Source organism: Trematomus bernacchii, unplaced genomic scaffold (genome assembly GCF_902827165.1).
Source record: "Trematomus bernacchii unplaced genomic scaffold, fTreBer1.1, whole genome shotgun sequence".
NCBI classification, from domain to species: domain Eukaryota; kingdom Metazoa; phylum Chordata; class Actinopteri; order Perciformes; family Nototheniidae; genus Trematomus; species Trematomus bernacchii.
This window is the reverse complement of record NW_022987727.1, coordinates 8192996-8254316: the sequence shown is the minus strand read 5'-3', so window position 1 is coordinate 8254316 and position 61321 is coordinate 8192996. Positions and strand designations below refer to the sequence as shown.

The 61321-nt window shown below is 40.5% G+C and overlaps 3 protein-coding genes across 3 annotated transcripts; 1 reads left to right on the top strand and 2 right to left on the bottom strand.

The window, feature by feature from the left end:
• The first annotated feature begins 5053 nt into the window (after nt 1–5053).
• borcs6 (BLOC-1 related complex subunit 6) lies at nt 5054–14034 on the top strand. Its single transcript, XM_034145232.1, has 7 exons — nt 5054–5105; nt 6331–6887; nt 7201–7387; nt 7531–7713; nt 10705–10868; nt 10969–11052; nt 11895–14034. Exons 2-7 carry the CDS (start codon nt 6339–6341, stop codon nt 12018–12020), a joined length of 1293 nt encoding a protein of 430 aa, XP_034001123.1. The 5' UTR covers nt 5054–5105; nt 6331–6338; the 3' UTR covers nt 12021–14034.
• A 2092-nt stretch (nt 14035–16126) lies between these two features.
• si:dkey-72l14.3 (Glyco_hydro_56 domain-containing protein) lies at nt 16127–22777 on the bottom strand. Its single transcript, XM_034145453.1, has 6 exons — nt 22181–22777; nt 20224–20472; nt 19424–19570; nt 19062–19148; nt 18617–18841; nt 16127–16756 (listed from the first exon to the last, which is right to left on the bottom strand). Exons 1-6 carry the CDS (start codon nt 22775–22777, stop codon nt 16340–16342), a joined length of 1722 nt encoding a protein of 573 aa, XP_034001344.1. The 3' UTR covers nt 16127–16339.
• A 21644-nt stretch (nt 22778–44421) lies between these two features.
• Nucleotides 44422–47418, bottom strand: LOC117494302 (general transcription factor II-I repeat domain-containing protein 2B-like; the record flags this gene model as incomplete). The annotated part of the gene is made up of 2 exons (XM_034145146.1): nt 44422–44525; nt 46488–47418. Coding segments are annotated over 2 exons (1035 nt in total), but the record flags the coding sequence as incomplete, so codon positions are not given.
• Nucleotides 47419–61321: the final 13903 nt, after the last annotated feature.

Sequence of the window (61321 nt, the reverse complement as noted above, 5' to 3'; positions counted from 1 at the left end):
TAACGTAATGATCCACTGTCTTCACTATAGGAAATATAATGAGTGAATTGAATCACATGCTTTACTTAAATATGTGGTGTAATGTTTTTGGGGGCCATAAAATAAAATAACAACAGGATTGTACGGTTACGAATGCATAATAAGTTAGTTATGATGTAGTTAAAACAATATTGGATGATAGTCATTATTTTGTAGTGTTTTGGACTGATATAAATCATGGGTCAAAATTGACCCGCGAACACCATGAACGGTAACAGCTTTCGAACACAACACAAGGGTTAAGTTCTTCCTAAAAATACCAACAATATTCCTTTTTAATTAGTCATTAGTTTTATGATTTTTCAGTTTTTCTTGTTTTTTACAAACTTAACATCTGTTGTTGCAGTTATGTTGTGGCCTTACAGGCAACGCTTTTTTCTCTTAATTGATGCCAAAGTTCAGTGAAGATTAAACCATTTATCCCAGATAATGTAAACCTTCTCCCAGCCTGCACAAAGGGGGGCCTCAGAGTAAATTCCAGTTTTTTCAAAAATGTTATTTTTATTTTACCTTTATTTAACCAGGATAGGTCTCATTGAGATTAAAAATCAAATTTTCAAGAGAGTCCTGGCCCAAGAATGGTTACAGCACAGTTACAGACCATGTTAAAACACAATCACAACACAGTCATACACCAAGTTTAGCCAAAGCATTTACAGACACAGCGGCCTGCACAATCTTTTTTTTACATTTTTACATTTCTTTCAGCATCGTAGACCAGCTCATATAACGTTAAGATGCACAAACGGGTTTTGACATAAATCAGTGTACAGTTATTTGCGGGAATATATTTAATTCCAGCTATGTTATTTCTAAGGCATGCTGACCTTCACTCCAACACAGTAACATACCATACACCAAACCACCGTCCAACCCTGCCAAAGTGACCACATACAATATTTAATGCTCATGTTGAGTAATCTTCTGCGTAAAAGATGCGTTCCAATCAAGCAAACCTTCACTTTAGTTGGTCTGCTGTTTCCTAACCCTTGTGGGTCAGCCGCAGTATACTCCATTGTTTGCTGCTGGTTGTTTATAATCTCATCAATTATACTTTCTTACTTGACAGGCTCAACTATGTGTGACTGTGGCTTTACATTTATTTTACTGTTGAGCTTCACTTTCTGAGTAAAACCTTGCGAGGAAGGAAACTATTGGTATGATAGTGTTTAAGTCTGAGAAACAGGATATCACAGCAACACAGAAAACCTTTTATTAAAATAAATGAGTGCATTGCACTGTGGTATTTTGTTTGGAATGAGACATTTGTTCTACTGCATCCTACAAGTATGACAAAGAGGAAGGATACCTTAATAACTGTGCTGTAGCAAAAGAATACCCTTAGCCTTGCAAACTAGACACCATTTCAATAAATACATTGACTTTTTAACTTATTTTTGTTTTGGCATGTGAGCAGTGGAAACTTGTTCTAATCACTGCCCAATCACAGTTAATCTTTTCACATGTTTACATTCGGACGGAAACAATGAAGCTATTACAGTATGTGTACTGAGAGGTCATTTTGGCTTCTCTTTACCAACCTGACCACAGTATCAGCACTGTAATGGTTGCCTTAAGAGCCTCTACATGTTTCTTGACTCGAGGAATGGCGGTGATGGTCGGTCGGTCGACCACTTTGGTTTAGATCAAAATATTTTAACACATACTGGATGGAATTTCCATAACATTTGGTACAGATATTTAAGGTCACCAGAGGATAAATCCTGATGACATTGGTGATCATCTGACTTTTTATTCAGGCCTCTGACCTATCATTATCATCTGTACTTTGTCTCTACTTTGTTTGTGTTAAGCGCTAGTTAACACATGTTAGCATGCCAACACACTAAACTGAGATGGCAAACGTCACTTCTCAACAGAATTTTTGCATTGTCAGTGTTAGCATTAGCATTTAGATGAAAGCACTTCTTTGCATAGCGCAGTCTCACAAAGTTGCTAGCATGGCTGTAACACCTGACACAAGCTCAGTTATCATGGAGAACCAGCAGTGGTGTAAAGCAGGTAAGACAGGTCCCAGTGCACTCAATGAGTTGACCTAAAGACAGCTTGTTACTGGTTTTGAGGCACTCTTTGGACTCTTTTTGCCAGACCCAACCGGCAGCTGAAAGGAAATGGCAGTAATCAAAATACCCTGATGACCTTCTCACCTATTGATCTGTTTTCTGCTCTTTCTCTTCTTGCAGCTTAAAGCACTTTCTTTCAATCTGAAAATTCAATATTCATTCTCCAACCTCCAAAACCTTATCTCTATCTTCTCCACACATTATTACCAAAAAGGTTCAGCTCATTTAAAGTAATGCACCAGCACTTACTGTACAATTATTTGGCTTATTTGAAGTAAATGAGCGTTCAGGTTACTAGCTGTTTCTTGCTGAGTTTGTATTATTAAAGTTGATTGCACTTATTGCAAGTCACTTTGTATAAAATCTGTTAAATGAAGTGTGATGTAATGTACTGAAGTGGTGACTCAGAATGGATTCATATGTTTTGGAATGTTCTGTTCTCTCCAAAGGATTCAATAAAAAACATACAGCATGGTTGGAATGTGCATCAAATAAAATCGGCGTAGGAAACAATCAGTCAGGAAGAGCTGCTTTTGGAGTTTGCCACAAAGTGACTCATTTGATGGGGTTCGTGCACTTCACCACCGTATCCCTTTCAGTGATGCTCTCATGCTGGATAAAAACTGTCTGCTCAAGCTTGAGATTGAATTTTACAGCCAAATGCCTCAACGTTTTTTAAGGACTTCACGGTTTCTGAGTATGCACACACTTCCACAGACTTCTGTATTTGATGATGTCCTTCCCCCTGACTTGAAACCACTGGATCTTCCGGTTGAGCATTCTAGATGATTGCATTTTCTTATACAATAGCAAAAACAACCTTTCTAAATGTCCTTGAAGCTCCAATTCAAAGCTAAACCTTTTTTTCCTACCACAAGCCTTACTGGACATCAATACCCCAAAAAAAAAATACTGAAGATGGTCTTGAATTTGGAAATACCTGTGGTAACCTTCTGTTGCTTACACAAAGAACATTTTCATGCCTTTGTTCCATTAAAAGTTATATGTGTTTACCACGGATACACGGCACTTTAGGTCAAACTGATCTATGGTATTTAAACAAAAATAATGATGTTTAAAGTGTGGGGCCTTTTATTAATAATATATACCTAAATGGCTGATATAACATGAATACTTCCTGGTTTTATGAGCTGGTGAGTAGCACAAGAAAGCCATTTTTGTGGATGGAAGGATAAACTGTCTCCAAACTGCTCCTGAACGGGTATGCAATTCATATTTGTGATTAATAGGAATATGATTTATGGACCCTCACTGTTATTTCGGTTAATAAAGTGCAGCATGCAGTCTGCAGCTTTTATTATGGAAACCCCACATCTGTTTGAAGGCACATGCTTTCACTTTGCTTTGCATGCCTCATTTTCCTAAATGGTGCCTTTCTGGTGGCGGTTACTTTATTGTTAAAAACGCTTCCCTCTGCCAGTATTCTCATCACAATGGAAACTAAAATGTGGTGAAGGTCGTAGTGATTTTTAAATGTGCTATTCTCTGGAAATCATTGGCTTATTTCAAAGGTCTAATTGCCTTTAGGTAAATATCTCTCACTTTGATGTCTGGCACAAAAGCAGAAGGAACAAATGAGATAAAAAAGCCAAATCACCACAGAGAGAGGGAGCAGCTGGCCTGCATGGATGGGCTAGATTAGAAATGTTACGAGATCCTTAGATGTGGTAACAGTGTGGTTTTTGAATCCTCTCTCCTCTGCAGCAGCAGTGTTTGTCATTTCTGTCCAATTTAAAGGTTTCAAAACCACAGAGGCTGCCCAGCTTCCAGTTTGGAGGAAAAGCCAAGCAGAGCCAGGACCTTCTCATTATTTAAACCCCTTATCCAGTCTGTTAACCATCAATTCAAATCATTTCAAGCACGTTTCTTTAATTCATCAATGGTTTATGAGACATAGGAAGAACAGCAGTTTTTCCTCTAATTCAATCACGCACATTTATCCTGATTGTCTTTTGTAGACAGGAAACAGACTTTAATAAGGACTGGTATTGATAGGAAGACTATTTGTAAGACCATACTTTGAGCATAATGTCGCAAAAAGTGATTTTATGTTTAAATACATAACAATCATATTCCAAAATGAAAAATTCTGGGAAAATCTTCAAAGAAGTATCATGTTGTTAACTCTATTAATTTATATTTATACATTTATAATTTGTATTTATATATTTAAGTCTATTCGGGATTCTATTAATTCCCAGCTTTTCTTTACATTTAAATGTTGTCATTGTAGAATGTAAGTCTTGAATGGTCATCATACCTTCTTAGAGCTTACAAATTGAGCAGACTTTGTCTGAAAGACGGTTACTATAAACAGCATGCAATTAACACTTTGCCCTCCAGCTTTTTTTGAAGAGAGGATCACATATTTAATTGCAAAGTGGCTGTTGGAGCAACTTAAAATTACATTAAGACACAATCAAAACAGGATCTGTAAAAGGTATAACAAGAGATACAGCTTTCACTCAAAGTTTGATATATCCTATAAGTATCTTCAAAAAAACAATGGTTTTCCTTCTTACTGCCCTCACCAAGTGGTCAGAGTCAGACCATTAGCAGGAACTGCTTCTTTACATTTATTATATGAAATAACCAAAATTCAACTTGTATCCTTTGGAAGGATGTTTTCTGAGGTACAGTGGTGTTTGTCTCCATCTGTGGGAGAACAGAGTTACATGCAGGATGAACCTTCATGGTGTGGATAGAGATAAGCTCACATAGCCAAAGCAAGAGAGAGTTAGTGTTGCTTAGCACAAACCAGACCTGCGCTGGAAAAATGTAGTTCTGATTTACATACTGCTATGTCAATAGAAATGTACATGCAAACAAGAAGATTGCTATTATTTTGCATCAAACGCTTTTATTTTTGCAAGGCGGAACTGTTCCCTTCAGATTCGTGGGGAGGGATTTGCTGGTCGGACTCGGTTGTTGCTTACATTTTTCGGAACAGGAACTACACTGGTGAGTGTTTTCTTTATTAAATGATGTTCTCTGCAACTACTGTATAACCTTATTAATAGATACGTAGCGTTGTTTACAAAAAGGTTCGTGTTGTCGTGTAAGAGTGTGCGAAAATAGAAGACGTGCTGTCAAAGCATTGTGGTTTAAAGGCCTGGACAGCTAACATTAGCCGTGCTGCGCTAACATCATCCAACAACATTAACGTTAACAGGGAGCTAGCTAGGCGGCTAATGACAGCAGCACATCAACTTCCTCAACGCTGGCAGGCAGCTCTTTATGTCTTCTTCTCTTCTTTGTTCCTGTTTGTTTGTTTCGCACTGTAGTCTTGGCCCACTTGCTTTTGCTCAACCTCCAGGGGCGTTGTTTACTAAAGGCTTGAAAATGCAATGCAAGCTACTGTAAACACCAAGTAAGTTTGAGTCCAAGCTAATGCTAAGCTAAGCAACCTTATTACGTCATTTCAGACCTAACCGAAAGTAACTGTAATCCATAAACCTCTCCATACAACAGCTACTGTTGTGGTTCAATAGTGTATACCACAATGACATTAATAGGATACAATGGAACACAATGATAAGGTTTATGCAGATATATCCTTTACTTTAGCTAAATAAAAGTAGAATCTCTTTTTCAAATGTAATCTAGCCAACAGGGCATCATAAACACTGATGGAACAATAAACATAAACAATACAAACAACTGCCACACCCCAGCAATGAGTACCACAATGTCCAGTAGATATTCAACACCAACCCTTAAACGGGTTCAGCTTTCTAAAACGGTGTCAGGGGGAAATTCAGGAGCAATTACATTGTGCAAGGGTCACGTTTTTTCTCTGCTCTAAAATGGAGTATAGTCGACTTAAAACCAATTTGATTTCATGTATTTTCTTAATGATAAACCAGAGGCATGCCAATTCATAAACCGCAGCAGTGTTTCCCAACACTTCCTTTTTAAGAATATAAAAGTTGTGTTAATAAACTTCTCTTGCAGCAGACTATAATGTTTCCTTTATTCTATCCCTGATCCAGTAACAGAGAACGGGTTAAAATGAGTATGAGTAGTAAATCTCAGATACCACATTAGCAGTGGTCCTTTATAACTATAATACCCAGCGGCCCTATTAAGCAGTGGTTCATAGAAGTATGGTAACTCCACCCTAATTGGATAATGGATTCAATATCGATTTAATAATGTCTAACGGTCTCTATCCCTCCTCCACCAGGCGGAGGGATGAGTCTCTCCCCTTTGATTGGCACAGACGTGCCAGAAACAGCTAATGGGGATGTGGCCCCCATCTCTTCAGAAAACGGCCCTCACGATCCGACCTCGGTGAAATGCGGGGGCAGCAGAGTGCCCTGTCCTGGAGAGGGATCAGAGGACACTGACAACCACGTAGAAGTGGAGAACAAAGTTTACGATGGCAAAGGCTGCTTGGACACAGAGACATTGAATAATGGTAGAACATCTAGTTTATCGCTACGCTCTTCTGACGAGCCGGACGCCTCCCTCCCTGCTGCCACGTGCACAGGAGACTCAGAATCTGGCTCCAAAGACACAGATATTCATGAGGCCTCTAACACTGTAGGGCCTCCTGGTGCAGCTCTGCTGTGGGAACCTGCACAGCGAGCACACTTCAAAGAGTTACCTCCCCGAGAAGGCCCCTGCCACGTCAGAGACGAGGAGGAAGATGGAGAGAAGGAGAAACAGGATGAAGAGGAAGATGAGAAGAATGAAAAAAAGTGGATTCATCAGCGTGCAGGAGGGAGAACAAGGGTAGAGGTGATTATATTGTCCTTTAGCAGATTATATGTACCAGCAGGAGCAGATGGATTTAAGAGATAATACCGGTCATGAGATGTAATGAACTCATCCTGAACAAAGGTCAATGTAAGTAAATGCTTTTGAGCCTTTAGGAATTAACTGTTGGCTTTAAAGAAGAGTGGATCATAACTCTAACGCTTGAGGATGAGACAATAAACTGATCATAGAGAAGAGATGTGAAGCTTTAAAGCTGGTTTCATAATGATCTGTCAGCATCATTGAATAAGCAGAAATGTAACCGTTCCTCTTTACTTCCTCTCCTGCTTTTCAGCCTTCCCGACACTACTCCTCCTCCGCCCCTGGTCCCAGCACCTCGTCCTCTTCCTCCACCCCGCCTCCTCTTCTTCCCTCAGACGACCTCCCCTGCCCCCCCCACGTCATGGCCCAGGTCTGGGTACGCAACGTCCGGGGGATGCAGGACAGCAAGAGCCTGGATGAAATCAGCCAATCGTGTGGAGGTAGATTTGATGTTGTGTGTATTGCAGTGTGGCTCATTCCTCATCCCTTTAGTGTATGTAAATAAACATAAACATTTGGAAATCAGTCATTTCTGGAACATTTTTACAATTGTATCCATCCGTTGTTTGCGTTTTCTCCTCAGGTGGTTTGGGGGCCCGGGGAGGGGGCAGAGGGGGCCAGTCAGAGGGCAGACGGGCCACCATCTCCTCGGCTCTGGAGCTAGAGGGGACGGTCCACCAGGAGGGGGATCTGACTCACTACATCTGCAAGAACCTGGAGCAGAAAATCAAGATGAGCTCCAAGCCCAGTCTGGACTGCAGCGACTGTGAGTATGAAGCTGAGGCAGAACCTTAAACGGTTTTATTTCAACAAATAAAGTGAATTTTCTTCTTTTAATTATTGTAATTCATAACCAATTTAAAATACATCTCACTCAATAATCTATACATTTTATTTAAATGAATAATCCTTATATGGAAAGGATTTAGAACTCCTGTAAGTGTGTGAAGAGAAGTAGGTATGCATACAAGTGTAATAATGTGAGTGTATTTCATGTACTGTTACAGTTTGTGCTTGTTTTGCATTTGTGCTAAGAACGCGTGTTCGTGCAGTGTGTATATATATATATATAGTGATTTACATAGATGATATGCGTGTTGCCTCTATGTACGTTGATTCATTACTGTGTTTTTCAGGAGGGTCTAACAGATGAACAAATTGAGGTTTCAGAAATGTTTTTCAGCAGGTTAATAGCATTTGGAGAGGCAGTGGGGCTGAAACAGCAGTCAGATACACAGACAGTTTTTCCCTGCAGAGGATTACACAGCCACTCTTCATCATTTATTTATAACTTTGGTCATGTCTTACCCAAAAACAGTAACAGAGAATCGATGCGCTATCTTACCGAATGAATTGCTGTGTCTGTCAAAGTGATGCTGACATTCATCATCTGAATGACTTTAAGGAGGCAAGTGAGATACTGATGTATGACTGAGATATATGGAGTCCATGAAGAAGTCCACTGTGAACTCACCATAGCTTTGTTTGAAGATCAGTGCAGCAACTAGCATCTTTATAACGGTCAAAAGCTTGTTGGTTGGACCGTAAACTTGAATGATTACATGAAATGTGGTTTTGTGGTAACAGTGCAAACACAATTGAATGGAAGTTGCAAAAAAAGCATCAAAATGTTTGCGACTTGTTTAATATCAATCGGATAGATTATCTGGTGCCATATTTATACTGAAAAAGTCTGGCGCATTTCCACTACAGGGCCTCGCTCGGTATGGCTAGGCCTCGTTAGGCCTTGTTAGGACTGACTCACTTTATGCTGCGTTTCCATTACAGTTTAGGAACTGGGGCAGTAACTATAGTAACGCAGTGTAGGCGGAGCCGTGACGTCATCTTCAATGAGAACCCCAGAAAAACAACACAGCCGTTAGCTGTTAGCACTCAGAGCTCACAGCTCCTCATATCTGTTCAGAAACTAGACAAAAGTTAAACAAGTACAAACCACAGACTGCCTGTGTCATGGTGAATACAGTCGCTGCTTTATTTATGTCTGTATAGGCCGTTGTTGTGAGTGTGGACGGTCGGAGCATATACTGCGTTAGCTTAGCCAATCTCCATTTAGAAAACACGCATTTTAGAAGGTTTTTCTCCTGCAGACTTGACAAAGCATTAATTCATGGTTTTTACTAACCGGTATCAGTATGTTGTTACTTCGGCATCATTTTGAAACGTGTATTACAATTAAATCACGGTCAAATATGTTCATCTTGTTGTAGTTGTAGCCCCCTTGCCAGCGATTCTCTCTCTCTAGTTTAGCATACTCAGCCCGACTCAGCCTGGTTGTTGGCCCAGAAAGAACCTCGATTTTATGGGGCCAGAAAAACTGTGAAATAGTACCCGCTAGCCGGAACTACACCAAGTGGAAACGCAACCAAAAACGGGCCGGGCCGGGCACGGCACGGCACGCTTAAAGCGAGCTCCGCGCTGTAGTGGAAATGCGCCATTAGTGTCTCTCTTTTGTTCTACAGGTTTTAGTTTTGCGACCCATTCAGCAAAGGCTGGGTTGAGAGACACTGTTTAAGTAGACTACATCATTATATTATTTTAAAGTGGCTCTTTGACCTCTAGTGTTATACAATTTGAAGGACATAAAAAGGGATTTCTTTGAAGGAGAAACCTTTGCTTGAACAAGGAAATCTCAGGTTATTGAATGAAATCCCAATAAGTGTTATCATTCCTCTCTCTGTGACATTTTTAGATGAATAATTAAATTGTGATGAACTCTCTTTGCCCTTGCTCTCTCCTTCTTCCTACTTGTTCCTGGTGGATTAAATTAGCCTCAGTCTGTTTTTTAACGAGCAGCAGAGGCCCAGAGGAACTTAAACAGAGATGGTTTTCGAAAAGGTCACACATTCACAGCAACGTCAGAGATTAAATCACGTCTATAAAATCAGCAGGTTGTCTGTGAGTCCAGCAGGTCTATTGGCAGCCATCTGTCCCGTCACATTTTCCTGGAGAAAGACACTGAACCGCTGCCCTTCACTCAGAGGAAAAATTGGAGGGTCAGATTAACTGGCCACTCAATTTAAACAGAGCGACACAGTCAATACGCCCTCTGTGGCAGCTCATTCCCTCTACCTGCTGATTCAATTAGGAGGCATGACTCAGACTGTGTTTGGACTGGAGACATTTATAATGGAGGTGCTGCTGCAGCCTGACAGGGATCGCTTTCAGAGACTGAAACCTGCTTCTTCCTCCTTTGGTACACTTCTATCTGTTCTTTTAATTCAGTGCCATGATTTGTTTTATTCTGTTTTGGCAGTTTTGTTTGTAAGAGCAGCTGTTTCAGTAAATAGGAATAATTAATCGGCTTCTTTTGACTTTATGTGTGTGTGTTTTTATTTGATCTATTTTCCTAGTTTTCTTGTCATTTTTATCATGCTCTTTTGGGTTTTTCTTTCCTGTAGTGTGTTATAAAGGTTTTTGTGCATGTGAATGGTCTGCAAAGACCCACAATTCCCTCCACTCCTGAAACGCTTCCATTGTAGTTCTTTGTTAACTTCCGTGACATAGTGACATCACAATGTAACCCTCGCATTTCTATTGGCTAGTTCTCCAATACATTGTATGTGATAGGCTAAGGGACGGGACATCTATTAGTGGTTGACCAATCACAACAGAGCCAGCCAGCTAACCAATCAGAGCAGACTGGGCTTTGTAATTCACAGTAGAGGCACAATATCAAAATATGAAACCTTAAATTGAGCATAATAGGCCCCCTCATTTTGTAATTTCTTCTTACCAGCGGACTGTTCCGGTCCCATTTACCGAAGCCGGGGCTCGTCACGGAGACCAGCAGACATCCCCCCCATTGATCCTGCTGTCCTATTGGATCTTGAGAGACACACCCAGGAAGTGTCGCACAGCGTGGAGATGATGATGCGGAGCCTCAATGGCACCATCCAGAATGTGAGTTGGTATAAAATGCATTAGGCTTCTTTTCAGTGTCATCGCTCACTATTGGATTTGTGTAACAAATGTAACTCTGTACATCTGTGTGTTCATCCAGATGACGGCTCTGAGTGTGGGCTACATCCAGACCTACAGGGACTCAGTGGACAGCCTGGGGGAGTCTGTGGATATGAGCATAAAGGTGACACTGTGTGTGTATGTGTGTTTTCTCCATTGACAAAAAAGGGTCTAACAGAACAAAATAATACACTTTCACTACAAAAGGGGTTAAAACATTATCTTACTTCTTTATTAGAATAATGTTGTTAATAATTTACTTTAAAGGTCCCATGTCATGCTTTTCCGGTTATTACTCGTCCCCTTGTGTGTTATGAAGGTTTTTATGCATGTAAACGGTCTGCAGAGTCAAAACCCTCAAAGTACACCCTGTAGCGAGTAAAACTCTAACACAGAAAAGACCTCCCCAAAACGCCTCGTTGGAGATTTCTCATTTTACCCAGAGGCCACACCCTCTGCCAGCCTTTCACGAAACAATGCTTCCCAAACCTTTCAGCATTCATGCCGGATATGTACAGCGTAGGGCACTGAAGAACGATGCTGTTCCTACTTTGTTTGGACCAGCGGGAGATTCGTTGCTGCAACGTCGCGACCAATCAGAGCACACTGGGCTCACAGGGAGGGGGGGGCAGGAGCTCCAACAAGCCGTTTAGGACAGAGAGTGAATACACATACTTTACAGAGATGCTGTATGAGAAACCAATGTGAGTTTGGAAAATTGCACAATATAAATCTATTCTAGTATACCTCAACAATGGAATTATGATCAGTAGAAATGGCCATGACATGGGACCTTTAATTCTAGAAGCAATGTGTTGCATTTTAGCCGTATACTCAAAGCAAAAGAAAGGCAGAACTGAGCACACTTATTCATCACATTTTCATTCATTGAATAATATCCTCATATGGTGCTGTCTATAAGGCATCATCTTGTTTATCGCTTGCTTTGTGTGTTCCTTCCAACAGGGCATGTACACACTGATGGCTCGCTGCGAGGAGTTGGACCGCTCCATGCAGCCCATACACACCCTGGCTGCACAGATCCGGGACATCAAACGCACCCTGGACGCCCTGGAGGCGATCTGCAAGTAACCCCGCCCGTCCGGTACGAATAGACACTCCACCTGCAAAGATCTGACGCCAAGCACATCCTGAGCGAGGCCATCTGCAAGTAAACACACCTTCCTGCAGGTAGCACACACACACACTGCAGCGGGGATTAAGTGCACCTCTGGATTCTTGGAACCATTGCCACCAGGAATTCTGGATGATCGGCCATCATAGCCCCTCCGCTTGTTCATCATTTGAAGTTGTTTGTCTCGTGAGATTGACTAAATAGCGCTTGATTTATTCTCGGGGCTGAGCTTAATCCTCTTCTTTTTTTTTTAAAGAGCACCCATACTCCCTCTAATGAAGTTTTCGCAAAACTAAATCTGACAATTTTACTCGCTTTTGGGACACTTGGTCAAGTTCCTTAACACATACCTGTGGGAAAAAACACACAAATACAAACAGATCCGTTGAATATGTGTGGCTGAGTGCTGCCTTTCTCCACTTTACAGCCTGAGGAGTATTTTGTGTCATTATCCGTCCAGCCCGCTTCGTTCAGATTGCACTAGTCGTTCCTCCCCACATGGGGGCGATGTTTCTCTCTCTGTCGCTCTCTTCTCGTATGGAGAGGCCAGTATGAACTGCTCAGAAGACACTTGACTTTTGCACAGGAACAGAAAGTCTATTTTTTAATCTTATGCAACAAATATCAGATTCTTTCACTGCGGGCTGAAAGAGGGGAGGGAAGCATCATGTCTGTCTGTCTGTCTTTTTAAATGTTTATTTATTCGCTTCTCTCAGTGTGCATGTTTTTTCAACTACACTGCTACTCTGTGTCACTATGAACAGACCAGTACAGCCAGATTTGTTCACAGGTTGCCACTGAACAGCCCACCTGTAGCATTTGGAGTTCAAACTCAAATGCTGCTTGAAGGTAGTTAGTAGTCGAAGGTCATGAAAGTGTTTTCTACTTAAATTCTCTCAGACTATTTATCAATTAAAAACCGGTAACCTTTCATTCAAATGTCTGCCTTCCTAATTTAAAGCTATCACCAGCCATGTGTCATTTGGCCTTGAAACCTTCCTCCTCTGCGCCAATGCAAGCTGTTTTCGGGCACATAACTGGACAAATATCTCATGTAGCCGACAACAGTGGCTTTAAATGTTTGAAAAGCTCTTGCTACTCATTTGACTTTTAAATGTCATCAAAAGTAAAAACAATTTGTGCAAGGCTGATAAATTCAGCCAACTGAAACCATTGAAAATCTAATTGAGTTTCCAGACATGGAGGTAGCTAACAAACCGCTCAGTGTCATTAATTGGGTTGTGTTGTTTTAGCTTTGAATTAGTCAATGGAAAGAAATGATATTTTGTATTCGAAGAACTCGGTGTCAAACACATTTTGAATCTATTAAATGTGGCCAATATTCAACCAGATAATATTCCGTTGTAGGTTGTGGCTGTAACTGTACTCCTGTTAAATGGTGGATTCCTTCATTTGGAACATTGTTTATTTATATCGCATCCCCTAGGTTTGTGTTCGAACCTAGGGGAAAACATCCTGTAAATGAAATGTAATCAGTGATGCTTCTGACTGTACTGAACAGTCACAAAGAAGCGAGCATTACATGTCTGTGCAGCATGTCCTAGCATTTGTTTTCTTCAACACTGAGGAGATTGTTTGAACAAAAGAGGATCTGGGAAACGGCGCTGGAGTTGGGACAGAGCCTCTGCATGGGAACTAACGTGGACTCTTATCACGTTTTATGAAGTGAGTATTTATTAATTTACTTAACCGACCAAAAACCATTTGGAGCATTATACTTAATTTAATGAAAATACTGCAGTACGTCTGTCATTGCACTGGTGGTAGATAATTGTACGTATTACTGATGGATTTGGGGATTTTAAATCTACAAAACGTTTATCAGAGCAATACTGCAAAGCAGAGTAGTTACACTTTTTAACCTTGGCTCTGTACCTGTTAATGTGTTTTCATCTCTGTGGGGAAAGATAATGTGATTGGCTTCACAAATTAAATTCTGTGTGAAATCTGCTCTTTGTCTGCTTGTCACTTCAGTTGACCTTTTTGGCAAAAGTTTGTGAACATTGTCGGGGATATTATTAAAAACGAAGATGAGCATAGATGAAAAGCCTACAATAAAAAATATATTGATCCTGATTCCCTTGATTTAACTGTAATTTCCTCCACGTTGTGAAAATGTAAATGCTCTCTTGCAGATGAAGGTAAATGTCCAGAGAGTGGACCTTTGGTAAATTGTCCACGTGAGAAAGGATCCTTGAGCTCTGGCAGGAAATGTCCTTGTTCATATCCAGTGGCGAGCCGTGACTGTTATACCTAGGCCCTCTGACCCCCACCCCTTCCCTCGAAAAAAAAAAAAATAGTTATTGCGTCACAGCGTATACAAAATGTGCAAAACGCATCAATGAAAGCGACCCTCTACCACCTGTAAATAACCCAATTTGTGTTCTTTGAAATTGAAAAGGATATTGCATTGTGTTTGTTACTTTCGTTGCAGTTGTATGTCAAGTGTAATTTGGCATGCTTTTATTTTGAAGGCGAGTTTACGCTGTTGACAGGAAGTTGTTGTTGCTATGGAAACAAGAAAAGCTTCACAGCGGGCGGAACTTGCCATAAAGTCCGCGATAATAAAACCCACCCATTTAGAGGGAAAATATAATTGGTCAATTGTACTGTCATTTGACATTACTCTCTCATTCAGTTACTATAGCTGGCCCTCTGTGAATTTACAGCAGGACCACCAATCAGCTCCTGTCTTCACAGTAACTCGCAGAGACGAGCTTCTTTCATTTAAACCTTCACATTCAAACAGAAACTGAATAGGCAGATTCGAAGGATTTATTTATTTGGAAATGTCATTTTAAATACAATTAAATCAAGTTATTTTGGTAAAATTAATGAAATATATTTTTAAAAAATATATTAAAAATAATATATATTTTTTAATGTTTTTAAATATTATTTTGTAGAATATCTTAGGCCCCTGAGGGCCTAGAGGGCCCTGACGGCTCGCCACTGTATCTCATAAATGTATGATACACAAATGTTCTGTTGTACAATCAGATGCACCTGTGTACATATTTCTTTCTGTAACTAAAAATGATTTAGATACCCTTCGTCTTGAGTGTATATTTTATTGAAAAATAACAAATACATTTACATCAGCTGCAAAAACAAACATTTCCGGGTTTATATTTTTATACTTTTTTTTTTTTTTTTTTACAGTGTACTGCTTCAAGAAGCAATGAAGGATGTGATGGAGGAAGTAACAAATATAAACAACACTTGCTTACAAAAATATGTACATATATGAACAGATGCCTATTATGAACTGAATGTATGTCCTTTAATCAACAGATACTGCATTTGAAACAGACATTTTAAATTCAATAACTACATGCTGGTGAGACCAAGAAGCTTTTTCACAGAAGATATTTTGATGTCACAGCAGGAAAAGCACAATGTCAGAAATAACATGGCTCTGTTGTATTCCCTGTAAGCTGTGACAGTGAGCCAGCATGCACAACAGGACCCTGAAGCTGAATCAGTTAAATGAAATCCAGCCATCAATAATGGTATTGTTTACACCTCTGCTTTTGCTGCTTTAACATTTCAATTACAATGACCATGTTGAATTTAGCTACAACTCAGGCAGAAGAAGCTATGAGCTGCAGTTAAGTGAATGGACCTTTTAAAAAATACTAATATTTGATGCCACAAAGTCTGGATGTTTTTGACAATATGCAACATTTGAAGGCCAATGTTAACACATAGTCCTTTGTCCTAGATATGGATGTCAAACTTACTACTGGAAAAGGAATGAACAAAAACGATAACTCGTTAAGACAGATTAAAGGGCTGGTTCACTTGTATTTCAAATATACCTCACCTCACCCCTTTAAATCCCACTTAACTACTAAATGAAAAGAGAAACTTGCAAAGCACAGACAGACAAATGTACAAACAAAATGTGCAAAAAAAAAAAACCCAAACAGACTGCTTTCCTGTGTCTGTGATCACGGTAAAACATGGCTGATTCGATATGACAATACATATCTAATATGTCACATCTCCTTTCTCTGAAAAGGATTAAATACAGCCTGGAGAAACTGAAAGAAAAAGTGACAAGTGTGTGTACCACTAATGTCTCTTGGCACATTTGTTGATATGTTTGAAGTTCCAGCTTTAAACATAGGGTGTTGTACTGAACAGAGCAGCACTCCTGCAGCTGGCAGTGATCAGTGTCTTGCTCAAGGGCACTTCAGAAGGGCTCATATTGCATTCCTAACCCAGAGCTTCCTGATAAAGGCTGGTTTCTTCACATTTGAAAGTTCCAGGTAAGACTTCCAGCCACCAGCAACAGCAGACCAGTAAGGTTTGGGGCACTCGATGGAGTCGTACAACTACTGGTAGTTAATTCCAGGGAAGGCGATGGACTTTCAGTACTAGCTGAACTGCTTCCTCTTGACTCAATCACAGAGGCCCCTTTTGTTGTAGAAGCTCTTGTAGAAGGAGCTCTTGTTGTCCCCATTACATCTTCAGCCTTTTCTTTTACTTTAACCCTAACGGACGCTCCGTCTTTGGGGGACTGCTGGTCTGAGACCTCCCCGTCTGCGGTCTTGTACCACTGGCACTGGAAGTCCTTCTTCCAGATCTCCGCTGGGTCTGGTTCGGCTCCTTTAGTGTTTGGGTCTGGCTGATCTGTGGCTTTTACTGCCTCTGCGGCTTTTTCTGCCTCTCCCTGAAAGAGAAAATAATGTTCAACATTAGAAAATGTTTCTTAGATTATTATATTATTTTCTTAGAGGAACCATTTATAATATCATTGTGGAAATGAAATTGGATAAAAAAAGTCTGCCTCAAATTCGAAGGAAAAAAAAATGTCATGGTGTTCTGCGGTTATAACATTATTCAGACTCCACATTGTGTTGTACTTTTTATGACAACTAAATATCCTCAAAGTACATCCAGACATTTCCAAGCAGTGATAAGTGTTCCCAGGGAACACTTTGTTCAGGGCTTCAGCTAAACTTTATCCATTGTATCTCCTCTACTGTTTCCCTCGCTGCTTTCTTACTGTCCAAACACAGAAGATCCTCAGGCAACTGCTGTTGTCTTGGTTGTCTTTATCTTTCGTGAGTTAAAATTAGTTGTTCCGTTTCCTACTCTTCACACTGAAACACAAGTTGAGAACGTGTTTCTCTTCCTACACCTTTCAACTCTTCGGTAGCAAAGGGGAGGGATGTCAAAGAGACTGAGAGATTTTATGAAGGAGCTTGCATCTTTTCAGCACATAGTACTAGGCTCTTGTATCTCACCGTTGTATGGGTTTGTTAACTTTGCTACAGGCAGGATTTGCTCAATAAATGCTGTAACTTACAGGTAATTCACTTCAGAAACACTTTTTGTTATATTCCATGGAATGCTCTTAACATCCCGATAGCAATGAATAAATTAAATGCTTTGACAATAAATATATACAAAAATTTCATCTGTGGAAGCCGTGGCGCTGTAAAAAGCAAGTCCAATTATCTGCCTCGGCCCGCGGCAGATCATTGGATGACCTACCTACGAGATAAGTTTGTGCACGAGATGGAAGGCTGACAGGCAGTCAGCCTTCCATCTCGTGCACAAACTTATCTCGTGCCCTCATTGGTCACGTGCGCGTTCGTGTGTGTTGGAGGAGGGGCTCTGTAAGGAAGTCTGAAGGAAGGGGCAGATTATTTTCGGTTGTGTACTTTCAAATTCTAGCGCACTCGAGCTGGTGTCTCCATTCTTACCTACCCCTTTAAGGACATACTGTACAATCCAGAGGCCAACATGTAGCTAAAACTGTGGTTTGCTCAATTTAAAAGCAAGACAAAAGACAGCCTACAAATAATTATAATGTTGAATCAACCTGGCCTGATATCAGAGAGAATAACACTCGTCCTTCGTCGGACATTGCGTCTACCAATATTTGAGTGGAGACCAAAGTATTTGCCTGAACATAACCACATTTTATTTCAACACTGTAACGTAGCCATGAAAACATACTAAACATACATGCCATAGTTTTAAAAGTGGAGAGGAGCAAAGGAAAAACTACAATTAATTTAGGAAATAAAAATACATTTTGGAATCCAAGTTGTCATAGCCAATTTACTAATATTCAACATCCCAAATGCTTGACAACGCTGTCAGTACCTCCTTCGCGGTTATTGGATCAATGGCTTTTCAACCGAGGAATCATTGTTTCGTGTCAGGACGCCAGATAAATCACTCAATTTAGTGGGTGAATTCAAAGCTCTGGAGCCCGAATGAACTCCTCTCTAAATACAGTTATCATAATATTCTTTAAGTACTTGGGGTTTATTATTGAGCAGTTGCTAAAGTCTTAAGCTACACGAGCCAATTAACTGAAAACTGAAAAAGTTATTCCGTAAGGCTCTTAGAGTCACCCCACCAAGAAGAGAACGAGCCATAACCCGAGTGGGCATCAAGCTGGTGGACAGGATTAATGATCACTGCAATTGAATAGTATAAGAGTATACAGGGCTTTATAAATCCAGAACGGATACATCTTTACATCTTCCTTAAAATCACATTCTCTCACCTTTTCTGTCTCCTTCTCCACCACTTCGGATGGAGATGGAGATGGAGGTGTGAGTGCGGAGGGCGGCGGGAGGTGGAGGTATGCCGAGCTTTCTGGATTTTGACGAACACATCGTCCCTTTCCCTGGCACAGAGAGGCTGAGCAAAGCCGAGTTGCCGTGGTTACGTTCATGGAGTAGGGTCCCAGTACCTTACGGACGAACTCTGCTAGGTCCTGACATTCTCTCTGAGAAGTAGATGGGTAGATCGTAAATAACGTTTGTACTTCATTTGGATGAAGAAACTGTTTGCCCACATAAAGCCATTTTTGTAAGTAAAATGGTAAAGCTATGGATTAAGAAGCTGAAGTCCATGATATCCTTTATAATACTCAGTGGCTGGAAAAAACGTGCAGAGATATTTGTGGGTGTACTGTATGCACTTTATGCAAATGTAGGGGTTTATACCTCCGTCTTAGTCTCACTTCTCTCCCAGATGACAACTCCGGCTGTTCCCATGGCAGCACTCTCTCCTATGGTGCTGACCAGGTCTGCCTGTTAACAAGAAAGTATTCAAAGAAGCTGTAAAAGTCAAAACACAGCACGTTGTTTTTCAGCTATCCTCTGTATTAGTATGAACACCATTATACTTGTTACCAGAGGAATCTGTTTATTTCACCCTTAATTCATTCACTGAAGATCAGAGTGCAAATCCAAAAATCCTTTCTTATTGTTTCTTTTCAATATTCCAAGAGATTTGAGAACCTCTTAGTATAATTATTGCTATAATACAACATGATTCTAATCAATACCGGACAATAATACCTCACCTGTGACAGGAAAGTGTTAGTAGAGGTGTAGACACTCTTGATCAGTGGGAATACAGGAAGATCAAATGCCGTCCCACTCAGAGACGAAACTCGTAGTGCTTCTTTGATTTGACTGGACAAATAAAGCCTTGCTCCAGAGGTACCACCCTATCAGAAAAAGTGGCAGATTTATATATTGTATTGAATATCTGGCTTTACAAAGGTGTTGGTTTATGATGGTTTTGACAAGGACAAATTCACAAGTCCTCACTGATAATCCAGTCATGGTGTTTTTCATGTGCTTTTTTGGTGTTACACTACAAGTAGTCTTTTTGCAGTTGAGTAACGTTGTTAATGTTCGGTGGACTATAGCTGAAGTGCCACGTGCGCATCTGTCATGCAGCAATCGTGTAGTATTTGCGCGTACAACTAAAAAACGTTTTGGGGACTTTGCCTTTGGCCTGACCTATTTGGTAGGACCTCGATCTTTTATTTTACAACACATATTTTTTTTATATCCAAATAGATTTATTTTGGTTGTTTGTTTAGATGATGCAAAGAAACACACATCATACAATTTGCAGGAAAATTTACTTGCGTGTTTTAGAGATGACATCAGCATGGTTTGCGGAAGTATAAATTACATCGTATCGCAGTCCATGCAAGACATAATGTTCACTTGTTTATCCAGTCTCCAAAAGGTACTGCAATGCTCTCAAGGGTCAACCTATTTTATTCTCGAAAATTGGGCTACCAGTTGATTCTTTACCGAAAACAGAAATCTCAAATAGACAAAAGAACAACACATTGGCGTTACCCACCTGCATCTTCTCCAGGGTGAAGAGAGGGTAGAGGGCGGAGCATCGTTTCCATAGCCACAGAAGCTCATCGTTAAGGGCCATCTCCGTAGCAGGGCACTGGCTGGTGTAATTGGCTAATATGGTCTGGGCGGGATCCCCGCTGTAGCAGCTGGGGTAAGGGGAGACTCCCCATAATGCTTTGGGCCTCAACCTTTTGACATCCCGTAGAGTTTCCGTCATTACTGCCTGCGCTGCTGCCTCGAAGTCCACCTGTGACAAGATCAATAGAACCTTTTTCAGTGCCCTCAGGACCCTTCCTCTTTTGTGATCTGAAAATGTGCAGTTCTTCAATCTTCTGGTTTTTATTTTTTTATTTAAATGAAAGCTCTGGAAAATGTTGCAAATCAGTGAGCAGGACAGCTGTTGGATTGACAGGATTTTTTAATATGTTTAAATAAATAGTTTAACACAAAACCCTATTCTGCTTACTCGTTTTAAATTAGATAACCTCATTATCAGATATTTGCATAAAAAGCGTCTTTGAGTTCCAGAAAAGCGCTATATAAATATAATTTTTTATTATTATTATTAAATGCGTAATGTATAGGAGAGAAGTCCGGTTGTAGCACGAACACTATGACCTAATCACATCCGGAAACATGCAGGTAAGCAGTCCTTATTAATAGCATAACAGGCAGAGGGCATTGGCCGAATCATTGTCTCTCAACTCTAACTCCATTCACGTGTCTCCAATTGCTAATCAGATTAAATACAATCAACTGCACACAGGATATACAGGTGTTGCCTGAATATCCGCAACCTACATTTAAACCCTAAAACTATTGACCGCGCCCAGACGCAAAACTGATTGGCGATAGACGGGATAGTTATCTTGGACTGGCATTGCAGAAGTTCACTAATTAATACTCTACATCTCGTTTGTTTAATCCATAGAAAAACTGAGTTGTAACAGTGACTCTGTGATTAAGTTGCAGACTATTTCTGGACCAGGCACAGTCCCTTTATGGCGTCTCTGCCAGTTGCTGGGAAACTTAATTGGAAATACAGAACTCCGGAATGTCCAGTACATGACCGCCTGTGTTTCTACATTTTGGTTTTTGTATGAATTAACCAAAAATATAACCTAGTATTTATTCATTTTTGCTACCTTTGGAGAGAACCCAGCTACCTGTCTCATCCTGTTTCCAATCTTTATGCTGATCTAAAAACATGTGTTAAAAACATGATAATGGTATCGGCCTTCTTCTAAATGCAAGAATATGAAGGAGCCTGTTTTCCAAAGTGTAATGTTAAATTGTGGTTGGACATATTCCAGTCCAACCACAATTTAACATCTATTTGCATACATTTAAACAGGAGATAATAGTCACCTACTATGTTAAAAAGGCTCCTTGTTTATAAAACCATTTAAAATTAACAAAATCAAAGTAAATCTGTTTTTACTCTTTGTTGTAAATTATGAATTTTTGTTTCTTCTCAGAAGATTGTGCACTTTGTCATGTGAGTCATCACATTAAGTAATTATATTCTGTCACTCTTCTTTCTTCTGTTCCTTACTCATATCCCTCCTCCTAAAAGGTGCTCACATCAGAAAGAAATATAATTGCCAACATAATACCGATTCTTTAGTTTAATAACCAAAAGCAAATGGTAACATACTGATGTTATTAGTCAAAGTAGGTATTTGTAGCAAAGATGTTTTTTTGAATAAAGAAAAACACTTTTGGAAGTGTTTTTCTCCATCCGCATCTTACACTCTTCCCCGTCAACCACCAACAACTTTGAAAGCTTGCTCTCTAATAACAGCCATAACCTGACAACCTCACTTTTTATGTTCTTTTATCTTTCCTCTTAATATTTTTGCAAGTGTGTTTCCTACCTTGTTCCTTACCTCCATAGATGTTTCTTCTTCTGCCATTTACCCATTTTATAGGTCATTATGCTTAACTTGTCTTACCTGTGACCACCTCTCGACCTCTTCTGGGGTCCAGCTCGGAAAGAAATTCTTCATCAGGTTTCTAGATGCCTCTAGACACATCGCCTGCTTCTCTCTGTTTCTTGACCACTGGGGAACCCACTCTGCCCAGCGCAGCACCCCCAGCCCAAGGTACCTTGGGGCAGGTAAAGCTGCCTCTATGTCCTGCTGTGTCTTTTGAAGGTGGTTGTCCAGCCGTGTGTGCTGTGGTAACCCGCCATTGACCGGTGTGTCTTTATCTATAAAATAAGGGTAGTTCCCCAGTGTGTCCTCATAGAAAACGGCCACACGGCCCTCCCGTTCCATCCCATAAGAGCTTGGATCTGGCCGACCGGAGCAGGCAGAGTCAGAAATGCCCCAGAAGATGATAAAAGGCTGTCCAGACAGGAGAGGGGGGCGGGCTGGCTGGGGTGGACCGGCAGTTCCCAGGTCAGCAAAGGCAGCAAGCAGGAGAAGGATGGGCAGTAAAAATGGAGGCTGCACTTGAAGGATGGCTGATGGAAAAGTCCTGCCATTGTAAGGCGTCAATTTTGGTTCTTGCTTTGGGTCTGGGCGCGTCCGTGGCTCGGTCCACGCCATTGGAGCGGCCACCTCTCAGGATTTCACCCCTTCAAGCCCTCACAGCCAATCATGTTCCTGTAAAATACAGAGAGGAAGTCAAACCTTTATCCATAGAACGATATGGGCAAATAATGAGCAGCAAGCAATGAAGGTCCGTAGTATAATTCCCCTGTATCATTTGCTGCTGAACAGCACGTACAAATCACAAAAACATACAGTATCTTATCCTGGGAAACTGTATCTTCAAACACAGAAGAAAAAGTCTCAGGGTTTTGTCCTCCACGAATGTCCTACATGAATCTCCTGATATTTGCTTCCATCTACTCTATATTGAGCTACACCCTATTTTTATCTCTCATCTATGTCTTATTTTTAAGGATTTTAAATTGTCCCTTAAACTGCTCTTATCTTCTCTACCATACTTTATTTACCACATTGCAAGTGGGTGTAGTTACATCTGTGACAGATTATAGATGTCTCATTGGTGCCCCCAGTCACACAGAGAAATCATTTAGTGTGGTTAATATTTGATTCACTTAGTGACGCTCAGTTGTAGTCCAGGTTTTAAACTGGTTGGATCGGGTTCAACGCTGTGACAAAGTGTACCTTAGGGGGCTAAAGTAAGAAAACTTCCTATAACGACTCATCTTCTTCATCTTGCTTTTTTCTTTACACTGACATGCTGCAACACCAGTGACTGCTTGGCAGTTCTCCATGCCCAAAAACATAGAGATTGGTTGAAGAAATGATAGTTGAATAAAAAAGGCACATTAAAAACGTTGTTTCTTAAATAAATTAGAAACAACATAAATCCATGAAGCATTTTTACATAACCAAGTTGCTAACCCAATATTAATCTCATCAAACATGGCTTCTTTTAACAAATAAATACTCCTTTCGTAATTATAAATTCCACACATTTATCACACGTTATTTCTCGACCAAAGTAGATTTTATTTTAAATCCCAATTGAGTATTCTTCCAGTCAGCCGGTTTCCTTAAGTAGCCAACTCCATAACTCAGGAGCAAATATGTTCTGGCAAAACTTCCCATTGCTTGCCTCCATATGTATGTATATTTGTGCATGCACAAAATATTTCTTATAGGACTTTTCGCACTGATTCATTCATAGCCAGGCCTGTGCAATAAGTAAGGGATAATGTGCAGCGACGCGGTCATTATGGGGAAAAGAACACCGACAGGCTGATCAGGAGCCCGACGCTAAGCGGAGGGATCTAGATCTGCATCTGCATGCCGAAAAGCAAACTGCATGCAGTTTGCTTTTCGGCCAAAACTGTATACACAGTTAAATCGAACGGACTTCTTTGTGCAGATGTGAGCATCCTTAACAACGGTCAATAAGTCCTTGACAGCGGTCTGTCTGTTCTGGATTAACAACGTGTCACGTGTTCTGAATTGACCAATCAGAATCGAGTATTCAACTAAACCATGTAATAAGTAAGGGATAATGTGCAGCGACGCGGTCATTATGGGGAAAAGAACACCGACAGGCTGATCAGGAGCCCGACGCGAAGCGGAGTGATCTAGATCGGCATGAAGGTGTTCTTTTCCCCATAATGACCAAGTCGCTGCACATTATCCCGCTTATTACATGGCCACATTCTCAACAAAGTAATGATATGACTCCCACTATTAATTGAAATGCTTTTATGGATTTAGAAAATGATTTTATTGATTTAAAAAATAGTTGTATGTATTGATTTAAATTGACATGCATCCGCTAAGGAAAATAGTCCGTTGTTACCGTTTGAAAAAAAAAACGTAGCAACGCAACGGCAGGAAGGCAGAGCTTTTTGATTACAGATTTGAAAACATCGTTGCTTGCTTAAAATTAGCACAATTCATGATGTCAAACCTTGGAAAGTATCTAGATATCCCTGCCCTAATGCCAAAGTAACTGGCAACTGAATATGTGTCGCCGTTTGATGTCTATGTCTGGACCGCTGCGTAAAAAGGAGGGTTTCTGCCCCGTTACTTCTCCGCTGTTTCCTTGTCGCTCTTGTCTTGTCAGTTAGAAAAGCCAAACTGTATACAGTTCAATCGACCGGACTTGTTTGTGCAGATGTGAGCGTCCTTAACAACGGTCAATAAATCCTTGACAACGGTCTGTCTGTTCTGGATTAACAACGTGTCACGTGTTCTAAATTGACCAATCAGAATCGAGTATTCAACTAAGCCATGTAATAATCAATTTATTACATGGCTTAGTTGAATACTGGATAATGACCGCATCGCTGCACATTATCCCTTACATAAACCACACTACGCGCTACTACTGCAGTACTACTGTCCTATATTTAGTACTTTTATCAATAATATAATTTTCTCTGTAAAATAATTAAGATTTTTACCCCAGCATGTGTTACACTGCATGATTTCTCTAACATAATCATTTCCATCATAAAGAATTGCAAAAAGGAACCAAGGAATAGATTGAAGTTGTTATGTATTGTAAATCCGCTCTGCAGTAACATTAGTTGTCCAACAACAACTTCTCTTGTGTTTTGCGTCCGGACGCTGGCTTGAGTTTCTCAGAGACCTCACAGTTTGTTAGCATGGTGTAACTGAAGCAATTATCACACTAATTATTTGTGAATCACATTATAATTTGCCTTCAGTGTCAAGGGATTGACAGCCATGTGAGACTCAGTCAGCTAATGAAGATAATGATGAATAAAGTGCTTATAATGGTTAGCAACAAAGTATCCGGTCAGAGATACATTTCAGGATGAAGGGGGAAATGTAATTTAATGTAGTACTTAATTTTTGTTGAATTTGAATTTTTGATGTTTAAAATTGATTGTTTCTATATTCACTTTACTATTTTTGTACTGCCTACAGGTAAATGCATCAATAATTAAACACAATCACACACAGAAGAGGCAGGAGAACTGAGACTTTGAAGATAAGCTCTGCAGTTTCTTCCCCCCAGTGTGTGCTTGTGTGCTTATATATTAATTTATTCCACTTAGCATCATACAACTTTACGCTTAGAGATAATGAAAGACACAGAAATATAGTGACAGAACACCAAAACAGTGCAGTTTGGACTGATGAATAAAATCCTGAACATCCAGATGTCAATAATGGGCCTGATTAGCAAAGCCTTCAGCCAACTGAGAGAAATAAACAGTATTGTTCCACAGTTACATCGACTCTGCACGAGTTCAACAGGCAGCGCATGATATGAGATAATGAGAACAGCAATCACAACTAACTGTTTTTCTTTGTAAATGATGTGGGTGGCTGAGTGGCAGCTTTGCGTAGGCAGTATAAGCAGGACAAACTGGAAAAGAAAACTGTGGAGTTGCTAATTAACTGAAAGACCAATGTCACAAATGTTTAGTGTCTCGTGTATGTGACTAATCCAGCGGTACCAAAGTTACCAAATGGAGACAACTACGTTTCAAAATGTTTTAGATTGGATGTAAACGGTGGATTTACGCAATTATATTTCCAATGGAAAAGGAGATAATGATATTGCTGGCAAGCGAAAGTCACACTGAATGTAAAAAATATGTGTTTTGTGTCTTTGTTAACATTTGTCACAGCCACTGCAACTGTTGACACCATTGGTAAGATGGCCAAACTGCAATAACCTACTTCCTGTAGTTTTAACAACATCACACCTGTCCCTTTAACCTTTCAATATCTTTGTTCACGCAATTTCTTCCTCCACACCTTCATTACAACTCCCCCATGCCCGCTTGTGAAGGTGCGTCTCACAGTATGATAATCTCTGCTTTAGATTCTCCAAGACTTGGAAGTCTTCTTTTTTATAATTTTTAAACTTATTCCCTCATTTGTCAGTCTGATGATGATGGTGGATCGATAAATTGAGTTGAGACTAGATGGCTGTAAAAGCTGAAGAAATTATCATTATAATCCAACTATTTAGCTATCCTAAGTGCCCTGTTTGGTAGTGTCTTGTTATTTATCTCCACACATTTTTTCAGAATTATTTTCCCCCATGCATTTCCCACAGAAAAGTCCCATAACTCTCAGGTTAAAGGGGACATGTTAGAAAGAAACCTCCACTTTTACTTCACTTATATTTGGGTAAATAGAGTGGCTACCAACCAACTGTAAAACAAGTCAATCCAGTTAGTTTTCTATGTGCTGCCTCAAGTCAGAAAATATTGTTCCTCCCCTTCATATGTCAAATGCAATAGAATATACTGCCCCCATCTGAGTATCTCCATCAACAACTTTTGCAGTTCTGAAGCCAATCAGAGCAGACAGAGGGTAAAAAACAGATACATTCGCACCACCAGTATGAGAAAAATGAAGGAATTTAAACTTTAGAAAACCAAAAAACAAGTATGAACCTGAAATTGAGTCTTTTATGTCTCCTTTTAATGGTCTGTAGCATTTTTCCTTCTTTATTTTGTTTTAGCTACACCCGGTCCCATTTTGGAGAAAATGCCAGACTATTGCTTGTTAGTAAGGGAGCCTTTCTCCACACCGGCATGCCTTCTAACAAGCAATTACAAGAGAGAATAAACACTGATTTAAGACTGGTGGTGCACTGCAGACAAAGTGCATCTCAAAATGCCAAGGGATTTTCGTAACATTAAATATACTACATTTAAATGAATACACATAAAGCTTTACCTGTCCCCATAAGAGGCTCTGCTCACCCTCACAGCTGATTATAACCATATGGTGCTATGTTGGAAATTGTGATGTCACCAAGAGATTTGTCAATAAAGTGCTGTCTGCACACGCCCACACGCTCTTGAAGGTCTTATCAGGCTAAAGCAGTGTTTCTCAAAGCGGGGGGCGCGAGAGACCAGGAGGAAAAATGGTTTTGAAAAGAAAATTTAAAAAAAATCGAAAATAATATGATACAGTACAGTACAGGTACGTATGGGTCTCTGTGTTTCATTCAAGCTCGGCTCTGTGTGTGTGTGGAACGAGCCATTTTGTGTGCGTGCGCGAGCGAGAGAGAGAGAGCGCACCAGTACCGGAGATCGTTGTTGTTAGCTTCTGGTGCTAGCGAGCTAATGGCCGGGTCTCAAACGTTTTGGTCACAATTAATGTAAACAATTATTTCCGAGGCACACGTTTATATGATCATTATAGTTATAAAAAAATAAGAGAATAAATGAAAAATATTAGTAAAATATCCATAAAGAAAAAGTAAATCTGTTTACAGTTCTGTTTTATATGGGTGTTGAGAGATGTATCCATAGATCTCTTCATTTTGCTCTCAAAGTGCATCAGATTGATGCTTTTAACTTCAATATTAAAAACACCTTACACAGCTTACACCTATATGCCGTGAGCTGATTATCGAGCCTTCATTGTAACAGTCGCGGGTACACTGTGTATTTGCGTGGGGATTGTTGCAGTAGAAAATTCCACTGTAGCGACCGGTACATTAATGGGAAACCCTAAATGTTTGAGCACCCTCTATGAAACATCAAGCTACCCCACAGCACCCCCAAAATAAATCTCTGGCGCCGCCACTGAGCCTGCAACCCCGTTTTGAAGAAATGTGCAGTGCAAAACAGGCTCATTGCGGCCACTAATGATAAGACACACTTTTTTGCCAAATATCAGCATTTTCTTTCTTTTCATTTTTTTGCAAAGTATTATAACTTATTGTTCTAGCAAAGGGATTGCACAATTGTATTATGTATTTATTTTTTTGACCACACAGACTTATGGAGCATTGTTTTATTATCACTGTTCTAGCAAAGGAATGCTCACGTTCATATTGATGTATTTTAATAAATGGCCCATTACGTGACTATTTGTGTTGGGGGGGGCCCGACTTTTTTTTTTCTCCAAAGACAAAGACCTGACAGAAAAAGTTTGAGAACCACTGGGCTAAAGTGAGGACACCTGTGAGGTTGTGCAGGGACGTTTTATTTGAAACATAATCACAAGTTATGTTTAATATTCGATTCAAAAACCTAAACAGGAATATTTAACATATTTAAAGAAAAAGAATGACCCTTTCAATGCAAACATTAGCATTTTATTTTGAAGTAACCCTTTTTTGGAAATGTGCAGTGTTGTCATTTATAGGTTACAGTAATCCAGTTGATTGACACCTGTTCCTCCTCGGTCCAGTTTAAGTATTTAACGTTTGTACGTTCTTATCCTCACAGACTTTCGCAGAACGATTGAATAAGCTTTGAGAACACCAACATTATAATCCACTAATACCTAGAAGGTCAGAGTTCACAGATGCACTGCTTATATCCCAGTGTTTCTAATTCCATCACGTAAACAAATGTGCCAAAAAACATAAAGAAAAATAGGGCAGAATGTTTTTCTTTAAATTGTTTGAATATTCCAAACCTGTGTAATATAAAGAGATTTTTTATTGAATTTGATGATTTTTTTTCCTACCTTTTTATAAAGAGTATAATTTAAAGATATTACAAACATCACCTGCCAGTTATAATCTGTTCCGAAATTGCTATTTATTTTACTTTTATTTATTAACTTCCATGGCATCATACTGTATGTAATCCCTCACTCACTGGTGAGTGGTAAACGTAATAGCTGACTAATCTGTTCAGACAAAGCCTCTGGTCTGTGTTTACTCTTCTGTCTGGAGCGAGCTGATCCTGAGCCCACCGCCTTCGCAGCTCACAGCAAACACCCTCAACCTTAATCATTATCTATGGAGCCGGTCAGTTTATATATTACACACTAGCTAAGAGGTTTACTTTTAAAAATCAATTCACTGAATAATACATTATGAAACACAAACATTCTGTAGATTCTTAATAACACACTTTAAACATATCAATAAGTAACGTTTATTTTGACGGTGTCCTTCAGCCAAGATTCAAAATAAGCATATGTATATAGCATTTTCTATTTGTAGTTATTTCATTTTCTATTGTGTTCATTTTGATCTCACAGCTCATTTATCCGCTCATCTCTCATGAAAGCCGCCACGCTGTGCCAATATAGCAGGGAAAATGAATCTATTATTTCAACCTGCTGGCAATCTGATTTGATCTCGTTGTCATCAAACAGTGTTCAGAAAATCTGTTTTTGAGGTGAAACATGTCTATTACATCAATGCAACACATGCTGATTAGGTTACATTTAGACCTCAGGATCTTGTTTGAAATCCGGAAGCTGCGAGCTTAAGGTCGCATTTGGCTGCTGCTTTCTATTTCTGACATTGACTACCGGAGGTTAGCTACATTGTAGACAAACTGGTTCTCCTTTTCTGTTATTTGTCAAGTGAAACTTTTGTTTTATCAAAAGACCTAACTGTGTTTTAGTTTCAAACCGTTTAAGAAAAAAAGGGGCACTTGGTCATGTTTTGTTTAAAAAACAAGCCTGAAGGGAAGAAGTAGTTTCTCCTTATTGGGGCTAAATAACTGATATTCTACTTTTGAATGTTTGCGTTGTAGTTTGTTCTGTTGCTGTAGTTCTGTAGAGAAAACAACAGAAGGGTCCAATCAGGATGTGGAATCGGTTGAGATTAGAGCCATGAATGCGTCACTCCAGTCTGATGCCCAGAAAAGAACCATGCTACCGCGAGTCAAAACATAGTACATTGGTTTAAGTGTTTAGGGGTTAACTTATAGTACGTTTAATGGCGGACAAGTAGTCCTCACATCCTCAAGACTTCTCTTATCTTTTAAATTGTTAATAATATATATTATATAGCAGTCTTCCTGAGGAGTGTGTACTGTTTGTTGATGCTCACTGACGATAGTTGCTTCTGTTTGCTCAGAAAATGGATATCAAAACATCTGGAAGAATTGTAAATTGTAGGAGCCACAGGTTGTTGTCATTTTCGCTCACTGACTACGTTTTTACACCAAGGAGTCTAAAGATAGAGATGTCAGTCGACCACTCGTCACATCACTGTCAGGTCATAATTTCTCTTTGTCCAGCAAATTGGACCAGTGCATGGTACAGGTACAACCACAGAAAGCATCTGACATTTGCTGTGAATCATCATGGCCTCCAGGAAATGAAATCTCGCCCAATGTCAGCTAGGGTTAGCTCCTGCCCCAAAACGATAGCAGGGTATTGTTAATGTATGAATGGATGGACAGGGTGTATAAGATATCTTAAATTCTTTCTACATAATTTCAATTTCTTACAATTGTCAACTCCCTGCCGTGGCCCTTTTTTTTACAATATATTATTATGCTATAAAACATACAGAATAGGTCAAGCAGGCCTTCACAACTGTGATGGCATGTTCAGAAGTGCTTAGCTTAGATGTGTTTGATAACCTGTGTGGATGTAGTTGTGATCAATTCTGGGTTAATGATGACACAGCTTTTATCTAGAAAGGTTCATCAGTTCATCCACTGACACCACTGAGGTGAGAGTGAGGAATAAAACACGTTCAATTTATGCAGTTACAGTTACATTCTTGACTTAAGATTAACTCAAATATATCTTATATCTTTTATTTTAAATCCACAATATCAGTTACCCTTATATGAAAACGTTTCCCATTATTAGAAACAATTCTATTTTAATGGCATTTTTAATGACAGCAGTTTTTTAGTTCTTAATTTCTAAGACATTAATTTGACTTTGTTTTTAGGGCCATAGTTAATTATTTTTGTGATTTCTATTTGTGTTGCCCTTTCCAAATAGTGACTCAAAGTAACTATAAAAACACAGACATGAAGTCAGTGTTTTACAGTATTTATTTAAGTAAGATCAAACTCCTTGCCTTGCATTTGAGGCTTATCGTTTAGAAAGTGAAAAAGACGTCTTAATTATTTTTACCCTATTGGTACAAATGAGCTGGCACATTAACATTGATGGTGCTAAATGTCACTGTTGAATCATTTGCAATGCCCCCTAAATAGATAAACAAAAATGCAGAGATGTTATAACAACTGCAGTTGTGCCCACTCAAATTCAATGGAGGTCAATGCAATTTATTATAGCATAATGCATAAATAGGAAGGTTATGTTAAAGTATAACACATTGAGAAATAGGTTTACCTAACCTTTAACTTAACACAGAACAGCTCCATCCAAATAACAATTATATTATTGTTTGCTGTTCATTCCCTTCTGTTCAGGCTATAATGCTTCTTTTAAGAACTTGCAAACACTTTACTTTTTGCTAAACCCAACAATATCTTAAGGCCACTGATTTCAAATGAAAACGTTTCCCTTAAAGGTATGTGTATATGTTAACTTCCTGCCTGGTTCCAGACCTTTGAATGGCTGAATATGTATTCAGTGATTCAGACAGAATAATGACCTGAAACAAAATGGTAATTCAGATTATTATGAGGCTCGTCCCTGACCAGATGGCATGAATAAAACATTGTGATTGCATTTGATTCAAATATGGAGATCTGTGCTGTTGTGTTATCATGTATCTAATTCAGATGTGAATCTATTCAATGTTTTCATTTGCCATTTTATCTTCTCTACTTTGTTCATTATACAATATTTGTCATTTATATATTGCTTGTTCTAATGTTTTTTTCGTAAACCGCTGGCTTAATCACTTTACTTATATTACATTTGATCAAATAACGAAAGTTCCACCGCCATATCAAGTCAAGAGAAACTTACCGAGGCCGGGCTTGTTCCTGTATTTACTCCTCACCGTCTGGACATTATTTGAGTAACTGCTCCTGACAAGGCAATCTCGTATTCCTCTTTCTTCTGTTTTACTCGTTACTCTTCCAAAGAGAGAAACCAAGGAATCCTGCTGGATTTGTGCGGGCATGGATAAGCTGTGCATGTATAACATGCAGCAAAAAGAAGCCTGACATCTGGAGGACAGAGATAAAGAACGAGATGGAGGGAGATATAGAGACAGAAATAGACAAGAGCATTAAAAAGTCAGATACAAGTGTCAGTGGGGAAAGAGGAAGAAGGAGAAGACAAGAAAAGGTATAAAAGAAAAGCGAAGTAGAAGAGGCGCTGAGAGTGTGAACTGATGAGTGGGCAGGTGTGTGTGTGTGTATCTGACTTCGCCTTCACAGCCAGGCTAAGCTTCCTTGCTGGGAGGTGGTAAGCAGGGTCAGTGTCGGCCATGACAACTCACATGACCATCGACACCGACCATAATCCCATAATCCTCTGCTTCACCGCTACCGCTCTTGGCTAAACAAACACCCGAGCTGTGGAGGATCACACCTGTCCTCCGCCCACTCACTTCCTTCTATCCCTCCTCTACTTCTTCCTTAGTCTCTTTTCTCCTTCCTCTACCTCTGTGTCTTTCTTCTCTTACCTCCCTCATCCTGTTACATTTAAAGTACCTGTATTTTTCTATTCTGTATTAATTCCCCCATTGCTTTGTTTTGTTCTCCTCCCCCTCTGGCTCCTCTGCTCCTTCCCAAATCCCTCTCTCCCTAATCCCTTTTCCTCCACACTTGACTCTGTGTTGTTCTATATTGACCTTTTCTGTCAAGGACTCAGCAGCCACTAAAAAAACCAAGCACCGTCTGGGTTGGTGTGACACCGCTATACATCTTACGCTTTCCTATCTTTCTTTGTACCTTCTCCTTCTTGTTCCTCCCTGATTTCCTGCACACCTATTTGATTGTCTTTTACTCTGTTGCTTAACACATGATGTATGTGCCGAGTGTTTACACAACACTATGGAGGCTGGAACCACACCAGCACCCCCGTGAGGATTTAAACGTGCGGTTACTTTGACCTGTTGGTGATTAAAAGGTCCAGATGAATTCTCGGAAATACCTCACTTGGCGATGGGTGCTCCCCCCAAGTGAGAATTTACTTTAGGAGTGTGGCTATTGTCGGTTAACAGTTGATTGTAGGAAGTCCTAAATGTTCAGATTGTTTGCATTTTTCTTTTTACATTCTTCATTTGACCAATTGAACTACCCATAATGTAGTTATAGTGTTTTTGATACATTCTCTTATAGTGAGTCAGTGTTTTAGGAGTAGAAACGGCATGTAGCATCTGTACTTTGATGTATTGACTTACATAGAATATGTGAGGGGTTGACTAACCAAATGGGATTTGAAATCTAATATTAAGATTTGATTGGATTGCTTGGAGCAGGTGTGGCTGACTGATGGGAGAATGTGTGCTGAGTCATTCCTACTCCCTCCGAAATACACACAGTAGTTTACCCCAGAGAGTTTTGGTTTTCAGACCCTATAAATCAATGTCAGACAGATATAGAGTTCCACAAAGTTTATTTTCGTACCTCTAAAATGTGAAGGATCCTAAAATGTAGGATTGTTGGTGGGAGGTAGTGTACCTGCCATGGTCAACACCCAAGTGCAGGATTATGAAATGTGAGCAAATCCTGCTAAAATAACATTTAAAGGTGGGGTATGTAATTTATTTCAGATACACTTTTTGTTATATTCCATGGAATGCTCTTAACATCCCGATAGCACTGAATATATTAAATGCTTTGACAATAAATACATGCAAAATGTCATCTGTGGAAGCCGTAGTACTGTAAAAAGCACGACCAATCATTTTAGCCAGCCCGGCTAAAATAACTGGATGGCCTACCTGCCTGTCAGCCTTCCATTTGTGCACAAACTTATCTCGTGCCCTCATTGGTCATGTGCGCGTTCGTGTGTGTTGGAGGAGGGGCTCTGTAAGGAAGTCTGAAGGAAGGGGCAGATTTCTTTCGGCTGCGAAGTTTCAAATTCTAGCGCACTCGAGCTGGTTTCTCCAAAATTACATACCCCACCTTTAATTAATAAAATATAAAAAGATAAAACAGGAAAACATAAGAAAGCGATTTTGCTATAAAACTAGTCCCTAATTTGAGGAGGCTGTGGCTCAGTGAGACAGTGCGCTGATCTTCAGATCGGGGAAGAGCAAGTTGGAGTCTCGCTGCAATCCGCATGTCGTTGTGTCCCTGGGCGAGACCCTAAAGTGGTCCTGTGGGGATTGCCCACAGTACTGAATGTATGAAAGTCGCTTTGGATAAAAGCGTCAAACAAATTACATGTAATGTAATATTTGGCATATCAATTTTGAGAAGGTATATTTTACAAATCTAGATTAGTAGGAAGATATTTTTGAATTTTTCACATAATTTTCTTGTCTCCCCTTAAAAGAGACCCTATTATTATAAGTTTTCCCTTTCCTCTAGTATTATATATATTTTTGTGAATGTACATCTCTCAGCTGTTGACCAATCACAACAGAGCCGATCAGCTAACCAATCAGAGCAGACTGGGTTCTGGTTTCAGACAGAGGGTGAAAAGAGGTAGTATGAGAAAATAAAGACCTTTTTGAACATGCAAACATGTCAGATTGTGGAGGAACAAAATACTAATATGAACCTTACAATTAGCATAATCTGTCGGTATAGAGTTTCCCAATGTATTGTTTCTCTTGGTGCCGCTGTGAGCTTTTTTCATGTGCAATCCGCTTACCAATCTAAATGCTCATTCTTCTATTGTGCTATCTAGATTTTCTTCATTATGATAAGTTAAAACTGAATATTAAATTGCCATTATAAGCTTGCCATACTAGCTTATGTTATTATATTCTGTTATTTTAATACTTCCGTCATGCATTTAGCTCACTATCACTAATGGATGACTGGGCAGCGCTTACATATTTATATGGGCTATATGCAGACTGGTGTACGTGCAGACAATATAGAAAAGTGTAGCTCCACCATGTCTGGCTTTTGTGCAACAAATCACATATTTATATTCTCTCTACCATTTCTTCCTATATTCTATTCCTCACTGCATCATCTTTTTCTTCATTGTTTTTCTCTTTTTGTATTTTCCCTCCTATATTTCCACCCCAGTCCTTTATTTAGACTCCATACCTTTCACATTCCATCTCTCTCTTTTAAGTTGCTTGTCATTTTTCCCATTAGAGCTGTCACTGCACACACAAGCTAATAACCTGGTCAAAGAATTGCACCTGTGCTCTCGTGCTTTATTCTCCATCGCTGCTGGTCTATTCCTTAGAACGTATTCTTCCTTGTTAAAAGATTCCCTTGGTGCTTTTTGTAGCATTTTATTTTGTAGTTTGTTCAAAGTAAGACCATTCTTTTCTGCAGCAGATTAATTAAAATGTAGTTAGTATAATTTAAAATGCAATATAAAGGCTGGCAATCCTCTTTGTCATGGACTCATTCTTTTATATCAGCGTATCAACATTAATATGGCAATGATTTATTACACTTTGAAAGTCGCTTATACCATTTTTTTTATATTAACAAGCTTCATATTATTCATATTATTCCCTGAGCGTGTCGGCTTTTTTATGTGTGTATGCTTGTGGAGTTCAGAGCGTTCCTCACAGCATCTGCATCCAACTAATGCTCATGGATCTTACATTTTCCAACCTTTTATTTTATTCCCACTGAGGTTTCCTGAACTAAAAATACATGCATTGCACCACGGGGAGTTCTGGATAAAAGCATTCACGACATGCCGAGCAGCAGGCTTTACATGGATCCTGCGTGTCTTAATGTCAGCGCTTGTGTTGCGCCTGTGTGCTCACATTTTATTTCCAGTCCTCCAGTCGTCATGGACTGTACAACGTGTCCCTCTATGTGCATCAGTGCTTTTGTAGCTGTTGCATTGCACTACAGATATATTGCATTTATCTCTTTGCTCATTTTATGCATCTGTTGGGTTGACATTGCACTTTTATCAGATCTTTTTAAATAGCAGGAAAGATGAGTACAATTCCTGTTACATATTCACACATCTAGCACTACACGATGTAATGTAGCCAAAATAATCAACGTCAATGATATTATTGTAATATCTATGCTTTTTTTTTTATTAAGGTACTTACAGTATAGTAATGCAATCAGTTCAATTCATCTCAGTCTCTGCAAATCAAATGAGGTAAACCAAAAATACGAGTATGAGTGAAGGTGGCGAGTGTGTAACTATAACATTACAAAAGTATACAATATAACATATTAAAGGTGTGGTAGGTAAGTTTGAGAAACCAGCTCGAGTGCGCTAGAATTTGAAAATACACAACCGGAATAAATCTGCCACTTCCTTACAGAGCCCCTCCTCCAACACACACGAACGCGCACATGACCAATGAGGGCACGAGATAAGTCTGTGCACAGATGGAAGGCTGACAGGCAGGTAGGCCATCCAGTTATTTTAGCCGGGCTGGCTAAAATGATTGGTCGTACTTTTTACAGTATTACGGCTTCCAGAGATGACATTTTTTAATGGATTTTTTGTCAAAGCACTTAAGATATTCATTGCTATCGGGATGTTAAGAGCATTCCATGGAATATAACAAAAAGTGTATCTCGAGCCGGTTTCTCAAACTTACCTACCGCACCTTTAATGTGTATTATAAACTTTATAATACTTAATTTCACCCTAACATTATTATGATATTTAAAAATTCACCTCATTTTTCACATACATATGAACATAATAGTACTTCTTTGTCCAATATAGCTGACTCTGATTCATTGAACAGCTTTGCGTATTGCTCAAGGACACCTCAGTAATGACGGGGTTGACATTAAGTCACTACAAGAACATTTGTGATTACATACAGTGTGTCACGTTTGACAGCATATCACACTTCTGTGTTTGTATGTCATTTCATTTCATTTCATCGTTCATTTGGCAGGGACAATGCACAGTAATGAACACTTAAAACATTCAAATGTATCAAGCGTAACAGTGCCAGATTTAGCTTTGAGCTAATTACCATCCCTCACATAAAACATTTAAGAAAATTACATTTGACAAACATGGCAAAAACAAAATACATGATATGCAAAAAGTGCAAAAGAGCAAGAGCAGCATACACAAGTATTTACCACATGGCAGTACAATATCGCAGCAACGACATATAAAGTGCAAGAGAAGATACCCCTGTGTAAAAGTGCATTTAGCGGTGATTACTCTTTGAGTTGACCTTTAAAGCTCTTGAGAGTGGGACAATCCCGTATCTCAGTTGGGAGGCTATTCCAGAGTCAGCTGCCTTTAATGCAGAGGACATTTTGTCCAAAAGTAGTCCGTCTGCGGTGGAGCTCACAGTCTCCTCTGGTTTCTGACCTAGTGCAGCGTCCAGTGTGTTTTTTGTGGATGAATTCCCCTGAGGGAGGGGGGGCCAGTCCATGTAAACATTTATAAAAAAAACACATACTTTTAAAAGACTTTAAATTGTCAAAACTCAAGAAATTGTGTTTTTCAAGGATGGTACAGTGGTGGTATGAATAAGGCTTTCTGTCAAACACCTTGATAGCTCTCTTGTACAGCTGTTCTATTGGTTTCAGGTGTGTGGCACAAGCAAACGACCAGTTTGTAAAACAGTATTCAATGTGTAAACTGTTATGTGTTATTGAGTGTCTTGTATGTTGCATCAGTGTCTGTTTAAGTCTGTCTACTTTGTGTTTATCCCTCTTGGCACTGCTTTTGTTGCGTTTTGTGTTACGGGTAGTTGTGTTGTTACTCGTACAGCCTGTGGTATTTGTGTCATCTTGGCATGAGGAGGTTTCCTGCCCCCTCGAAGGTGGAGCAGACGGATCCCGGAGTACAAGGATTATAGGTTACCAACAATACCTTTAGGTTAAACACACATCTGCACGCCAGTCAGATTATATGTTTTCAATACCCTAAGGTTATCCGCTTAGCAGATCCGCAAGGGGATGATGGCTGTGATGGTGATCTCAAAAGCCGACATATACTGATCGAAATAGGACACACCGGGGGGCGGGGGGAATGGAGATAAGGAGACAGGAAACGGTTAAGTAAGGAGGAGGAAGATAAGGTGCTAGGAGGCATGGAGCAGCTAGGAGGATTTGCAGGTTTTTTACAGTTCAATCAATTCACATATTGCCGGATGACAACATATCAGTGTCTGGGATCCGGATGTTTGATTCCTGTTATTGCTGTCAGATAAGCTGCACAGATGCCTCAGTTTGTGCTGCTGAGCTAAAACCTGCCCCCAAATACATTTTATCTGACATTGGACACTCCTGATAGTTGGACAAGAGGGGATAAGAGTGACGTCATACTGGTTTTACAAATGATTTCCCCTGCGTCCCAGAGTGCACAGAGTCCAGCGTCTTGAAAACATGCTCATTAGCTTTGAATCATCCCAAACAATGGACGAGAGGTTGTGCTTGTGCCGACGTGAGATAATGGCCTCAATGGTTAGCGGGTGTAGTTTGGTAGAAAATAATAGTTCCTACATTAAACCGCTCATAACAAGGTGTGATTTATGGGAAGTGACAATGTTGTTGAGTCTTCCAAAGGTATATGTTAGTGCTTTGATCTCCAAAGGCTGATCACCATGTTAGAGATAAGACAGACATATATGCAGCCAATATCTTCAACAGTCGACAACTCACAACAAACCAATCTTGACTTATTAATAACTCTAAGATAAGATATACTTTATTGATCTAAATGTTCCATATACAGTTAAAAGAGAAAATAAGTACTATTCATTTTGGGATGACTTTAAAGTAGAAGAGCTGTACAGGGAATGTGCAAAGCATTGATTTGGAGATATGAAGGTATTCAACTTGCTAGCACCTTTTTTACACATTATTTGCCTTTGGACGATTTCTCATGTTGGCCTTTAACAATGCTGCAGCCACCTCTTTATTCATTTGTCTTTACATGTTGTGGTATGCAGGTTGCCATTGTGGGCAATAACAGCATCAAACCACATATCACAGTGAAAAGCTATCGGTGGAACCTGAATCTCTTCGTCACTTGGGCATTCATAACATATGTAGACATTCAAATAAAGAGATTGTAAGTTGCAATCTTTGGTGAAAACTCAACCGATGTTGGAATCGGTGTAATGTTTCCAAAAGGCATTGTATACAGAGGAATAATCTAATGATTTGACTGTGACATTTCCAAACTGGATACGCAGGCACTGAACGTGTAGTGGTTGTTTGAGGTGATCGCACGGCTTAAATACAGCTGTTGGACGTCATTCTTGACCCAGGCATAATTGGATGTGGGCTCAACCATTTCCTTCCTACAGTATCAGATCAGTTTATGAAAATGTGTTCTTCTTCAATTGGGCATTTTTTTTCAGATATACTGTACATGCATTATGCAGAACTGACAGCAAAGACACACATGACAGGAGTTCATCAAGTTGATTGTGATAGAAATAACATTTAGGTGGAGTCGTGTGGAGTGATCCGGCTGCATGAGAGCTCCCTCTGATGGCCAGACAGAGAGAGAGAGGGACAGAGCAAGCCAATGAAAGAGCAGGGACAAACAAACACACACACACACACACACACACACACACACACACACACACACACACACACACACACACACACACACACACACACACACACACACACACACACACACACACACACACACACACACACACCCACCCACCAGAGTGAGTGATATTACAGTTTGGCTGACGTTGCGGCTCCGAACTAAAAGATTTGCAGTGTGAAAGCACCTCTATTGTGCTTTTTAGTGTGACAGTATCCACTAGGAATGTGAAGCTAACTGGTCTTTTTTGCACACAATAGATACCATCGGGTTCAGAGGGGACACCAGCCGCAGAGTTTAGAGCTGACGTACAAAAAAAAAACGACAAACCAGAGGGGAAAAGATGCAGCTTGTGTGTTTCTATCTGAAACTAGCAACTCACAACTTGCACCGACAACAGTCACATTTAAATGACAACATGTTTTATTTTAGAAAGTGGCACTTGCTGAATATGTTCTGCTTGTTCAAAAAATCCAGCGTTTTTACATAAAGACAACAACTTAGAATTCAAGGTTGGTTTCAAGGGAACAGGAAGCTTTCCGTTTTAACTAGAATTAAAGCTGTGGATCATAATTTCAAGAATAAGATTAACATTGCTGATTCCAGATTTAAAGGATGTAGAGAAATACCCCTAAACTCTCAATCCCCAGTGAATTACATTTTCAGTTGGAGAGTCTTTCGTTACAGAACATCTCACTTTTGTTAATTCTCATTTTGGAAGCAAACTCCTAAGATGCAATCTGTGTATTATGTGTGAGCGTGACTGTAGGGGGTTTCTACAGGGGACTGAGAGAACAAGCTCTTGACACTGTTTGAACTGGTCCGTTAATCCTCAGCTCTTCAGGTGGCTCGTCCCCATGGAAGCAGTGTGTGTATTTCTGTCTGTGTGTTTAGGAGAAAGAGGTCAATAACCACAGAGAGGTCGAAATGCTGGTTAGTGTTGGAATGAAGTGTGTGTGTGTGTTTGTCTGTGTTTGTGTGTCCCTGTCACGGAGGTAGCTGAATGACAATGGAGGCAGATGTGTACACGACATGAAACCGGAACACGGCGTCTTCTATTAAGACTGAAGGAACTAAAAAAAAAGGGAAGGAAAGAGGATTAGGGAAAGATTGCAATTGAGAAAGGAGGAATTTTGTGTTACAGAAAGAGAAAAGAAGGAGAAAAAAAGAATAAGGAAGAGCATGGAGGGATGAAGGAAGGAAGGAAAACCTGTTAAGGTACATTAAGGGAGTTAGAGGAGGGGAAGCAAGATGGAGGGAGGGAACAGAGGACGAGTCAGTGAACGTCTTTGATCTCTGTCTCGTGTGTGTGTGTGTGTGTGTGTGTGTGTGTGTGTGTGTGTGTGTGTGTGTGTGTGTGTGTGTGTGTGTGTGTGTGTGTGTGTGTGTGTGTGTGTGTGTGTGTGTGTGTGTGTGTGTGTGTGTGTGGTGTGTGTGTGTGTGTGTGTGTGTGTGTGTGTGTGTGTGTGTGTGTGTGTGTGTGTGTGTGTGTGTGTGTGTGTGTGTGTGTGTGTGTGTGTGTGTGTGTCCTCAAGTAAAGTAAGGAGTTGAGTGAGTGTGTGTTCTTACATGTACTGTATGTGTGTGTGTGTGTGTGTGTGGGTGTTGGTCTAGGGCGGATGTTTTCTGAGCTCAGCAGCCGTGTAAGAACAGAGAGAGAGAGAGAGAGAGAGAGAGAGAGAGAGAGAGAGAGGAAGGTGTAAAAGGGGGGGGGTGTATGGAAGAGGGTGGAAAAAAAAGCGTGTCCCAGGAATTTACAAAATGAAAAGAGAAGGTTTTTCTCTTAATGCGATTAAATTTTTCCATTTCACCGCTTCCCCGGCCGAAAGTTTGAGCTCTTTAGGAGCACAGAGCCGCAACGCAACGCTGTCTTCAAGATGGGACGGCAGGGGAGGAGGAGGAGGAGGAGGTGGGAGGGGGTGGGGGCTGGCAGGGGGTACACCGGAGGGAGAGGAGAAAATGGCGAGAGAGAGGGAGAGAAAGAAAGGCTGGCAGAAATGGTACATTTGGTAAACCACTTGTTTCGACTGGTTGCCAGTGCAGCGATTCAAGCTGAGAAATTAAATTGAAAAAGTGACAGACAGATTGAAAGAAAGGGAAGAAAGGCAAAAGGATTAACGCTGCTTAGACCGAGCATGTTAGAGTGAATCTGAAGGAGTTTTTTCAACTTTAGACTGTCTACATCATGAGTTTAATTCATTAAACCAAGCGAGGAACTTTGGGAATTTAGTTTTGGTTTGTTTCAAACAGTCAGAAACGTGGCACTGTCACAGATACACCTTCACTTTGATGTCAAGGATAACAAAATACATTTTCTGACATGTTTTCCCTCTGATATGTAATACCACAGCCATAAGAATAGCCAAGGTCGATGGGAATTTCTTTAGATTTGAAGGTTTTTGTTCATAAAACAAAGTACTGGACATATGAAAGCTTTGACCTGATGATGGACACTCCAAAGCAGTTACAATTCATCCTGAGGGGACATGAGTATTTGCACCATTGTTTTCCATCCGATAGTGGAGATGTTTGATCAATGTCAACCTAAGCGCTAGAAATAAAAGTCAGTCGATATCACCAAGGTCAGTATGATCCCTCCTCTGAGGATTATGAATGTCAGTACAAAATTGTAGGGCAATCCATCGTATAAGATGCTGACATTTTTCGTTTGGTCCCAAGCGGTTGAGCAACCTATCAACTAACAGACCCACAGAGCCATCCATGACAAAAAAAAGATCATCACATCATCTGATGGCTGATGGAGACATATAATGATCAAAGGAATCTAAGACAACATAACATTTAATTCAATTATTATGTTGTGAAGTGTTTATATACTTGCTGATGAATGCAGTTGTGTATGAAACTTGTTTGAGTTTCAAACTTTGAAAGCTTTATATGTTTCGCCTTTATGTTGTAAACAATGTGCTTCATGCATATCAGCATTTGTTACTGTTGGAAAGATGTGTGTGTGTTGCCATGCATTATTATTTTTTTTTTTGGGAGGGTGCCTAAGTTGATTACATATTATCAAATGGAATAATTTAATGTATACGACAGTGCCATAGCTAAATGTGTTGGGTCTAAAGGTGTGTTTTGTTCCGGTCCCTCACAGTGGGCAGAGCTACAGGTGCTGATCTCTCTCTCTCTCGCGTCCGGTTATACTTCACTGGCGTTTATGTCCAAATCCATCAGATCTAGCTAGTTCTAGCTATTGATATGGCTGCTGCCCCTCCCTACTCGCAGATCACGCAGACTCAAACCTCATCTTATGCCCAAATTCCAGCTGAGAGGGTCTTCTCTACAGCTGGCCTGATTGTGAATCGCCTCCGCACCCGCCTCTCCCCTGAGTAGACATGCTCATATTCTTAAACAAGAATGAGTATTGAATAGCTGCATTCTGTGCATAGGCCCTGTTATAGGTTGTTGATCTCTGTTGTAATAGGGTTACGTTACCCTAACCCGTTATGTTGTTTGTGTATGATCCCTCTTTCATTTAAAAACCAAGTTAGGTTTTAAGCATGAAAGCTGTAGGCCTATAGCTGTCAACTGTTCAAACTGTGATCACCAGTTCAATACATTTGACACATTTGGTTTCTATACTTATTTGAACATGTATTTATAATTGTTTTTATAGGATATGTACATTTCGGTTAATCGGCTAACCGTTTTTTTGGGGGTCGAATATTGGAATATACATTTGCTTTCAAATTCCCATCCCTACCAAACATTCCCACTGGAAAAATATTGTCCCGTTGAAAACAGCCCCAGCTGGCTTGTATTTGTGTAACTGCCTAAACAGACAAAGCACACATCTGCAATAACGTGAGCTGATCCACATTGTTTAGGAAGACAAACGGTCTGTGAGTGTGATCGCACCAATGAGACCAATGAGACCAATGAGGCGTCATCGTTTCCAAATCCTTAATTATTCGAAACTTCTGTTAATTGGCTGCTGTATGGCCTTTCCTGTGTGAGCACCTTGGATCTGAGGCACTTCATGATGAGATGAGATTTCTGAAGAAGGAGTTTCAGAGAGACAGGAAGACACGAGCTGAAGAGAGAAATACTGGTTTCAACAGCAGCCCATCCGTGAGATTTTTTGAGAGGCGTTGAGGAGTTTTAGGAAACAAGCACTTAAAGTCTGAGGCGAGCGATGCCCCATCTGTGTGTTTCATGGAGAGGCTCAGCAGCAGCAGACTGAAACTAGACACGACACAACTTTCTGACAGATGCTTCTTGCCAACAGCACTTTAATTTAATTTGTTGAAGTGTTTTTATATCGATGTATGCTGAGTGGATAACACATTTAAGAAGGGGGACCATGGGACCTTTTAACTGTGTGTCTGTTTTTTTAACTAATTTACAGTGAAGTATACAAATATATGCTTTTCATTAAAGGTAGCCACACTTTTATGTTATTTTTAGCAGGTAGCAATATTTAGCAGGAAGTGGTTTCATCCACAGTGTGAGAAACAGGTTTCAGCTCCTCTCACTGTGAGTAGCATGAAGTCCTGGGCAGCCAAAGGGCTTTTTGCAGTGTTGGCCACATTGCCCATTGCTGTTAAAAGGCAGAAACCAGATATCTGTAGACAATACAACAATCTTTCATTTGGCTTGAATACAAAATAAAGCATCACACAATAAATCTTAGTTTTGGTTCAGTATGTCAGTTCTGCCTCTGTTACACTGACACAGCTGCCATAGAAATGGACTGACTTTCTCACACATGCAGTGTCTGTTCTACTGCAGAGTTGTTGAAGAATACACTTATTCCAATTATGTTTTTGTATCATAACAGTGGAGCATGTAGATGTAGAGGAAAGTATCTTCAATGTACTTCGTTAATTTTTCATTTTATAAATGTTTTGTCTTTTCGTCTTTTACTGGAGCACTTATATTTGATAACAATGACATTTGGTGCTTAAACGTGTTCCCCTGACCAGTCATTTTATCTGCAGTATTTTGAAATTCACCAATACTTTTGGGCCAACTGTGGCTCAGGAATTAGAGCCGTCGTCCAACCATTAAAAGGTTGGTGGTTCGATTCCAATCCCTGTAGTCAACATGTCTGTGTGTCCTTGAGCAAGATAATCCAAATTGCTCCGGATGGCATACCCAATGGTATTTTAATGTTAGTGGAGCAGGTGGCTCTTGTCTGGTAGACTTTGCCTCTGTATGAATGTGTGTGAACAGGTGAATGCTGACGTGTATGTGCAAAAGGACTTTAAGTGGTCGCAAAAACTGGAAATAGCACTATGTAAATGCAATGCCATTTACCATTTTTGTTTGTTTACAGTCCCACTGATGCAAATTCAAAAATCGCACAAGGAATACACAACAGTTTTTCCTGGCTTGTTATCTCTTGTTTTTCTTAGCATAAATGGACTTGGCCACATCTGCATTTCGTGGTGCAGAATGACAAAAATGATCCTCAAACTATTTAACATACTGTGATGTGTGGAGCATAATAATATGTCATTTTCACACTTTGTTATTTGGTCCCTCCTCTTCAGCCACACCCCCTTTTCCTCATATACTTTTTTACCGGGCATACTTATTCATATGCTCAACTCTTCACATTTCCATCATCAGTACTACCATTGTAGGTCTGACATACTGGATGTAGATTGTAGGTATAAGCCTGCCATTGGCCGCCTATTTCACCCGACCCTCTGTTCCACTTAAGCTATCTCCGCAATCTATTTTGCAAGAGCACCATTGCTGCATCCTGTGCTTAGCCCAATATGATTGTGATTGGTATAAGGAAATTGGAACAAGCCAGCGTGTTTTTCCCCTATACCAGGGGTGGGCAATTATTTTTTCCATGGGGCCACATGAGAAACTGAAAATATTGTGGAGGGCCGGGCCAAAAGGCTGAACTCAATTCTGCATAATATTAATTGTATTTCTTTATAAAAAGCAGTAAATAGCATTGTTTTGACAAGCTGGTAAGAGTATATGTTATAGTTAAACAATGAAAAAGTGAGGTTGCCTTACAAAAAAATGTCATTTATTAAATCAAATTTCCCAAAACAATGGTAAACAAAATGAACGTTTTTCACCATTTGTGACTCATATTAGTGAACATTTTCAGTCACATTCACTCAAACACATTTTGAGTTTCATTTACTGTTGGAAAGAGGTTCTTAGCATTCTAAAGACATCACAATATTGTCTTTGTACTCCAAATATTAAGCAAGATACATCATATTGAACTGTCACTAAACATCACTGAACTGTGATTTTGAGAAAAAGGCTTCCAAAGAAAGTGTCCCAGTTCACTGCTAGTTGGTGCCTTTACATGCCAACATTTGTAGTCTAACCACCTCATTTGGTGTTTTTAAGTTCTCTTTTCTTGTTCAGTGAGAGAAATCTAGTCTCTGCTGGGCTTTAACGAGTGCATCAAAGTCAGGTTGAATGTCTGAGGTGGAGATGCGAAGCACAGCTGACAGATGATCATCAGTGAGAGAGGATCTATACCTGGATTTCGTAAACTTCATAATTGAAAATGTTTGTTCACATATGTAGGTCGAGCCAAAGAGAACCAACATCTTCTGAGCATGTCTCCTCATGTTTGGAAAGTTCTCCTCCTTGAGAGAAGAGTAGAAATCCAGCAGAGATCCTGACTTAAAGTGCTCTACCAGTACTGCATCAGACTGCAGGTCGATGAGTTCCAGCTGAACATCACTGGGTGCATTATCCACACTGCAGGTAAAGGGAGAGGAAATCAGGTGCATTTCATCCTCGATTTTTCTGAGATCTTCAAATCGCCTTGAAAACTCACCATGCAATGCTCCCAACATGGATGAGTACCTGCGGAGGTGATCAGCTGATGGTGTGACTTCTTTCAGGGTTTGCATGTGAGTGAGATTGTTGCTCTCCAGTTGGCTTGAAAGAAACTGCATCTTTGTCATGAAAGCCTTCACCAGGCTGTGCATTTCATGAACAAAAAGGCCCTTGCCTTGCAGTTTGGTATTCAGTTCATTCATCAGTGCAGTCACATCAACAGCAAATGCAAAATCTGCCATCCAGTCCTCATCTGAGAGCTCTGGGAAGTCTTTGCCTTTCTTCTCACAAAACTCTCGAATCTCTGCTTTCAGGTCCCAAACTCTTTTTAGCACTTTGCCCAGGCTGAGCCATCTGATAGCTGTGTGGTAGCCGATGTCACGATGCTCAGTCTCATGCTCCTCCAAAAGTGCGATAAACTGTCTGTGGTTCATAGCTCTTGCCCTGATGAAGTTTACTATTTTAGTAACAACATCAATAACATGGTTAATTTTTAGCACTGACTTGCACAACACATGTTGGTGTATAATACAATGCAAAAATACCAGTTTCTGATCCGCGTCGATTTCAGTCACTTTATCTTGCATACGTTTCAAAAGTCCGACATTTTTTTCCGGTAAGATTTGGACAACCGTCCGTTGTGACACCTGCCAGTCTGTCCCATTTCAGTCCCAGCGTGTCCATGCACTCGTTTACCTCCGTGAACAGATCGCTCCCTGTAGTCGTCCCTTTCATCGACCGCATTGCTGCCAGCTCCTCCGTAATCTTGAAGTCCGGTGTTATCCCGCGGACGAATATGAGTAACTGGGCTGTGTCGCGGACATCACAGCTCTCGTCCAAAGCCAAGGAGAAAAAGTCGTAACTTGCCACTTCACGTTGCAGCTGAAGCTCCAGATTCCCCGCAATGTCCTCGATCCTTCTAGTCACGGTTCGCCTGGACAGCGGGACTTGCTCAAATGCGGCTTTTTTTTCAGGGCATATTAGTGCTGCAGAGTCCACCAAGCACTCTTTGACAAACTCCCCCTCCGAGAACGGCTTACTGTTTTTAGCAATTTTGTGGGATATCACAAAGCTGGTCATGGTTGCTGCATCACTGGATGTGTGAAGCTTGGTAAAAAAGCCTTGCTGCTTTTGCAGCTTAGCTAGCAAAGCTTCCGATGTCCGCGCCCTTTCAGCGTCAGTCAAGTTTTTATATTTCTCCGCGTGTTTCGTCTCGTAATGTCGACTCACATTGTACTCCTTAAACACGGCGATCTGCTCCCCGCAAACTAAACACACGGTTTTACCTCCGACTTCAGTAAATAAATACTTAGCAGTCCAATTTTTGTTGAAAACCCTGCATTCAGCATCTACCTTTCTTTTTTTAGCGGACATTTTTTTGAGGGCTAAAGTCGTCTTGTGACAAGGATCCAATAATGTGCACGTCTTGATATACGTATTGCGTCATTATGCACGTGAATAAAAAACAACTTCAAAATAAAAGCAATGCAGCTTTAGGCCATGCATGAGGTAAAGTTAGAAAATATGTTTATTTTGTAATTTCCAATTAGCCTTACACGGGCCGGTCAGAGTCAACCAAAGGGCCGTATGTGGCCCGGGGGCCGTACAATGCCCAGGTCTGCCCTATACCATAAAAATAATATATTTCTCTATGACTGTCACAGCGCTGTAGATAATATACACTTCTAAGACCGGTCCACTTCCTTCTTTCCTATCGGTTTGTGTGTAGTTTTTGTTACCTACATGCTGTTATCTGCCTGCCATTTAGACTCTCTAGCCCTAAGCCAATTTCAATAAATCACTGGATTTATCCTGCTGGCCTCTTCATCGGTTTCATCTGCGTTTGGGTCTCTTCCCAATGCGGCACTCCCCACCGTCACAGAAGTAAGCTCTGTACATCAGGGAAACAGACTATAATCATATTTATTTTATTACCAATGGATCACATACTTGTATGGATTATCCTCTCATCTCCTGGAACTTTATAGCATCTTTCAGCTCATTCTTTTGGTCTTTCAGGTCCAAGTGGAATTGCTTAATGTTGTTGTTAAAGTCACAGTCGGTCAACAAATATTGTTTATTTTGTTAGTCAAGACTTCAGCAATATTCCTCACAGAAAGTAATAGAAATGCCTGTTATAGAAGTTATAGTCTACAAACTTTTTCCTAGGCCTCTTATACCTGAATTCCATTTGTTTGCTATATGAGGTGCTACAATAACACATAATATAAGATTAATGACTGCCTTAAGGCTACTGTGGTGTGCAACCGAGGCTATATAACCCTCTTAAATACATAAAATACACTTTTTCTTCATTCTCAAATATCAAAAAGCTGCTATTTGGTGTGTGTACAATAGGATGACGGATCTGTCCCCTGCTGTGTGTGTTAGTTTGTAATTACAGGCTACAGCCAACCTTTCCTGCCTCCATTTAAAAAAGGACATGGAAACAGTGAGTGCAGTAGTAATGGACCCTTTTACCAACAGTTTGGACGGATATATAAAGACCTGAAGATGAAATGTGTCAAATTGTTTGAACCCACTTGTTGGCGAGTAAACAGAAAGGCTGCAAACATAAATAAGAATCATTTTCCTCCTGGTGCAGAGATGGCTAATGTTGTCTGGGACTTTGGCAACGTTCAGATGCTTTGTAGCTTTTTACTGTTTGGCGCAGAGCACCTGGTGTCCACTCTGAGCCACAAATCTGTAATTACAAACAGTTTGCTTCGGTGCCATGATGCAGATTAGCACTAACCATGCCAGTCAGTGTAAGCGCCCACACTTTGGCCTTTGTAGTATTACGCAGCAGCCATCTTAGCTCCAAAGTCCTGCTCTGTGGATGTTGCTCAGTAACTTGTGTCTCTTTGCCAGCTGGCTAGCACAGCACACATCTAACCATGGAGATGTTAGGGAGGAAAACGCTGTGTGTGTGCAGCCAAATCTTGTTGAGAGGGCGCTGCACCAGATCGGGCTGCCTCCAGGAGTCTTTGATAGAGGGGCAAATTGGTCTCTGTGCTTCCTCTAAAATGTATTTCTCCTGGTACATCAGTTGAAACGTCAGTGCATTAATTCTAACTGCTTATGAAAGATCTGCATTTGAATGCCAATTACTTTAATGTAATCAGGATTAAGATCAAGAATGTTCAGCAATCTGTTATTTAAACTTTTTCTGGCTCACCCTAAGACAACCCACACAGTAAGTCTGACTTTCCCTGATGAAACCACCATGAATTGTTCACATCTGAGATTTCTTTTAACAAAATCTAATTTCCTTTGGTTGTTATGCTGCCTATCTCTACCAAATTACATTGAAGTCTTACACTTCATTCACCATTTGGTAAAACAATTCCAATTTATCTGACTACGAATGCAAGTCAGGGACAAAGCTAAGATGTGTGTGGAAAAATTAAGCAAACAGGGGTGTCCTTGCAATGAAATGAACATTTTTCCTTTGCTAAAGTGTTCAAATTATGCAGTTTTCAAAGCGAAGCATGGCTTTCAGAATATCTTAACATCTTTGAGTGATTTGTAGATTCATACTGTAACACACAAGTCATTACCTCCTGAAGACGAACTTCCCTTTGTGTTGTGATTGTATGCAGCGGTATATTTCAGACAATACAGAAAAACTCACGATTGCATTTAAATTCCAGGGTTGCTTTTTGTATCATTTGTTATTCTCTTGCCCCCCGAGGCTTTCCCATGCCCACTTCTTTGGCATCTCTGTGCACCCGAGTGTAACAGCCAGACATCCAGCCAATGAAGCAGGAAGCCAGCTATCCTGCCCGCTTGCCAGCTCTCCTCTCAGGCCGACAGACAGTGGAGGAACAGCCTCTGCTTCTGGAAGCTAATGGTTCATGCCGTCCTCCCAGGCTGGAAACCGACTGGAATGTTGTTTACTTCAAACACACCAGGTCGACGCACAGAAAGAAATATACAGAATATCCCGTCTGAGTTAATGTTCTTGAATGGTGACAGAGTCTGAGGCAAATCCATCTCATTGACACCTACAGATAAAATAGTTGATTTTCACACCTTTTATAGACATAACAAAAATAAACCGAGTGTGACAGCTTGATAGAGAATAAATCTAACTCTGGGCACACAGTGTTGATGTCATCAACAATTTAGCCAGAGAGTACGAGACCAAAAAGATTAATCCAATGAATAGAGCTATGCCAACATTGGAGTGGTTTTGTTGTGCAAAATTAGAAAATGGGATCATTAAAATATCCTGAGTTGACTGTGTCTGACTGCTGAAAATGGGTCCCAATAACCAAAAACAAAGCCAGAATTTGCCTTTCAGAAGTGACAAGAATGTCAATTTTTCAAAGTAACTTCAAATAATTGTCCTAGGTTGTAACATTAAAGTATTTCTTCTGTTTTTCTATATTTCTTTGGCGACCAGCGAGGGCCCCTGAGGAGTCATCTTGGCGCCACAAATGACATTTGACTAACATTTCTGATTAGCCCTTTATTTCAAAGAATGTGGACCTTTATCTAGACGTGTTATATGGTGTACATTACCTGTCACCAAAGACAGGGGGTGTGACCTTACAAACACAAAAAAGGCTGAAAGAGGGGCCAATGTAGGCGCCACAAGGGACATTACATTTGAGCTTGTCAAAAATGTGATTGAAGAAGTGGCATTATACGCCAACTGGGACATTCAGAAAGACTGTTGATGTCTATATTGATGTATTTAGTGTCTTTCAGTGTCTATCCTGCAGTGGGGGCCCGACGCACCATTGAAAGTCCTTTTCAGGTCTGAATAGTGGGACAATAAAGGTGGAGTGGGAGGTCCATTCAGGTCCATTCAAAGGACTTTCACAACACACACACAACGGTTTGAGTTTGATCTTGAACAATGTCGCAAAGGTCAACGGTTGATCGTGGGGCCACAGAGACGCGTGTCAGAGTGCGGTCAAGGTCAACATCACAAAGGTTCAAGTTCAAGTTATGTAACGTTATAGTTGTACGTTTAGAGAATGTATTCACTAGTGAGGAAGAGTCTTTGTGTCTTTTTCTATGGGGCAGCTAGAATAAAGAAAGTATTATTATAGCTTCAGGGATTTGGATTCACCAAACCAAGAATAAATGTATCCCCAAGTCACTCTTCAAGGTTTTGTGGTTTTCACGGTCCCTGCCTTCCAACATTAGCATTCTAGTGTTGAAATAGGAAAATCACTGACAAAAATCTGAGGACCCTTTGATGCAAATTGCTAAATAAATCTCGAATGCAGTGAAAATGGTGGCTTTTAATTGATAAGAACAAAATGTCGGTTTAATCAAGATGAGCAATGAAAGTGTTCTCCTCATCAAGGAATTAAGGCGACAGAAAACAATTATTTCATAGCTCTCAGTAAAGCAAACAACAGATAAATGATTCACATGGTAACACAATTCCTTCCCGTCCTTTTGCTCTTCTGAAATTATTCAAATAATCAGACACCTCTCAGGGTCTGAAAATGAGGTGGAAGTGGGTGAACAATGCAACGGTTACTGGAGTAGAAGTCCCTGCTGCATGTTCAGTCGGCGCTGTAAAGGGCAGCAGGTTGAGTACTAGTAGTGATGGCTCAACCAGGCGCGCTGTGTATTGTCAGTGACCTTCAGAGCACCTCAGACCTACATAAGACTATCCGGCAAGACGCTCCCACTGTTGATGTTTTGAATGCATGACTTTTCACCAAGCCTTTTCGGTAGGTCTGCTTCGCCCCCTGGGCATGAAACCTGTCAGTGTAGATGCAATATGGACGAAGCTGACGATCTCCATGTTTTTGAACAGGTCAGCTATGGTCCTGTGGTTTGTCTGACTAAATGTCTATGCTAGAAGCCCCATGAAGCTGTAGTGGTCATGACACACTGCAAACACACAAGCAGGATGGATGGCAAACTGAAAAACGAGCTTGTTTTTAGAAAAAGTTAAGAAAAAAGTGTTTTACCCTCTGTGCTGTGGCTATTTAAGGACATCATAGTGTAGGCATTTGAATCTTATCTTCACAATGACAAACCTGTTTCTCCTTTTTCATTTCTAGTAATGTGTAGGCTACTGTCATAACAACATATTGATGTGAAAGTGTTGGTGGACACGGTACCATGGTAACATGCTAATAATGGCAAGTTAACATGCCTATAATTAGCATCCAGTGAGGTGTTTTCTGTTAGCCGTGCTACTTAAATGGTTTGTAGCACGTCTGACAAAATAGTAATCATAAGGCCCGAGCAGATGTATCACAAACATATCCTTACAGTAACTGACTAAGGACTTGGAGGGATATATTTTCATATCACATTTTTTTAATATAAAATAGGATTGGGCATTAAATCCTCCAGAGTTTGAGCTGTGTGTGTTTTTACACTGCTCTGCAGTACAGTGTATCCAGGGGCTTTAGAGCAGGTGGGGTTAGAATAAGTAGAACTGGTGGTTTGCTGGGTCACATGGGAGGTACATGAGAGACAAAGAAAGTGTCACATGCATCCAAACACATTAGAGCACGTCAGAGCAGTGGGGTGTTGCATGTTTGTGGCGTGCCTGCATGTCGTGGTAACCATGTGAATCGCAGTTGAAACCTAAATGTAGTGGAAAGACGCTGGGAAAATAGTGAGTGAATTTCTTGCTTGAACTTCTGATTTTGTGCTCGGGTAAGCATGTCTGGAGGCGGAGACGTGTGTGTGTTTGTGTCTGTGTGTGTGTGTGTGTCTTAGTGCGCTAAACCACAAATTGCAAACATATTTGGATGTTTTCTGATAGAGGAATGGCAGCACAGCAGTACGAGTAAGTTAACTTGCGCACCACGCTGTGCTAAACACACACACACATCAAGGCGCCTGCATGTGGTGACTTCAGTTGAATCACAGTTGTCACTCCTCCTTGCTATGAACCTATTTGACCTGGCCACACACACCTACACAAACAAAACACAACGCACTCCAGATACAAAGTTGTGTTTGTATCCCCAAGTTGAAAGAAAAATGATAAAAATACACACGCAATACCTCTTTTAAACTGTGACACACTAAAAACACTCACCTCTTTTCTTACCTCCTGAAGTGTAGACATTCACACCCCTTGGCGACTCTGACAACAGGACTCATCTGTCATCACACACACACACACACACACACACACACACACACACACACACACACACACACACACACACACACACACACACACACACACGTACACACACACACGTACACACACACACGTACACACACATGTACACACATACAACAGAGCAGGAGAAAATAATAACCAGTGTGTGTGTTTGCAAACAGCATGCACATTCCAGGAGCCGCTGACCCGGGCTCTGTGGGTAACCATGACGACCACTGCTTCACCATGGAGACGACCGTTACTCCCTTTACTCGCCCTCCTTTCCTCCTTTTCTCTTCCCCCCCACAATGTTCCCTGTTCTCCTCCCTCAGCGTCTCTCTCTGTTCACCCATGATATCTGTCCATGCTCCAAACAGCAGCAGGTGCTCTCTCTCTCTCTCTCTCTCTCTCTCTCTCTCTCTCTCTCTCTCTCTCTCTCTCTCTCTCTCTCTCTCTCTCTCTCTCTCTCTCTCTCCATCTCTCTGCTGCTTTAATCTCCACCTCGTCTCGTCTTCAGCATGTTTTACGCACATAATAAACTCAATTATTGTGACAACTGAGAATATTATATGAAATAGTTTGATTAGAGGATTACGATTCATTTTAGTTAATTCTACACTGTTCTTATTGTCGGCAAATCAAAGAAAAGGGCATCAACTAACAATACATTGAACCTCCTCAGTAGTATTGTGTAGCATAAGCCTTGTCTAACTTCTTTCTTGCCTTAGAATTCCATTGATGTTCAAAAAGTGTTAACACTTTAATGCTCCTCACTGTTGCAATGGGAAGCTTGTTCCTTCATTACCATGAACACACTTTATTTTGAGTTAATCCCACATACACCGCTTTGGTGCACTTTAGAACACCAAATGTAAAATAACGTAGTGTAAGTACATTAGTGAATGTGGGAGGCGCTGAATGCACAGTGAGTATAGACGGGTGCAGTGATGACGTACTTTTGTAGGCCAGACCCGGAATAAGCATCGCAAATGCTAAGCTTTGTGGGTAATACACTTATGACACTTAAAGGTGGGGTAGGTAAGTTTGAGAAACCGGCTCGAGATACACTTTTTGTTATATTCCATGGAATGCTCTTAACATCCCGATAGCAATGAATATCTTAAGTGCTTTGACAAAAAATCTGTGGAAGCCGTAGTACTGTAAAAAGCACGACCAATCATTTTAGCCGGCCCGGCTAAAATAACTGGATGGCCTACCTGCCTGTCAGTCTTCCATCTGTGCACAAGCTTATCTCGTGCCCTCATTGGTCATGTGCACGTTCGTGTGTGTTGGAGGAGGGGCTCTGTAAGGAAGTGGCAGATTTGTTCCGGCTGTGTATTTTCAAATCCTAGCGCACTCGAGCTGGTTTCTCCAAAATTACCTACCCCACCTTTAACACGTTTTGTTCAGCAGGATAATCTCCACATATTAACGCCACTTTGTGATTTTTTTAAGCGTAAATGCAATTGGCAGAAATGAAAAGCTAACGCAAAGCTATAAACAAACTGCATCACGGTTGCATGGCTGCGCTTCACAATGTGAAAATCTCTTCATTTCTTCATCACAGACATTATTTGAGGCTCTTAACAACAAACACGTTTAAAAAAAACATTGACTTCCAGACAAGGGAAGTGGTGAAATGTTAAGTCTTTTCCGGGTTTTAGGACTCATTGCTGCACCACTCTATAGGGATGTTAAAAGGTGTTGGTAGATGGAGTAAAGCTCTGGCATTGTTTTTTTTAAATCTCCAACATGAGATTTGTTGTCAACAAAGAAGCATAAATCTTCTCTGACATCACCCGAAACTCTTACCCATAAATCATCCACCGGCCCCCCACCCGCAGGAATCGTTGTCACTCCACCTGTACCGGTCCCTGTGGCGCGGCCCAATAAGAGTCAAGTATGATAATTGGCACCTCATAAAAATGCTTAAAATATGTTGCTCACATTTTAGAAAGTGTAATTAATGTTTTCCTGATTACTGATTTATTATTTCACCTCCCCCCACAAAACACCCACCCCTAATCACAAATGCTGATTTTTAATACCCAGCTCACTCAATTTGCAGATTAATTGTGTACACACAGTTTTAATTGCAAACGACACATCAACCCCCAGTTGACAATACTAAAGACTAAGAGGGACTCAACCTTCCCCTCAGGTATTTAAATGATTTACATATCTATAAAACCTCTTAGTAACCTAACTTTGGTCGATTTCAAACTTCATCATTGTTTCCTTAAAACCTTTTCCTTTCTTTTTCCTTTTACCACCTACTGTTGTTTCTCAGCGCCTCAACAAGAGCTTTATCAAGACAGACACTGGAATTTAGTGAGTGGATGAAAACAGCATGGTTTGTTCAGATTCAAAGGCAGCTCTGAGCATTGGCAGCCCCTAATAGCAGCAGCAGCAGGTAACAGGCTGAGGTGACATTTGCAAACCACAAACAACACTTTCATGCTTAGCAATCTGGCTGCCCTGCCATTGTTTATTCCAAAGACAACCAAAGGGACTCACTCAAAGGGAAAAGATCTGACACTGGCCAGTACATATGTCTTTTTTCGTTAAGAATAATGTGTTGTCACCCTCTGTGAGAGTCAGAAGACAGGTTTTCCCAGCAGTTATCATACCTGACATATTTGTTGAATCTATGGCGTCTTAATCTGTGTGAGCAGTCCTTTTTTGTAACCCCAGTTTATCATTTAAATTCATTTTGAGGTGTTATATGATGTGATAAATCATTTGTTTGCCTAGTATTGCGCTTCAGTAACACCATGCAGGGATGTGTGCCAGTCCAAATAGGTGTGGAATGCAGCTTGATGACGCAGTGACTTGTAGCTGTCTATTCATCTAAACTAATCGATTTTTCTGTGGCATGTGGCTTAAATTCACAAACAAAATCCATTAACAAGTTTTTGAGATGGCCTGACAAACAGCACTATAAACATTGCCTCCGTGAGAGATTAAGCATCAGGCACATTGCTAAAGGGCATTTTGTGGATTTATTTTGTTACTACTTTGCCTGTGCACGTACACAACCAGTCCACCCACACTTGGCTGTCACTACATCTTGAATCACTACTTCCTGGCCTCTGCACATTAATGTGACTGATCTGCTTTTTGTGGGTGGTAATGTCTGACCTTCACTCAGTGACGTTCCAGACAGGATGTCCCGGAGGTATGCTACAGAGCCGGCACGACAGCCTGTCGAGGCTGGCTCATAATCATATAGTTATCAGCAGAATTCATCCTTAGAAAATGTTGAATAAATGGGGGAGTAAGAGAAGTCTTTCCTCAGCTGTCCCACAAATTGAATTGGTAGGAAGAGCGATGAGCTCCTCCTTTGTGTCTGCTCGGCAGAGGTGAACACCTTCTCTCTTCACCTGCTGTTCGCTGCGCTTTCAAAAAGTCAATTTTTCTGAAATTTAGAAAGGCAGGCTCATTTGAAGATTGATGACTGCGAATCTTTGAAATCTTATTAAGGATACTGAATGAATTTTGTGGGCCTCTGGGTCAGAAAACGTGCACTCCCTATGAAACGCCACATAAAAAGAACTCCAGATCGAAGAAATGTCTAAACAGCAACCTTTTTTCACCGACTAAAAGCAGAACCATCAGCTCCTTAATAAAGCTGTTGTTTACTTTACTGTTGTGTCCCATTCCATTTAAAGTCGCCATGTCAACAGCAGTGAGTTCAAAGAGGATTTACTGTGTCTAATTAAAAACCAGGTATAGGAAATCCTTTTGGACGGTGCAGCATTTACCGACACACACCGTGTTGATATATGCTCACACTGACACATCCTTCACACCTTAATGGAGGTGTGACGTTGAAATGACACTGCATGTATCAGAAAGTGAACAAGCCCCGTAAGTATCAACGTACGTCAGTGGTTCAAGGCCAGTACCAAGTTTTACTGTACCAATAGTATTTTGTTCTTCTGTCACTCTGAATTGATACATTTTTAAACACACATTATTAGTTGTGTACCAATGTGTGCCTAAGTAGGCATATGAATATATTAGAGGTGTATTTTCTACAGTCATAGCTCAAAAGAGGCTCTATTAAGCCTTTTTGGGTTTCCCCTTTCTTAAAGTGTGTTATAGGCTTTTGTGCATGTAAATGGTCTGCAAAGGATCAAATCCCATAGTTCCCTCCAGAGGGAGTTTCTCCCACACACTCCCCCCCCCTGCCTGAAACGCCTCCATTGGACTCCTTTGTTTATTTTTGGCAGCCCTGTGACATCACTGTATAACATTTGCGCTTCTATTGGCTAGCACTCCAACACATCGGATGTGATGCTAAGGCGCGGGACATCTCTAAGCAGTAGACCAATCACAACAGAGCTATCTGATCAGAGCAGACCAATCAGAGCAGACTGGGCTCTGGTTTCAGACAGAGGGTGAAAAGAGGCGCTGCAGTCATACAGGCAGTATGAGAAAAATAAAGACCTTTTTGAACATTAAAGCATGGAGACATGTCACAGTAGAGCAGTGGTTCTCAAAGTGGGGGGCGCGCCCCCCCTGGGGGGTGCAGTGGCATGACAGGGGGGGCGCGAGAGACCAGGAGGAAAAATGGTTATTAAAAAAAAAAAAAATTTAAAAATTATTGATTCGAAAATAATATGATACAGTACAGTACTATTACGTCTGGGTCTCTGTGTTTCATTAAAGCTCGGCTCTGTGTGTGTGTGGAACGATCCATTTTGTGTGCGTGCGCGAGAGAGAGAGAGAGAGCGCACCGGTACCGGAGATCGTTGTTGTTAGCTTCTGGTGCTAGCGAGCTACGCTAACGGATATATGGAGTTTTTTCAACAACAAAGTGGAGGAGCGTCCTCTCCTGTCAGACTGAGAGGCTCAGTGAACTAAAGGACTCTCTCAGTGTTTAGATAGTTAACTTTAGTCGAAGTTATCTCAGTGGGTCTCAAACGTTTTGGTCACCATTAATGTAAACAATTATTTCCGAGGCACACGTTTATATGATCATTATAGTTATAAAAAAATAAGAGAATAAATGAAAAACAGGTATGAAATACTATATGACAGTAAAACAAGAATAAAGTTTAAAAGGGGAGTGATTTGTAAAATATCCATAAAGAAAAAGTAAATCTGTTTACAGTTCTGTTTCATATGGGTGTTGAGAGAGGTATCCATAGATCTCTTCATTTTGTTCTCAAAGTACACCAGATTGATGCTTTTAACTTCAATATTTAAAAATAAATCTTCCCGGGGGAGCTTGCCCCCGGACCCCCTATGTGAGGTCCACACACCACCTATAAAAATAGCACTTTACCCCTGCTTACACCAAGCTGATTATCGAGCCTTCATTGTAACAGTCGTGGGTACACTGTGTATTTGCGTGGGGATTGTTGCAGTAGAAAATTCCACTGTAGCGCCCGGTACATTAATGGGAAACCCTAAATGTTTGAGCACCCTCTATGAAACATCAAGCTACCCCACAGCACCCCCAAAAGAAATCTCTGGCGCCGCCACTGAGCCAGACTATTTGTGTTGGGGGGCCCCGACTTTTTTTTTTCTCCAAAGGGGGGGCCTGACATAAAAGGTTTGAGAACCACTGCAGTAGAGGCACACAATACAAATATTAACATGAAAATGACCATAATAGTGCCCTATTAGAAGCTTTGTTAATGTTGTAAATTAAAAACTAAACAAAAATGCTATATGTGACCGCGGCCGTGCACACAGCCTAAAGATAGCTGTTCTACTGATCAAATTTGACCTTTTACTCAAATGTATCAAACAGCAAAAACTCCTCAGATTCAATTAAAAACATGATACAGTTGGCAGTCAACAAAAAGGATCAAGACAAGGATTTACTCCCAAGAGTCTGATATTTATTTATAAATATCAGACACATTTACCAACAATACTTTAACCAGTAAAAAAACTACAATTTATTATGAATTCATCCACACCAAGAATAGAGAGGCGAAGTCCCTCCCTTTCCGGTGGAACTCTATGGGACCTTATTTCGGAAAAATTATGTATTGAAGTCAATGGCGAGAGAAAAGTTATCTTTCGATCCCGTTTGAATTGTGCCACGAATTACACATATGATGTTTGTCAATTTGAAAGATAATTTTGCAAGTCAAAAAAAAAAAATTGTCGTAAAACTGTGAAGTAACACTTTTTTTTTTGTGTGAAATCGCTCAATGAACTACATCTCTGGTCTCTAATAACTAATAACAAATAGTAGGCTACTGTATGTTTGTGTGTTTACTGTTTTACGATGTCCCATGTGTTTAAGATATCTGAGGAGTGTCCTCCCTTTTTAGGTGAGAATTATCCCTTGAACTGCATAAATGCAGCCTAATAAACAGCTGATTTCTAATAACTAATAGTACTGTATTTTTTTCTTCTGGAGCAAATGTTAAAAGGGGACCCAATTATCCCAGTGGTGGCCGCCGGAGCTAACGGAGCCGCAGGGGGCTAGCTCCAGCCGGCGTCCCGGAGCTAGCCCCCTGCGGCTCCGTTAGCTCCGGGCGGCGGAGTCAGGCGTTATAACTGGAGATCAAGGAATGCAGCAAAACGCGGACTTGGTTCACCTGCAGCCCGCTGTAGTATTAGCTAAATAAATTATGTTGAACAAGGCTCATTAAGCTGAACATCGCCACAATTGTTCTGCTATGTATCGGTACTTCTTTTATTTTATTAACGTGTGAATGACAAGCATTAAGAATAACAAAAAATAGCTAATTCTCTTGATTATGAATGTAACGTTTATATAGTGGAACTACACTGTTTTATCAAAACCAAAGTGCCACGCAGTAACTTGGTATGCATGTATTTCATGTTAGCTTAGCTTCTTAGCCTGAGCTAGCTCTGTTACTTCCAGCTCGGAGGCAGCAGGTTCCGCCTCGGCTCCGCCTCTTTGCCCTTATTTGGAGCAGGTGGGAGCAGGCGGGAGTTAGACTCTGACGTCACTGTCCAGCTGTTAGTGGCCGACTCCGCCTAGTAAGGGCTTTTCGGCAACTCTGCAGAATCCTATGGGTGACGTCACGGACACTACGTCCATTTATATATACAGTCTATGGACAGAACTATCAGGTATCAGCTGTTTAAATATTGTTTACAAAGTGAAGGGAATGCGGAAGTGGGCGGTACCTCTGTAGCGCAATACTACGGTGGCCGAAAGGTGGTTTATCCCTATGGTCGGCTATCATGCAAAATGCACTTTTTGATGTCTTTTATACATAAATATGTGTCCCTGGTGTGTCAGGGAACTCACGCAGTGTCAGAAAACAAAACCCTCTCTCTTTTCCTCCGTACCCAAATCTCTAAAAACGGGGGTACAACGGAGTTGATCCAAATTTGCGTCCGACATGACGTAATATCGGCAATGCGGACCCACGGCACTATCAGAAACGTCGCTATCAGAAACAATGCGCCACGTGTTTTGGACGTAATATGGTATTTGTTAACATTAGCAAGCATCGCTAACACTCAGA

Bases quoted from the DNA above. Each gene is read 5' to 3' on its own strand.
- si:dkey-72l14.3 (XM_034145453.1), bottom strand. From the start codon at position 22,777: ATGGCGTGGACCGAGCCACGGACGCGCCCAGACCCAAAGCAAGAACCA. The intron at 20,473-22,180 runs GTAAGACAAGTT...ATCTTGTCACAG, and splicing joins AGGTCGAGAGGTGGTCACAG to GTGGACTTCGAGGCAGCAGC. The intron at 19,149-19,423 runs GTGAGGTATTAT...TCTTGTTAACAG, and splicing joins CTAACACTTTCCTGTCACAG to GCAGACCTGGTCAGCACCAT.
- borcs6 (XM_034145232.1), top strand. From the start codon at position 6,339: ATGAGTCTCTCCCCTTTGATTGGCACAGACGTGCCAGAAACAGCTAAT. The intron at 6,888-7,200 runs GTGATTATATTG...CCTGCTTTTCAG, and splicing joins GAGGGAGAACAAGGGTAGAG to CCTTCCCGACACTACTCCTC. The intron at 11,053-11,894 runs GTGACACTGTGT...TCCTTCCAACAG, and splicing joins CTGTGGATATGAGCATAAAG to GGCATGTACACACTGATGGC.